This window comes from Lissotriton helveticus, chromosome 2_1 (assembly GCF_964261635.1).
Source record: "Lissotriton helveticus chromosome 2_1, aLisHel1.1, whole genome shotgun sequence".
In the NCBI taxonomy this organism is placed as follows: domain Eukaryota; kingdom Metazoa; phylum Chordata; class Amphibia; order Caudata; family Salamandridae; genus Lissotriton; species Lissotriton helveticus.
Window position 1 is genome coordinate 418926329 of NC_136059.1, and position 72089 is coordinate 418998417.

The following is a 72089-nucleotide window of genomic DNA, read 5'->3' on the forward strand; positions in this document are numbered from 1 at the left end:
AGGACCTCTTATCGAAAATGAAGCTGCCACTGCTATGAATGAAGTGGAAAGAGCCATGGCACATGCTCAGGAGGATGCGGTTAACTTAGAAGAGTTGGAAAGACAACTCAACGTTGAGCAGAGGAAAATATATGACGAACTTACCATGCAAATTGATCATGGATTAAGTCATGATAAGAAAGAGTGCTCATGTACGTCGTTGAAGCCTGTCCGACTGTACGTGAGTGGAGAAGCGGGAACTGGAAAAAGTTTCCTTATTAAAGCAATTTCATGTTATTTGCAGGAAAGGACAGAGTCATCGCTGTCTTGTGTTGTCACCGCTCCAACTGGACTGGCAGCACATAACATTAAAGGGATTACTTTACATCGTTTACTGATGCTGCCAGTGGAGCATGACAACAAATTAGAATATCACAAGCTATCTGGAGATGCTTGTTTTGAAGTTTCAAGAGTCTTGAGGAAAATGAAACTTCTTATCATTGACGAAGTAAGCATGGTTTCCAATGTTATGCTTGCCTTTGTGCATTTGAGAATGCAAGAAGTTCTCAAAACAGAGTATGATGTGTTATTTGGTGGCAAACACATCATTGTTTTTGGAGATCTTCTGCAGCTGACACCAGTGAAAGGGCAACCTGTGTTCAAAATGCTCACGCATGAAGATACCAGGAAGTGCTTAGGGAGTATTGGCAACGTCAATATATGGTTAAACTTCAATTATGCTGAACTGCATGAAAATATGCGTCAGGCAAAGGATGAAGTTTACAAGACTATTCTACAAGATGTTAGAATTGGAAAAGTGACCGAGCATGGGAAAGAAGCTTTACATGCACGATTACTGACAAATTTATATCCAGACGAAGATGTTGTGCCTGAGAATATTTTTCAGAAAGTTACTGAGAAAAAATCTGGAATATGTTTGATGCCAACTCTTGCAGAATGTGCCAAATTCAACAACAAAATGTTGCATTTAGAAAAGCAAGAGATTGTGAAATTGGAAGCTATTGACAGAGTAGAGCATATGGGATCAACAATTATTTTGTCTGAGAATCTGAAAACAAAATTGGATTCATTAGAGAAGAGTATATCTAAAACTGCGGGTTTTGAAAAGACTCTGAATGTGTGCTTGAACTGCCGTATAATTTTAAGAAGGAATTTACATGTTGAAAGAGGTCTGGTAAATGGATCAATGGGTAATGTTGTTGATTTTGTGAAATACAGAAATAGAGATGGAATTGAATTTTTAAAAATTAAATTTGATGGCATTGAGGAAGTACAGCTAATTGCTCGTTGTTCTGCTAGATTTTTGCTTGTAAAAGACTTATATGTTCGTCGTAAGCAGTTTCCTGTTTGCTTGGCATATGCGGTGACAATCCATAAATCGCAAGGTTTAAGTGTAGACTGTGCATTGGTGAATATTGGCAGTTCTGTGTTCAAGGAGGGTATGGCATATGTGGCATTGTCACGAGTTAGGACTTTATCGGGATTGTACTTGATTGAGTGTGATGTCACAAACATTTGTGCGGATCTAGATTGTGTTAAGGAATACAATAGGTTGAGAAGAGAGTATGCGCCACATTTGCCTCAGTATCCTTTGTTTGAGAAACGTGTGGTAGGCCGGAAACGAAGAAATGTGACCAATACTGGGGAGGTTGTAGCAAAAAGACGAAAAGTTGATGAACCTGAAATTATAAGCAGAAACAAAAAGGATTCTGTTGAAGATGTTGTTGGTTTTCAATTTGAAAACAGTTCTGGTGTCAACTGCTATGCTAATGTAGTGGTTAATGTTGTCTTTTCTCTAGAAACTTTAAAAGAACAGATTGTGGTCAATTCGGATCAAAGATTTTGCAGTTTGTTAAATTCTGTGTTAGAGAAATGTAGCACTGATAGAACAAACATAGAAAGTGTGTCTGAAATTCGAAATCTGTTAGACAGATGTTCAGGCCAAACACAATTCTCTCAAAATAGTCAGCAAGATTGTCAGGAGTTTTTAATGTATATGCTTGATGTATTGCATGATGAAGGTGTAGATGTAGATCACCTGTTTGGGCTTTCTTATCAATGGCAGCATGACTGCGAGAACTGTAGGGTATCAGCTACTACTAGTGTAGACTCAGAAAGATTTATATATTTAACTTTGCCAGACAGTAAATCAGTCTCTTTTAATAAGCTAGTAAAAGCAGCTGATCACAACATGGAGTGTAGCCAATGTAAATCTGAAATGATGTCCACTTTATTTATACGAACATATGGCCAGTATGTCATTTTAATGTTCCAACGATGTAGGCCTGATGGAACAAAATTGACAACTTTAATTAAAAATTTTGTGGCTTCACAGTTGTCAATATCAGGAAGGACTTTTGTAACTGTAGCAATTATATATCATGATGGTCCTTCAATAACATCAGGACATTATACAGCTTATTTAAAGTGTAGAAATGGCTGGTCATTCTGCAATGATTCTGTTTTAATTTTCAAAAAAAAATTGCCATATGACCTTAAAAACTCTTACCTGGTGTTTTTAAAACCAAAATTTTAGGGAAAGAATCTCGGGATGTGCTCTGAGGAATTTCAAGAAGTTCTTATGGCTCCTACACTATTTGGCCTTGAGGATAAGTGTAGTACAGAGACATAACTTCTAACCATAAGACTGGACGTCATGGAAAAATAACTGCACTTTGAATGAGTTCAGAAAAACTATTTCTTTTTATAAGCTAATTGAAGCAGCGAATCAAAACATGGAGTAGAGGGAATGTAAGTCTGCAATGCTGTCTACTGTTTTACATTGCTTTGTGATTAAAAGTGATGTAGAGAATTAAATAATTGTACTAGTCATAAAGGTAGTGTAAGTCTGCTTCATAGTAAGCAGTATCAGTGTGATAGGAAATGTAGAACATGATTGAGCAAGAAGGGGAAGATATTACTAGTCCAGGATTGTGTAAATGATCTTCAACATTTTAATTCTGAAAGTTGCGGAAATGCGAAAAGACGGGATTGGCTTACAAGAAATCCAAGAGTTATACATGGCTCTGACACGATTTGGCCTTGTGGAATCGTGTGGTAGAGAGCGAGAAGTCATTTATTGTATGTAACATGTTTTTGAAAACGATGGAGGTTTTCTTTCAGAAAGTGGCGGGTTGAAAGTAATAACAGCACAACAGAGTGTAAGCTGTTCATAGGACATCCTTGGCCGTCATGGAAAGTAAGTTAACTTTAAGGAGTTCTGAATTCTGATTTGTAATGTATGGGTTTTTTAAACACAATCATTTTGATTGTGTTTTTTTTTCCCCGCTGTTATATGAAGAATACCTTCAAGTCACTGTTTTAGTGAAATTTGATACATTCTGAGAACAGCAAAAATAAACCATTTTACATGTATAATTAATTCTGTTCTGTTTGCATTTATGATGTACATGTAGAACTGTGTAGGAGGCATGGAGAAGGTGAGGCTTCTGTCAGTGTCAAAGTTGTTGCATACAGTGCTCATATTCTACGTAGTCTTTTATATTTCATTACTTTCACTGTTTCTGACAGATCTAAAAAATTTTTTTTTAAAAGAACAGTAAGTATAAGGGAAGGAAACAGACAGTTATGTTAAAAGAAACACAGCTATAGGGAATAAACTAGGGATACTGTTACCCGCAATCCTCTGCTGATGATGTCACTGAGCATGTCATGAATGATGTAATATGTGACATCATCAGCAGTGGATTACGGGTAATAGTATCTCTAGTTTACTCCCCTATAGCTGTCTTTCTTTTAACATAACTGTCTGTTTCCTTCCCTTATACTTACTGTTCTTTTTTATAAAAAAATTTTTTTGGTTCGCTTCCGGTTCGCGTACCGGGGAGCGAACTGGGAAGCGAACTAAGAGAAATAGAGGTTGGCACAGTTGCAAATATTGTACCAATTTTTTTATAACGGGGAGGTAGTTCTGAAAAGAACTTTTTTTTAAATTGTTTTTGTTGTTTTATATTTTTTTTATTATTTTTCTGAACATTTTTTTTACTTTTTTTGAATTTTTCTGAACAGTTTTATATTTTTTTTGTTTTTTTTTCGGAGGGGGCAACGAAAACGATTCATTGTAAAGGGCTCAACAGGAGGAAGAAAACAAAAAAAAGAATTTATTGTTTGGGGAGTTTCGGACAAACATGAGCATGATTGTTAATAGCTCTGTTGATCAGAGTGATGCTACTTTCTGCGTAGCAAATGATTCCACTGCAATGTACGCAGACTTGTTTTACTTCACGAAATCTCGTTTGTATATTTGGCACCATCTCCCTGCCCTCTGGTCCCGTTACTTCCGGTACAACAGATCTTCTGGCCATAATAGGGAGATTATCTAGGTCGTCCTGTTCCTCTTCTTCCTCTTCTTGCTGAATTATAACTTTAGCAGGTGGTCCACTCTTCCTTGGATGTGGTGGAGGTGGTGGGGAAGCACCAGCTGAAGCTAGTAAAGAAGCCATTGCTCACTGGTAACAAAGGGTCTTTCTCTCACAATGATGAAAGTCAGAGTGAGGAAAGAAGGAGGGATTTTCACCATTTGGGAAAAGAAATAGTTCTCAACCAATGAAAAGTGTTCATTTTAGATCATATGACCTAGTCTTACATCATTAGGAAACCGAAAGTGAAATGAACCAATGAAAAGTGTTATTACCAAGTCACATGACCTGCTGTGTTTACGTTACGCGCTTTGCAGGGCCTCCCGGTTTGCTTCCAGAAACCTGTGCTTTGCGACTCGGTAAGCGTACGAGTTCGCTAACGTAGCACGTCATATGACGTATCACGCGACAACGCGAAACGTCATGCGGACGGGAGGCGTCACGATGTTGTTTTCTAACGCGGCAGTTGCGGTAAAGAAACGTTTACCGGCTCGCGGTCTATTTCGCGGCATCAAGGTCAGCTAACGGGAAGCTTCCCGATTCGCGAAGCGGGAACGAAGAAAAAAAAATATTAAAAAAAAAAAATTATTCATAAACATATAAAATATATTTTTGGATTTAAAGAAGAATACATTTTACAGCTACAGATATTAGCTGTTAAAAAACCAATGAAATTCACAGAAAAAACCATAGGTTATAGACCATATATAGTTAGGAATTAGCATTTACAAAACCTTGAAAATTCACTGAAAAAACCATAGGTTATAGACCATATATAGTTAGGAATTAGCATTTAAAAAACCTTATTTTACTCACACAAAACCATTGAAATTCCATATATAGTTAGTTGCACTAACTATATATCGCGCACCCGTAATCCACTGCTGATGATGTCACATATTACATCATTCATGACATGGTCAGTGACATCACTGATGACATCACTGATGACATCTCAAATGACATCACTGATGATATCTCATTTGACATCAATGGTCACATCAATGATGATATCATTAATGTGACAATACAATGCATCTCCTCACACTTTAATATAACCTCTGTTACACCCAGTGTTAAATACAGAGTATAATTTTTGAAACCATTGACACACCAATACTAGTTACTACATACCCACTCACTGATTCCTACGTCTACACACACATTCACTCATTCACCCATACAATCATTCATACATACAATCACTCATCTTTACAACACTATCATATGCACTCATACACCTATACAGACACTCACACTCTGCCACTCATCCATGGAGTTACTCACACACCTAGTCAGTCCTGTAAAGAATCAATCACAGTTCCATTTTCTAATCTACACAGTTAAACATAGAGTACCTTACATTTTAAAACATATACTAACACATACTTACTCTCTTATAGAATCACTGATACAAGTACACATTGATCTGCACAGAGTCACACACCTCCCAGCCAGTCATACACACACTCAGTCTCCCATACAAATACTTGTGCAACCAATCAATAACCCATATAGCTACTTATATAGCTACTGATCAACACATGCAGCAGCTTGCACAACAACAGACATGCTGATGCACACTTTCAGACAGTTTAGTCACTAACCCGTGCATTTAGTAAGACGCATTTAATCACTCACTCATACAGTCAATCACGCACCTACTAAAACCTTCATTGAGACACTTATACATCCACTCATTCTTCAATATGTAAAACATATTTAAACTTTACAGAAACACATAATCACTGGATGTTGTCATCAGTGATGTCATTTGAGATGTCATCAGTGATGTCATCAGTGATGTCACTGACCATGTCATGAATGATGTAATATGTGACATCATCAGCAGTGGATTACGGGTGCGCGATATATAGTTAGTGCAACTAACTATATATGGAATTTCAATGGTTTTGTGTGAGTAAAATAAGGTTTTTTAAATGCTAATTCCTAACTATATATGGTCTATAACCTATGGTTTTTTCAGTGAATTTTCAAGGTTTTGTAAATGCTAATTCCTAACTATATATGGTCTATAACCTATGGTTTTTTCTGTGAATATATATATATATATATATATATATGTGTGTGTGTAATTTTTGGTGATATAATTTTTTTAATTAGATAAATTATTTATTAAAATTATATTTTTTTAATAATTATTTCTAAGTTTATATTAAATATATTTATTACTATATTAGTTTTAACTTACTTTTAAGACATTTTAAAAAATCGATATTTTGACAGTCTATATTTTTGTAAGTCGATATTTTGGAGTCGATATTTTGGTACTTACCTGTTTGAAGATAGGGAGTCGATATTTTGTCAATCGATATTTTTGACTCGATATTTGTGTATCTCGATATTTGTGTCGTCGATATTATGTCAGTGATCCATTCACATACCTGACTTCTAATGAAGGAGAAAAGGTACCAATTGCATTTAAATCACACTTGTACACAGAAGCTGAACAGAAATTCAGTAATACAGAAAAAATCATTTGTGCAGTTCAAACCGCAATAGCTAGAGAAAAAGACATAGCTGACGGTAGACATATCACAGTCAGAACAGCAGAATCAGCCTTTGAGGCACTAACAACACCTTGTAATTTACCAACAACAACATTGAATCCGGAATGGATACAATGGGTGAATTCAATCACAACGGACAAAGTATACTACTACTTTGATCCAGAACTAGAAGAATTAAAAAATCTAAAATATGAAAAGACGTATCCTCTGCCAATCGACATTCTGCCTCTACGACATTACGCCTGTGTAATCTATACAGACGGACATGGTCAACCCTCCGTTTGGGGAGAACATGCATACAACCCCACATGTGAGATTACAAAAGAAGTGTGGCGCGGAGGTAAACTAAGACCTCTATTAACAAAATCACACTCAGTAGAAACTAATTCAGAACTACAAACTGAAATAATAGCTTTGAAAATGGCGCTAGATAATGCGGATCGCGAATTCCCGACACTTATAGTGTCAGATTCATATTACTGCGTCAAAGCATATAACAAGGATTTGCAGACTTGGATTCAGAACGGTTACAAAGATGACACAGATGCATCAATAAAGCAGAGACTGCTCTGGGAACAAGTAGCTCTTTTGAAAAAAGAACTACCAAAGACTCACGTGACTCACTCACTGAGTCATCAACGTGATGGCGTTCACGTTGTAGGGAATTCATTGGCTGAAACAGCCGCAGCGGCAGCCACTAAACCGGCTCCCGTAGATCGAAAAAAGCGTACATTAAAATACATTGACGGTGAAACATTGCTGGCGGTGAAAACGTCATCAAACGGCGACTGCTCAGCACTACCGATCAACTATCCACTCAATTATACATACATAATCGATGCAAACTCCGTCCCTTTTGCTCGAATCCCTGGAGTGGGGGATAGAGTGATTCCAAACATGGACAGGAGAAACTTGTTAATCGCAGACGCACACATGGGCGAGGGTCTCAGACACCTTAAATTAAAAGATTCTCTGGAAGAATTACAATCATGGTACTGGTGGCCAGGCATGAGCCTGCACTACACCATGTTTGTAAAAAACTGCCCAAACTGCAACAGAGATCGCAGTGGGGAGAGAAGCAGTTTAATACCTCGTCGTATCAAGGCAGATAATATTACCAGCAAAAAGAATGGCTTGCGATTAACATATACAGGCTAGTTTCCACTTATAATGTAGATCACCAGCACTCGGCTGACGTCCGGACTATTATACAAGATTTGCGAGTCTAAATGGCATATACGCTAAGAGCATGCTACGTTCGACCATTGTTTTCACTCAGGCAATCCAGCCTGGGGGGGAAACATGGCCAAATGAGCACAGCCCAGCGGGAATCTTCTCACTTCCTTCCTGAGGGTACGGGATGGTGTAAAGAAAAAACCAAGGCAGAAAGCAATCTATAATGGAAAGGATATTAGGTTCGGGAGCTGGGTGGGTCAAACATCTAATAAGTGTCCAACGTAGTCTAAATAACTTGCCAAGAAATTCTCTGAAGGGATTCAGTCCGTACGAATTATTATTCGGAACTAGGATGTTGATCTCTGACCTTGATAGTCAGACTTCAGTGGTAATAGAAAAAACCCTTGATGTCAAAGACCGTTTGGCTATTTTGCAGGACTTAAACAAAACAAGAAAAGACCTGAGCAACATACAGTTGAAACAACAGCCAACAACCACTGAAGAATCACCACCTGTCCCAGCAAGACCTGTCTGGATTCCAAAAGTCGGGGATCTAGTCAGGGAGAAGATCGCGGTAAAGAAGGAATTTGGGCCTTCTTACAGAAAAGCAGTTCCTGTCTTGTCTGTCAACGGGACAAGATCAGTTGTACTACCGCCACTTGCTGGAAAAAAGGAGAACCGAGTTGTATCCATCGACCTGGTAAAACCACAACATGTGGCCGATAACAAACAGTAGGCCAAGTGGAATCCCAATAAGTAGCAGAACACCAAGGTTTGCTACCAGCACAGAGGTCCTATCAAAAAGGCTCATCACATTCGAAACGCCTGCAGAAGAACAAGAAGGACTATGCAACAATGCAATAGAACTAAGACCTCTGAAAACCCAAATAAAGACATTTAGCAGAGACACACCAATCTATACTGAAGTACCAAGTGAAAATGCAAGGAACAAAAATCCTGAAGCAATTGGAACAATTGACAGAACTGCATCCGGGTACTTCATCAACTTCGATGATTCCTCTGACGGCTTCAGTGAATCAAAGACACAGCCATCATCAAAATCCTTTAAAGACAAAGCTAAGGAACTTTTGAAACATCTGAAAGAAACATATCTGGTTTCTCCATGGATTGAATTTTGGGTGGGTTTTGGTGCATTTATCCTCATACTTTGGCTCATCATGGTATTTACTTTGGGACGCTTCATTGAGGGAAAATATGCTAAAATGGACACAGCAAGTCAGAACATCAACTTGGTCCTCAAACCACACACATCTTCACACGTCGAGAAAAGAGAACTTTCTTCAGAACTTTCTTCAGCCAACTTCACAGCCAATCCTATACCTGGTGGGGTAGCCTGGGACAACACTGACTATGAAATTTATGGTCCGGTCGAGATCCTGAAATATCCACACCAAATCAAGATCTCTTTGAGTGACTTTGCAAAACCAAACTCATTTGCTGATGATTGGGACTTCGAGAGTATTAACAACATGATGTCTGACTTAGTAATGTCTGCTAAATTTACAAAACATGATTATTTGCAAGGTTCTACAAATTATGATAGTATGTATTGCTATAACCATTATGGTAACCATTTTTTGCATAAATCTGCACAACCTAGAAATGTTTTAAATTATAATCAATGGGAACATTGCGCTACACCTCCAAAAGGGAGCTCTAGAACCGTGTATGACAAATATTCATATTTTTCAGGTTTTAACATAAGTAATGCTGAAACATTTTATTTTAAATTGTCAAACAAGACAGGGATGAAAACCATGATAACCAACACAAAATTGATATATTCAGATTCATTCTTTGAAAAAATGAATACATTTGGATTTGATTATTGGGACAAAAATGTTGATTTGAAAAGTGTTTGGGGTACAAAAGAATGGCAAGTACAGGGTTTAGAAGCTTTGTTTAGAGCCTGCATGATCCCAGAACAAATGATATTTTTAAATGACACTGTTCAACAAACCACCTGTCTTGGCTTAGCCAAAATCAAAGATTTAAATAATCCGTCTATTCCAAAGCCAACAATGTTTAGCAATAACTCTGATACAGATGAAGAGATAGACGTAAACCATATATTAAACAAAAACAGAACACATCCTGATTGGAAACAATGGTTGATCTGGCCCACAGATACAAATAACTGTCAAGATAGATTCCTGAATAAAACACAGGGTTTTAAAAGGACCAGGCCAGACCCTAGATATCCCCAAAGACATCACCCAGGGATAATAACAACCTACAGTGTGGGCAAATTATGCCTTCAGTGGCTACAAACTTCCACACTGCCTGAAATTAAGCAACACCTAACTTTACTTACTGATGGTGCTGACTTGCGTGATTTCATTCTGGGACCACGCAAACAGCGTCAAAAGCGTTTCATAGCAGCCTCTGTATATGCAGCATACAATGAGGCCTGGAAGGTTACTCAAATTGAGACAGCAGAAAGAATACGGGAAATTGACCGTATTAATTTGGAAAAATCACTTTCTGTAGTGGACAATGGGTTAATGACTCTGTCCTCCAGAATTTTTTCATTGGACAGCATTGTGTCTTCAGCAATCGATATATTATCGCAAGACTTACTGTTATTACAACATGGTCAGTCACAATTGCGTTCCATTGTACAGCTTGGCTGGACGTTACAAAATCTGCGTTCAGGCTATGTGCCTTGGCGTTTAATCAACACAACGTCACTATTTCAAATCTTTAACCTTACTGATAGACAAATCGGTATGGCGCAAAAGGGTGCTGATTATACAATCTTGAGCATTGAAAAACTAGAAAGATTACCGTTGACAATGTCAGAACGACCTGTCAGTGAATGGATAATACACGGAATCATAAATATTCCAATCTCAACCTTCAGGTTTCAATACTGCCAAAAATATATACAGGCTGGCATGTACGAGAAATTGGGAAAGGGGTACCTTAAAACAACTTGGAACCTGCCCTATTCACATGCATGTGTCAGTAATAAAGGACAGAAAGTGTTTCTTAGTGGCAACAATTGTGCTATGTCACTAAGCGGCACGCTTCTGTGTAACGGAATTAGTTTGCATGGAGCCTGTGAAGGGAATTCATACAACCTTTCATGTCACCAGCAAGGCGCACCTGCAACTGAAATAGAACCATTCTTTCAAAGACTCTATAATGGGAGTTACATTCTTATTGTAGACCGCAGATGTTGCAGTCTTATGCCCGGGACTCCTTATCTAGTAACTACAACGGCGAAGGTCAAGTGCTGTGGACGCTCTTTATTCCCCAGCTCCTTTCCAGACAGGGAGGCAAGGGCATGGCCCAGTTTGAAAATTACTTCTATTCGAATAGACACTTTAAGCAGAATGAAAACAGTGCTTCTTCAGACGCCTACAAGGCTCACGTCATCAAAAGAAACGTATGATCTACAAGTCGCAAGGACGACTGCAGAGATACATACATTATTATCAACTAATTCCCCCGTACATTTCGCGGAAATCCTAAGCGAAATCTTAAATATTTCTGATACCACTGGGGTCTCAAAGGTATTTAAGACAGTATTTTCGATGGCATTAACACCATTCAAAGCCATACTGGGTATTTTTCCAGATTTCGTCCATTCGATTTTTGGCGGACTTCCCCTGATCCTGGGACTAATTGCAGGAATCCTATTCCTAGTCCTTATTTTTCGTTATGGCAACCCATGTCACAGATCAAACTCTCGCGACAATGGAAGATACGATCCTAGCCATTGGATACCGGGACCGGATATCAAAAATCCTGGGACTCTCCCGGCTTAGAGACCTGAACATGACTTGGTTTCTATCATTTCGACCAATGTGGCAAAGGTGTGTTTTACCTGTACTAAGGTGTCTGCTATGCGGAGAAGAATGCGTGTTAGACACCTGTCTGACGCTACAATCGGATGCGCCGGTGGATGCAGATACACTGTTGGTTCCTACCAAGGTTCACGCTTTGTGCTGCCCTCAAAGGCTGCCAATCCTGATGACGGCATTCCTGGAATCTTCACCACTGCGATTGAAGAGTAGTGAAGTCCAAGATGAAAGCAGCATCGAACAGGTACGACCTTCTGTCAGCAATGCGAATCAGAATGTCAATGGAGACAATCATGCGCACGAATGCATGGTTACACCTATTTCCGACTTAGTGGAACTTTCCCATGAAGCTGTTGACAGTTTTTTCGAAAGCCTGAATGATATGATGTTCTCTCCAGAACAGAAATAGAGACTTTTGAGTAAAACTCGCACACGGCGTTCCCTGAATTCGGCCTTCAACTTTAAAAATAAAGTCACATGAACAATTTCACTCCAGTTCACGGACAGCAATTTTTTCAGCATGCCCCTTAAAATATTTTTCTACATATTTTTTCCCGGGACACTGATCTTCTGCTTAAAGTAAGAAACTATTCCTAGAGAACTAAAATTTCTATTTTTAGATACTTTATAGACTTTAGCTGCCTGCTGGTAGGTTCACAAATATTTTATTATGTGATGAAATGGTCTCGGACTTCCTTTCTGTATAGCCATATTAAGAGCCATTTCATGTGTATTTCTCATATACCGATAAGCAATAATGCATAAAAATGCGTGTTTTCTTTTGCATTTAATTCATAGCTTAAGTGCATACAATATATATGACTGCAATTTTTCAGTATATTTGAAAATTTCGAAATGCATTTATGTATTTTGGGGTGGTAAGGTATACACTATACTCTATAGTATGTTGTACTATGTTATACTAGGCATAGATTAGTAGATATGACCATAGTTAGCGTGGAGTGGGTGTCGTGTATTTCTATAGGTTCTGAATCAGTCCCCCTATTCCTGACCCTATTCTGGTTAAACTAACTATCAAGTTAACTAACAGTCAGCCCATGAGGCAAGAAAACCCCCATGATGCAGATACCGTTATCTGACGCAGTCACACTCCGGCACAGGAACGTGTTATCTGATTAGGTCATAACGCTTGAGATCTAATTAGACAAGCGACATTCCTCCAGCCCCTGATAAGGCATACGACGTTCTCATAACAAATCAAACCTATGACAACCTGGAAAATCCGTGCGGCCATTGTTTTGATTTCACAGAGAAATTTAGTAAAGAATGTGCTAACGAGCAAGTCGTATGACATCTTTATTGACGTATCTATGTCCATCCTTACGTCAATCTCGGCACCTTTAAGGTATAAATATTGCCGACCTTGCCCTATGCAAACACACGCGTGGTGACAAGACGGAGCAGCCATACTTGCCGAAGCCGAGAGCAGAAGCAGACCCCGCTGGCAGCAGCCCCGCCTTCCTGACGCGCTGAGAGACGCGCTGCTATCTCAAGCCGAGAGACCCAGCACCGGCGCTTCTGGGCAGCCCTCGCAGGCAGCCTGGAATATCGAGAGCAGAGAAAGAGATACCATTCCTCATTCATCCTAACTTCCAGGTACAGAACTGAATAACCCCTCACAGAGAATTCCTTAGTTATTCACTTGGCAAAAAAAAAATTAACTTAAACTGTAACTTTCTATTCCCGCCCACGCATTAGACTTAGGTCAGGTACACGGGGTAGGCGTATTTAGAAACACCAGTTGAGTACGTTTAGTCAAATGTATATGTGTATGTAAATATATTTTAATCATTTTAAACATCATATGGCTCAGAAACCATATCAATGTTTTTACAGTATTATTTTATACTATTGCTTTTAATGTATGCACTTTACTTAACTATAAGTATTGCAATAATATCGATCCATTTCTCTTGTACGAGAAAAGAGACTGATCAATAAATAACACCTTTTTATTGAACACGCCCGTCTCTTCCTTTTCTCTACATTCTGATGAGACTAAGAATGCACGTACTGACTGAGTAAAATAATTGCCTTGTGCTCACACGACTCTCGAGATTGACTCTTGATTAGGGGAGAGCAAAGTTGTCATGTTCTATGGTTGTCAGAAACTAAATCCCTTCTTGTCTAATCATGGAAGTTAATCCTTCCTTGAACATTCGAGAAAGTTTCTAGCGAACTCTGAGCTTAGCTGGCAAACCCAAAAATTAAGTCTAGTATCGACAGTAGTAGACCTAGTTAACGTCTGGCCTAGGCCTTTACTGCTGTAGGTACTATTCCAATGCGCAGAGCCTATTGGGAAAATAGGAGCTACACTACACAATGTTACCATAATCCTTGACGAACCTCCTGTAGTAACCTGTGAGAACCAAGAAGGCTCTCACCTGAGTCTGGGTTTTGGGCGGTGCCCATGCCAGGATGGTATCAATCTTGGGTTGCAGGGGGGCCACCTTGCCACTCCCTACTTGGTGCCCCAAGTACACCACTGAACCCTGCCCAATCTGGCACTTACTGGCTTTGATTGTGAGGCCTGCTCTGCGCAGGGCCAACAACACTTCCAGGAGGTGGCGCAAGTGTTCCTCCCAGCTGGCGCTGAACACTGCGATGTCGTCCAGGTAGGCGGCACTGAAATCCTCCAGTCCAGCCAAGACCTGGTTGACCAACCTCTGGAAGGTGGCAGGGGCATTCTTAATCCCAAAGGGCATAACCCGGAACTGGTAGTGCCCGTCTGGTGTGGAAAATGCTGACCTCTCTTTTGCCCCATCAGTCAAGGCGATCTGCCAGTACCCAGACGTTAGATCAAACGTACTAAGGTACCGGGCAGCCCCCAACCGATCTATGAGCTCATCAGCTCTGGGGATGGGGTGCGCGTCAGTCTTGGTGACTGAATTGAGTCCTCAGTAATCCACACAGAACCGAAGTTCCGGTGAAGCACCAGGCGCTGCAGCCTTTGGGACCAAGACCACTGGGCTGGCCCAAGGACTGCTAGAGGACTCAACCACCCCTAAGGCAAACATTTTGGAGACCTCCTCCTTGATGTATGCTCTGACCTTGTCAGTCACTCTGTAAGCCTTGTGCTTCACAGGAGTGCTGTCCCCAGTGTCTACATCATGGACACACCACTGAGTGACACCAGGAATCAAGGAAAACAGATCAGGGAATTGTCCCAACAGTTGGCGACAATCCTGCTGCCGTTCAGGGGTCAGTGTGTCAGAGAGGACAACACCATCCACTGACCCGTCTTGCTCTTTTGCATACAGGAGGTCAGGAAGAGGCTCACTCTCCTCCTCCATTCCAGCATCTGTAGCTAGGAGCATGCCCACTTCGGACCTTTCTAAGTGGGGCTTTAAACGGTTGACATGCAGGACCCGCAAGGGGTTCCTGGGAGACTCCAAGTCCACCATGTAGGTGACATCGCTCTTTTTCTCCACAACCGTAAATGGTCCAGTCCACCTGTCCTTGAGCGCACAAGGTTCCACAGGGGACATGACCCAAACTTTCTATCCAGGCTGAAGCTTCACCAGAGTGGCATTCCGGTCGTACCACCGCTTCATCTCTTCCTGGCTGGCCTCCAGATTTGCCTGAGCAAGATCTCTGAAGCGCCTAGTCTGGTTCCTAAAGGCCAGCATGTAACTGTATACATCCTGGGGAGGTTTCCTGGGAGATTGCTCCCAGCCTTCTTTGACCAGACTCAAAGGTCCTCTTACCGGGTGTCCATACAAAAGCTCAAAGGGGCTGAACCCTAGAGACTTCTGTGGCACCTCACGGTAAGCAAACAGCAGGCATGGCAAGAGGACGTCCCATTTACGCCTCATTGGTTCTTCAAGACCCATAATCATGCCTTTAAGGGTACGATTGAATCTCTCAACCAACCCATTACCTTGAGGGTGGTAAGGAGTGGTGAACTTGTAGGTTACCCCACACTCCTTCCACAGAGACTTCATATAGTTGGAAATGAAGTTGGTGCCCCGGTCTGACACCACCTCTCTGGGGAACCCCATTCGGGAGAAAACACCCATCAGTGCCGGTCCCACCACGGGGGCCATCACTGTTCTGAGAGGGATGGCTTCCGGGTACCGTGTGGCATGGTCCACCAAGACCAGGATGAACCTGTTGCCCATGGCTGTCTTGGGGTCCAGGGGCCCAACAATGTCAATCCCCACCCAGTCAAACGGGGTACTGACCACGGGAAAAGGTTGGAGGGGAGCCTTCTGCTTCCGCCCGCTTTTCCCTCTTGCCTGGCAAGTTTGACAGGTTTTGCAATGGATATCTGTATCCCTTGTCATCTGAGGCCAATGAAAATGGGTGACAAGCCTGTCATAGGTCTTGTCCTGCCCCAGATGTCCAGCTAACGGAACGTCGTGAGCCAAACCCAGTAGGAAGGCTCTGAAGCGCTGGGGTACCACCAGCACACGGGCTGACCCAGGCTCAGCAGCCTTAGGCTCGCTATACAGGAGATCGTTCTCCCAGTAGACCAAATGTGACCCTGACTGATTACCTGTTGTCTGGGCTGAGGCCTGCTGCCTCATACCCAGAAGAGAAGGGCACACTTTCTGTTCTGCACAAAATTCTTCCCTGGAGAGACCACCATCCTGCTGCCAGTGGGTCAGCTCGGGCAGGTCTCCCAGTTCAGCAACTTGTTCACCTGTGGGTTCCAGGGCATCCCCCTCAAGGTCTGCCTCCTTCTGGGCCACGGGAACTACGGAGGACGGTTTCCCACGCCCCCTGCCTCTTCTCTTCACAGCTGGGTCCTGGGCCATCTTTTCAGGCTCCAGAACCCCATCAACACCCTTACTTGCTGTCATCGATCGAGTGGTTGCACACACCCACTCTGGCACACCCAACATTTTCAAATGTGTCTCCCTCTCCACCTTAGCCCAAGGGGAGTCTTCCAAATCATTGCCCAGGAGACAATCAACAGGCATGGCGGGCCTTATAGCAACTTGAAGAGTACCTGAAACTCCCCCCATTCAAAGGGAACCTGAGCTACCTCACACTCTCTCTGGGAGTTGTCAGCAGCTATCACAGGGTAGAATGCGTGGGGAACCACCTGCTCTCTGGACACCAAGTGACACTTGACAGCTGTCACATTCGCTCCGGTGTCTCTGAGAGCTTCCACTCTATGGCCATTAATGGTCACCCACTGCCTATATTTCTTAGTGTTACTAGGCAGAGGGGGTGGAGGGGCCATTTCCATGCCTCCTAAAGAGACCAGGGACATCTTGTCAGGTACGCTCCACAGGATCCGAGTGATGAATATAAAGCCCACCTCCAAACGTCACAAACCCTCTGATATTGTGTCAACAGAGGATTTGAGCCATTAGGTGAGGGGAAAAGTAAAATAATAAACAGGGAAGGGAAGGAAGGGAACAGCTGGGAAAGGGATGTACCTGAAACGACAGAACATACAAGGGTAAGGCCACCTATCGTGCAACACCGTAACATCTAATGTACTGATATGTGGACTGAATACCTGTGAGGAAAAAGGCAGGACTTTTCTACTGGTTGTTTCGCTGTTCTCTTTTTAGATGTACAAACGTGAGACCTATAGGGAATACACATAGATTAGACTCATTGCATTTCTCATATACTAACACACTCATTACCCAAACAGAACCCTCCTCTATACCTTGAGCACAACCTATGCCTGTATAATAAGGGATTCCGTGTGGGTTTCGCCACCATGAAAGAAAAACATAAATGAGAGAGCACAAGGCAGCTGTGTACACGTTCAAATCCAGGACACGGTAATGCGTGGGAAGCAGAAACCACCGCACTCCGCTCCCTCGAGAAAAGCACCCTCTGAACACCAGGCAGTTCCCAGGTACCAATAAAGAAAGAAAGCAAAGTAAATAAATAAGGGTGCTTGAAAAGAAAGCGGAAATGTTCCACAATGAAACAACACAATCTCCTAGACGTTTCTACTCCTTATGGCAACGCGCAACTGCGACCGCTACAGCGCTCCTTGAGTACAGTGAAACTGATCGTCCCATAAACCAAAAGCAAATACACAAGCGCTTGCACTGGTTGCGCGGAGCTGCGACCACCACCGCGCACCACCTCCTTCAGGAGTAGCACACATGTAGATCCATACAAAAGGAAACACAAGATAGAAGACACGGCAACGTGTGGCGTCCTACCACTCCGCTCCGCTCCTCTGATAGTCCAATAACCAAAAGGTAAGCGCTGCAGTTCCTTCACTGCGCGCTCCAATAACAAACGGCAACGCGTGGATCCCCACAGCGCTCCGCTTAATGACGGAGAAGATACCGGCGAGGGGCCGCTCCTACCTGACACGCTGAAAGCAACACAGCAACCGTCCAGGACGAGCCCCTCAGCCAGCAGCAAGGCGCGACCTCCTTCCTCCAAACGGATGACAGGAAACGGAATAACACGCAACAGGATGCGTGTCGCCCTGACTGATGTAGCCTCAGCCGGGGCTTCTGGGTAATGTAGTTTTCTCCTCAACGTAAGTGTAGATAGTCCTTCGTCTCGCATTGCGCTATACTGCAGGCGCCCAGACGGGACCTGACAGTATGCCCTCCCTTCTAGCGCCTACTAGGACCAGGGCGCAGAGGGAACCTTCTGTGGAAGGAACGAATAGCCACCGGAGCATGGATGTTGGACTCCGGTTCCCAGGAATCGTCCTTTACAGAATATCCCTTCCACGACACCAGGTACCAAAGCACCCCCCTCCTGTACTTGGAGTTCTTGATGCTCCGCACTACATATTCGAAACCCCCATCACACAAAACCGGAGGAGGCGCCCTGCGCCTTTCCGAGAACGCTGGCTTCAGCAGATTACAGTGGAATACTGGGTGGATACGAAGCGAACCAGGCAGTTTCAGTTTGTACGCCACCGAGCTGAGCTTTTTTACCACCACATACGGCCCAATGTACTTAGGGTGAAAAATGCTGCGGAGTTTGAACCTGATGTTCCTGGTCGACAGCTATACCCTGTCACCCACTGCGTACGCTGGTCCTTGTCTTCGGTGTCTGTCTTCGTGCTTTTTGTATTCCTTCTTTGCCTTAATCAGATGGGACCTGATTTTCTTGTGCACTGTTTGGATCTTCCGCATCTGACTCAAAACCGAAGGTTGATCTGCTATACCACTAGGAAGGGTAAGGGGAAGGACCTTAGCATCATACCCATACGTTGCACAAAACGGAGACACCCCCAAAGAACAATGCCGGGCGTTATTATAGGCCACCTCAGCCATCCATAATAACGAGACCCATGAGTCATGAGCATCAGCAGCATAGCACCGGAGATATTTTTTAAGGGTTTGGTTCAACCTCTCTGTTTGACCATCTGTTTGCGGATGGAAGCTGGTAGATAGAGAGGAGCGAATACCCAAGGCCTGACACCAAAACCTCCAAAACCTGGCGATAAATTGCGGACCCCGGTCTGATACAATGACCTCGGGTATCCCGTGTAGCCTGATGATGTTGGTCATCAGTAGCTGGGCTGTCTGTCCCGCTGTAGGCAGATTTACGCAAAGGATGAAATGTCCTAGTTTGGAGAGGCTGTCTACCACCACTAGGATGGCGGTCATACCCTGATCCAGAGGTAGACCTGTTACAAAGTCTATGCTGATGTGTTGCCATGGTCTGTTAGGGGTAGGAAGTGGACACAACAGCCCTTTCTTTTTTCCAGTCTCTGTTTTTGCCATAGCGCAGACACTGCACGATCTCACCCAAGCAACGACATCTTTTTTGATCGTGTCCCACCAAAAGTACCTTTGTAACAACTGAACCGTCTTACACACCCCTTGGTGTCCCACCAAGTGGGAATCGTGACACCATCCAAAGGCAGTCTTTTTGAGCGCTTCGCTTGGGAGGAACAGCTTTGAATGTTGAAAAGGGAGGCCTTTGTTAAGGGTGCGGCCACTCCCCTGGGTAGCCCACACGACCCATTCCCCTGGGGTTTTTGCTCGACCAACGCGATCCAAGAACGAATCAGCATGGATCACACACAACACCTTTTCGGGTTCCACAATGGGTTCCAACCTTATAGTCTCTGTTGATACCCCCCTTGTTGTTGTCGAGATAGGGTATCAGCCTTTCTGTTGTCAGCCCCAGGACGAAAAGTGATCACAAAGTCATATTCCGAAAAAAAAAGCATCCACCTTATTTGTCTCTGTGTGAGGTTGCGAGCAGTCTTCATGTACTGCAGGTTTCGGTGGTCGGAATATACAGTAACAGGAAACGCTGCACCCCACAGGTGCTGGCGCCATTCTTGAAACGCCTTTTTGATAGCAAGCAGTTCTTTCTCTGCTATAGTGTAGTTCCTTTCTGCCAGGCTAAGCTTCTTTGAAAGATACGCCACTGGATGTAATTGGCCCGTGAGGTGATTCCTTTGAGACAAAATGGCTCCTACAGCTTCATCCGAAGCGTCAGCTTCAACGATGAAAGGATGTTCAGGTTTGGGGTGAGCCAGGATAGGAGCAGAAGTAAACGCGTCTTTCAGGGTCTGAAAGGCTCTGTCGGTGTCCTCTGTCCAACGAAAAGGGACCCCTTTTCTTAACAACCTAGACAGAGGAGCAGCCACCTGAGAGAACTGAGCTATGAATCGGCGGTAGTAATTTGAAAATCCTAAGAAGCTCTGTACTTCCTTCATGCTCGTCGGTATCGGCCAGTCCTGTACTGCCTTTACTTTCCTGTCAGACATCTGTAATCCAGCATGACTCAATACCACCCCCAAGAACTCCACTTCAGTCACACTGAACTCGCACTTGGACAATTTACAGTATAACTTGTTCTCACCCAATCTCTGCAAGACGTGGGATACATGTGCGTGATGTTGTATGGTGTTGTCTGAATAGATGAGGATGTCGTCTATGTACACGACAGCACAGACATCCACGAACTCTTTCAAAACATCGTTTAAGAAATACTGAAATGCCGCCGGGGCGTTGCACAGCCCAAACGGCATTACAGTATATTCAAAAAGGCCATAACGGGTCTTGAATGCAGTCTTCCATTCATCGCCTTCTCTTACCCGGACCAGGTGATAGGCACCTCTTACATCGAGTCGTGTATAAATCCGAGCATCCTTCACCTGATCCAGTAGTACAGTAATGAGGGGTAAGGGGTATCTGTTCCTGACGGTGTTCTTGTTTAACACCCTATAATCGACACACGCTCTTAACTCGCCATTAGCTTTTTTAATGAAAAACATAGGGGAGGCAGCCGGGGATCTCGAGGGACGGATAAACCCGATATCCACATAGTGGTCAAGATACGTCTTCAAGTGAGCTGTCTCAGGAACCGAGAGGGCATACACCCGACAAGAAGGCAGAGTGGCCCCATCCACTAAGTCTATCCGGCAATCATAAGGCCGATGAGGAGGTAGTTGTTCCGCCATGCTTTCGCTGAACACCTCCTCATATGCCTTATATTGCGAAGGCAAAACCACCAATTTCTCGGCAGCAGTGGCAACCACCAAAGGCAGATAGGACACAGCTGCGGTCGTCAAACATGCGGGAACCAGATGCTCCCTACATTCCTCGGATGCAAACCGGACCTCCTTGGACCTCCAATCAATAGTGGGATTGTGATGGCTTAACCAGGGCATACCCAAGATGACCTCGTATTGGGGCGCCTCAATGATGTTCAACGTTACCACTTCCCGGTGGTTACCTCCCGGGATATCTACAGACAATACCAAAGAATCGGTTTGTTCGGTGATCTTTCCTGACTTTAATGGCTTTCCGTCCACCGCCAACACGTCCTCCGGGACGTCTCTTGGCACTCTCTCCAAGGCCAGTGCTGTTACCAACCCACTATCGATGAAGTTCCCCGTGGCTCCGGAATCTATCATGACCCTCACTTGGTGACTCTGACACTGACTCTCTAAGCACATGGGCAAGAGTATATGCGTTTCGGTTTCTAACAGTGTCATGACTGTCAACGAAGGGATCTGATAGGGGGGAGTACTGACATCGAGGGAAGAGCCCGCCCTACCTCCTTTGTTCACTGCCCCCAATGCCGTGACTGCCAACCGTTTGCTGCGGTTCCACACGCCACTGGTTTTGGGTTTGGTAGGGCAGTCCCTAACATAGTGGCCTTTTTTACCGCAATAGAGGCAGAGGCCCAAGGCCCGCCTAAGTTCCTTTTCTTCTTTGGATAACGGGGCCTTGACTGCCCCTATCTCCATGGGTTCAGAACCTGATTCAGGAGCCGTAATCGCTCTCCGGGGGCTAGCATCAGACCCAAGAAACCCCCTATCCCATCTTCTCCGATCACTCCCTCTATCACTCATTCTGCTGTCCAAACGTAAGGTCAAGTTTATCATGTCTGTGCAAGTGGTAGGCTGGGGATCTATTTGGGCTATAACATCCTTGAGGCCGTCCCTCAACCCCTGATAGAATAGGGACATTCTTTTCTCTTCTGGCCAAGCGGTTTCTGCTATCAGCCGATTAAAGTCTGTCATGTAGGATATCAGGTCTCTCTTTCCCTGTCTAAGGGTCAGTAACTCACGATCTGCGCTGAAGGTTGTAGCCCGGCGATCGAACACTCGCTCGAATTCGGCCCTAAACGCCGACCAATTGTTCAGCATAGGGTCATCGTTACGCACCAATGGTACTGCCCAATTAGCCGCATCCCCAATCAGATATGAAATGGCGAAAGCCACTCTGGAATGGTTGGTCGGGAAAGAGGCCGGTTTGCACGAAAAATGCATCATGATTTGAGTCAGAAATATTTGGGTCTTTGCCGGGTCCCCTGAATACCTCTCTGGGCTGGCAAGGGGTATAGTAGGAGGAACCGTAACCTGAATCTGTGAGGGAGAGGCATCAAATGGGTTCCTACTTAATCTGTCCACCTTGTCCCTCAGGGCAGAGGCCTCAGTCTTGGAAGCAGCAAGTTCTTGCTGCACCAACACCAACGCCTGAAGCACATCCTCTAAGGTAGCCATACAGTCCTCACCCGGATCGGGTGTAGCAGTATTCGTGGGCGTGTTATTCTGTCAGGTACGCTCCACAGGATCCGAGTGATGAATATAAAGCCCACCTCCAAACGTCACAAACCCTCTGATATTGTGTCAACAGAGGATTTGAGCCATTAGGTGAGGGGAAAAGTAAAATAATAAACAGGGAAGGGAAGGAAGGGAACAGCTGGGAAAGGGATGTACCTGAAACGACAGAACATACAAGGGTAAGGCCACCTATCGTGCAACACCGTAACATCTAATGTACTGATATGTGGACTGAATACCTGTGAGGAAAAAGGCAGGACTTTTCTACTGGTTGTTTCGCTGTTCTCTTTTTAGATGTACAAACGTGAGACCTATAGGGAATACACATAGATTAGACTCATTGCATTTCTCATATACTAACACACTCATTACCCAAACAGAACCCTCCTCTATACCTTGAGCACAGCCTATGCCTGTATAATAAGGGATTCCGTGTGGGTTTCGCCACCATGAAAGAAAAACATAAATGAGAGAGCACAAGGCAGCTGTGTACACGTTCAAATCCAGGACACGGTAATGCGTGGGAAGCAAAAACCACCGCACTCCGCTCCCTCGAGAAAAGCACCCTCTGAACACCAGGCAGTTCCCAGGTACCAATAAAGAAAGAAAGCAAAGTAAATAAATAAGGGTGCTTGAAAAGAAAGCGGAAATGTTCCACAATGAAACAACACAATCTCCTAGACGTTTCTACTCCTTATGGCAACGCGCAGCTGCGACCGCTACAGCGCTCCTTGAGTACAGTGAAACTGATCGTCCCATAAACCAAAAGCAAATACACAAGCGCTTGCACTGGTTGCGCGGAGCTGCGACCGCCACCGCGCACCACCTCCTTCAGGAGTAGCACACATGTAGATCCATACAAAAGGAAACACAAGATAGAAGACACGGCAACGTGTGGCGTCCTACCACTCCGCTCCGCTCCTCTGATAGTCCAATAACCAAAAGGTAAGCGCTGCAGTTCCTTCACTGCGCGCTCCAATAACAAACGGCAACGCGTGGATCCCCACAGCGCTCCGCTTAATGACGGAGAAGATACCGGCGAGGGGCCGCTCCTACCTGACACGCTGAAAGCAACACAGCAACCGTCCAGGACGAGCCCCTCAGCCAGCAGCAAGGCGCGACCTCCTTCCTCCAAACGGATGACAGGAAACGGAATAACACGCAACAGGATGCGTGTCGCCCTGACTGATGTAGCCTCAGCCGGGGCTTCTGGGTAATGTAGTTTTCTCCTCAACGTAAGTGTAGATAGTCCTTCGTCTCGCATTGCGCTATACTGCAGGCGCCCAGACGGGACCTGACACATCTCTGCGGGACCCTCCCCACCATGGGCAACCATCTCCTCCCCTCCCAGGGCTACACTCACCAACTGACGGGGGGGTGCACGTGGTTTTGCATTAGAGTTCTTCAAGGGACACTGGGGATCATAAAAACGGTGTCCTACCTGCTTACAAGCGTAGCAGGTCATTGGGCCCCTATGAACAGGTTTACCTGTCGGGGCCTCTGACTTCTTCACTGGGGGAGGCTGGGAACACTTCCCTTGGTTCCCTTGGGGATTACTTTGGGGCCCTTTCTGGAACTCCCTCTGTTTACCCTTGTCCCCCCACTCTTCTGCTGGGGACCCTGCCCACCTTTGGCTGAGTCTCCCACTGGACCCTTGTGGACCCTGGTACTGACCCAGCGGTCCGCCTCCTCAGCAAGTTTTCTAGGGTTAGATAGCTTGCTATCAATAAGGTGCTGGCGCAGATCTGGAAAACAGTTATTAGACAAATGCTCCCAAGCAAACAAATCATAAAGAGCATCATAACTTTCCACTTTGCTGCCCTTTACCCAACCAACCATGGCTCTGCAAAAAAATGACACATATTCAACCCACGTAGCAATTTAATAGCTCCAAGACGGAGGTGCTGTACTGCTCAGTGGACCGGGCCCCTCGACCATTACCTCAGGACTTTTGGCCCCCTTTCCTTTCAAGGCACGCCAGCTGCAGCCACATCAGTTCGGAACTTGGGCGTAACAATGGAACCGAACCTTCAACTAGATGGTTTCATTGATAAAACAGTATCAACCTGTATGGGTTTGCTGCGTACCTTGTGGAAGATCCTCCCTTTGCTTCCTGCCCATGCGAGACCAGAAGTAGTGCGCAGTGTCATCTTGAGCAGACTTGACTACTGCAACGCACTGCTTCTGGGGGCACCTTCTACAGCAATAGGCAAGTTAGCACTTTCCCGTCGACGTTCTGACTCGTCTTCCATGGCACTCAGAGACTTGCACTGGCTTCCCGTCCCTAAGCGGATTGAGTTCAAAGCTTTATGCCTGGTCTTCCGGGCTTTACATGGATTAGGACCTCTACCTCTACAGGAGTTGTTCTCCTGGTATACCCCCACCAGAGCCCTTCGATCGGCTTCTGCTTATTTGGCTGTTGTTCCCAAAGTTCGGAGAAAGCGAATGGGTGGCCGCTCCTTTGGCTTCACGGCATCCAAACTGTGGAATGACTTGCCACTGTCGCTCAGGGGCTCGGAAAACTTTCTGTCCTTTAAAAAAGAATTAAAAACACACCTGTTCCCTAGATTAGTATAGATTCTCCTTTTGCTGATAAGGCTTTAACTGTGTTTGGGGATCTGCTTGATCACAGCGCCAGGATGCCCGTCGGGTGACAGTAGCGCTTTATAAGTGGGTTATACATACATACATACATACGTAGTACCAGGCAATTTCTTACATTCTCTAAAGGCCTGTCTGTACTTTTCTGGGGTTAGGCCATACCTTAACATTAAAGCATCTTTCATATGAGCATAAGACATCCTATCCTCAACAGGCATGTCTAACAGGGTATCTCTTCCCTCATTCACAAAGCGACCCCACAACCCCGCTCCCCAATCTTTCTCAGGGACCAGGTGGGCCAACAACGCTAACTCATATGCTTTAAACCATTGACCAATATCTTCATTCTTCTGAAAATCTTTGATCACATCTTTAGGAAAATAAAACCTACTTTCTGCAGGCACAGATGGGATGCTGCCACCAGAGGGATTCAATTCTAAATTCTTAGCTTTTAGCTCCATGTCCCTCACCATTTTCTCACACTCAAAAGCTAACTTTTCTCTTTCAAACTCCAACCTTTTGATCTCCATATCAGCTTCTCTCCTGCCTCTTGCATTCTCTATCTCCAACTGCCCATCTATCTTAAGTTTTGCCATTTCCATGTTGTATGCTCGCTCCTTCGCCCTGTCTTCTCTTTCTTCAGGAGAAAGACCCTTGGAGGAAACACTGCTGCCAGGAGGGGATACAGGCCCATTCACGGGCACTTCCTCCTCCCCTTCCCCTGTCGGTACCACCACCGGATCAGAGGGATCTCTGGCCTCTAACCAGGCCTCCAATGCTTTGAGATATTCTGCTTTTTTGGAGAGGCCTGGAGTAGGGACTGCTAAAGTGCTCCAGTTGCTTTCTGTTGTATATCCTTATCTTACTTCTATCAAATTCCTCCACAACAACAGGGGTAGTGGCTCTGGCATCACTCATGGTCAAAACTGGCAGTTTCAAAAGTCAAGCTTCAGGAAATTGGAGAACAAAAATAGAATCCTACCAAAAACAGATTGTGGCTGCGCTATGGTCTGCTTTCACTATGTAGCGCACACTAATCACTGCACATGGGTCATAAATGCAAAGTTCAAATCCCACCGCTGACCCACCAATGTTAGAAGCGGCTGTCTCTAGTTGGCAGAGGTATACACTTCTGACAAATAGGGACACACCTTTTCCAGTCAGGGCAAGGGGATCACACACTTAGATAACCCCTGCTCACCCCCTTGGTAGCTTGGCAAAGCAGACAGGCTTATCTCAGGGGCAGTGCGCTAAGCATTTATGACCACATACAGTAATAAAGTGAATACACTACAAATGGACACGACACAGTAGTATTATAAAAATAAGAATGTTTATATAAGGCTTAGCACAAGACCAAATAACGACAAAAATATGCCACAATCTTAATAAATACTCTTGGAATGAAAAATAATAGTTCAAGCGTAGTTTCTTCTTAGCACAAAGTCTTTAGTAACAAAAGCAACTCTTCTTCTTTAAAACACCGTTCTTGGTAACAATGTAACCCACACGGGAGTCACACGACGTCGAGGCAAAGTTAATCCAAAGATTCGGCGTCGACCGCGAGGAGCGCTACGTCGAGCCCGGAGTCGCACAGACCCCCACAACACAGTACCTTGGAAAAGCGAAGCACTCGATGATCAGCGGCGTCGAGATGTCCGGCGTCGCGTCTTCGGCGTCGATCGGGCCTCGGAGTCGGGGCGATCTGCAGCGGCGTCGACAGAAGTCAGGCAGGAGCAGCGCTCACGAGGTGAAGCAGGATACGGCGTCGTCGTCGATGTCGATGTTGCAAGAGTGAGCAGCGCTCACGGCGTCGAGAGGGCTTGGTGTCGATGCGATCAGCGGCGGCGTCGACACAGGGTCACTTGGAGCTGGAGCCGAACTCGCTACTCACTGGCGTCGCTACTGGCGTCGATTGGGCCCGGCGGCCGGCGTCGAAGGTGCGGGACACGGGAGCAGCACTCACGATGTCGAGCTGGATTCGGCGGCGTCCGTCGGCGTCGAGATTGCTGGATTCTTCAGAGGTGCTGGATTTTCAGGTTCCAGCAACAAGCACTTTCAGCAAATAAAGGAAGTCCTTTGGCCCTGTGACTTCAACAGGAGGCTGGCACTCTTCCAGCCCTTGGAGATTTCCTTGGCAAAGCTTGAGAGTACACACTCAGTTCCTCTCTCCTGGTTCCTTGGCAAAAATAGAGAAGCAACTGCAGGATTCCCCCAACAAACAGCACACTGGCAGAAGGGGTAGGCAAGTCCTTGGATCAGCAGGCTTCTTGTCCTTGGTTCAGGTTTCCTTGTCATAAGTGATCTGAATTCTTGGTTCAGGGGTCCTTCTCTTATACCCCTTTTTGGCTTTGATCCCTTTGTCCATGCCGGGGAATTTCCCCCATCTCGGGTTTGTTGTGGGTGTTGCCAGGCCGAGGCACCTGGCCTATTCACTGTGCAGGGCAGAGTCTTCAGCCGCCCAGCAGGAGCGGAGCCAGCATTGTCACTGGCAGGGGCAGGGCCATCAGTCGCCCGGTAGGAGGTGGGGCCAGGAAAGTCCCTGGCAGGCACAGAGTCATCAGTCACCTGGCAGGGGGGCGGAGCCAGCATTGTATCAGGCAGGGCAGGCTATCAGGAGCTACTCTTCCCCTACTCTCAATGCAAATGCCCCACTCACCCCACACTGACTCATTCAGACCTCTGGAGCCACCCAGCTCCTGTCACACGCACACCAGAACCAGCAGAGACCGGAAGACAGTTAGACAAGAAGATAGCTACTTTCTAAAAGTGCTATTTTCAAACACAGAGTCCAAAAACCATCCACCCAAACGGATGCGTTATTAAACCCTGAGTTCAGGGATACCAAACTCGACATTGCACCATGCTCCCCGAGCCCGCTAGGATTATAGCATTAATAATCCTGGCAGCCCATTCTAACTGATGGAGAGCAGGTAACCTTACAATAGTGAAAAACGAATATGGCTGTTATTCACTATTAGGACATGCCAACCTTGTCAGGCTTGTCCTACCTTATGCTTATAATGCACCCTGCCCTTGGGCCTACCATAGGGGTGACTAACATGAAGTTAAGGGAAGGTTTAGGGACTGGCAAGTAGGTGTTCTTGCGCAGTCTGCGTGACAGTACCAGACTGCACGTAGGTCTAGCAGTGGCAAACCTGTAGACATACTTTTACTAGGCCGCTTCTGTGGGTGGCACAACACGTGCTGCAGCCCCACTAGCAGCATTTGTATTTACAAGCCCTGGCACTCCTGGTGCACTCTACTAGGGACTGACAGTAAACCAAATAAGCCAAACATGGAATTCAATCAATACAGCAATTTCACATAGGGAGCACTTGCACTGTGGCACTGATTAGCAGTGGCACAGTGCCCAAAGCATTATACCAGCAAAAACATCGTAAACAGAGGAGGCAAACAGAAAAAAATGGAGGAGAGACTCATGCCAATGATGCCAGGTCTAACAGGAACCCAGGAGCAGAGCACTGCAGCAGCTCAACCGGCTGCCGCCATGTTTCCCCTCCTCCCCCTCCAGTAGTTTTTGAGAAAATTGAATGTGAAATTGAGTCCAATGCAATTTTCCATAGGACCTTTAGACACAGCTAAAGCCCGAACGGCTGAATGGAATTACTGCAAACTTGGCAAAATGGTAGAGCCTGGTATGCAGTAGTGCCTTTTTTATATTTGGTGAACATAGCTCCAGTAGTTGTTGAGAAAATTAAATTTTCCCAAATTATATATCTATGGGTGGCACACCGTGAGTGCACTGTAAGCTTACTGTACCCTGTACCTTCCCGAGTATGAGCTGCATGCTGATTGGCTGCCACTGTCTGTCAACACTCCAAAACAGAAATTGTTGGCAGCCATCTTGTGCCTCGGAGACTGAGGCACAGGAAAGCAGAAAAACAAACGTGTAGAACTCAAAAAGGGGGCAGGGTAGAAGCACCCTGACCCCCTAGGCCTGCTCAGGGGGTCCCACAAGGCCCCCCCAGGCCCAAAAAAATAATTATTTTTTTCGGTAAATCGCGGGGGTACGCGCACGGTACCCGTGCCGTACAGAGTACAGTAAGCTTACAGTAAGCTTACTGTAAGCTTACTGTACTCTGTACGGTGCGCGTACCCCCGCGATTTTCCGAAAAAAAATATTATTTTTTTGGGCCTGGGGGGCCTTGTGGGAACCCCTGAGCAGGCCTAGGGGGTCAGGGTGCTTCTACCCTGCCCCCTTTGCGTGTTTTGCAGCTTTGTTTCTCTGCTTTCTGGTGCCTTGGTTCTACCGAGGCACAAGATGGCTGCCAACACTTCCTGGTTTGGAGTGTTGACAGACAGTGGCAGCCAATCAGCATGCCTTTCACAGGAAAGCAGCATGCTCATTGGCTGTCAACACTTCTAACCAGGAAGTGTTGGCATTCATCTTGTGCTAGGTAGACCGAGGCACATAAGAAGCAGAAAAACAAATGTGTAGAATGCAAAAAGGGGGCAGGGTAGAAATACCCTGACCCCCTAGGGCTGCTCAGGTTGTCCCACAAGGATATTAACATATTTAAACGTTATCCGCTAATAGAAATAGCATTTAAAAAACCTTGCAAATTCACTGAAAAAAACCATAGGTTTCAGGCCTTATATAGTTATTAATTAGCATATAAAAAACCTTTGAAATTCACTGAAAAAACCATAGGTTTCAGGCCTTATATAGTTAGGAATTAGCATTTAAAAAACCTTTGAAATTTGAGATGTCATCAGTGATGACACTGACCATGTCATGAATGATGTAATATGTGACATCATCAGCAGTGGATTGCGGGTGCGCGAAATATAGTTAGTACAACTAACTATATAGGAGCAATTTCAATGGTTTTGTATGAGCGAAATGTCCAGCTAACTATAACACCTCTAAAACTTATAGTTTTTTGAGTGAATTTTAAAGGTTTTTTAAATGCTAATTCCTAACTATATAAGACCTGAAACCTATGGTTTTTCCAGTGAATTTCAAAGGTTTTTTAAAATGCTAATCCATAACTATATAAGGCCTGAAACATATGGTTTTTTCAGTGAATATATATATATATATATATACATTACCTACTGGCGGTCGCCAGTAGGTAGTTATAGTTAGGATCGTTTTCCATAGGAAATCCGCAACATTCTATTGGGAATAACTTTGGTGCCGTATGAGGGATCTGCGCTCCGCTCCTTCCCTGAAAGTTTTGGGGGGGTCCGTCAAGCGGGGGCCGAGATAAAAGGGGGGTACCAAAACGTGTTTTCCCCATGTTAATTTCCATAGGGCGGTTGGACTCACTTTTAGCCCGAACGGCTAAATGGATTTCCACCAAACTTGGCAAAATTGTAGGGACTGGTACCCCGATGTGCCTTTGCTATGTCTCAAGATATATGCTCCAGTGGTTTTTACGAAAATGAACTTTGAAAAAATATATATTGGGCTACATTGGGCTATATATATATTAGAGCCCAAATGTAGCCCAATGTAGCCCAATGTAGCCCAATGTAGCCCAAAGATGGCCACCAGAGACAAAAAAAAACAAATGTAGCTTAAATATCAGCCAGATGTAGCCCAACTATAGCCCAATGACAGAATGTCCCAGAGTGTTCTAAAGAACAACTAGAGCGCTAACAGTCTTACTTATGACAAAAGTATGGCACACCTGAAGTCATCTTGATTGGAATAAAGTGTTAACACTTAAAACATTTAATTTGCAAAGGAACAAAATGAGGGGGTTCATTTTGCCATAGAAATTATGATTAGTGCTGAAGAAAGAAAAATTAGGGCACATTTTGAGTGACTTCTCAAATCCTCTTATATTTCATTAAAAAAAATTCTGATATGCAGTCTCCCAAGATGGCCACCAGAGACAAAAGAGCCCAAATGTAGCCCAAATATCAGCCAGATGTAGCCCAACTATAGCCCAATGACAGAATGTCCCAGAGTGTGATAAAGAACAACTAGAACGCTAACAGTCTTACTTATGACAAAAGTATGGCACACCTGAAGCCATCTTGATTGGAATAAAGTGGTAACATTTAATACATTTAATTTGAAAAGGAACAAAATGAGGGGTTTCATTTTGTCAGAGAAATTTTATATATATATATATATATATATATAAAGTAAAGTAAAGTGCACGACGCCTGCCATCTCCCTATATGAAAACACACATTGTGCTTGTGGGAGATGTAGTCCATATACTTTACTGCTGGCCCCTGATGAGGAAAATAAATTTCCGAAACGCGTCGGGCCTATTTCAAACACGCAACTGCCCATACCAACTAACGCTTTGGGGAAGGCGCACACAGGCTCGGGTGCTACCCGCTACTTGGACAACCCCATGGAGCGTAATATATATATATATATATATATATATATTACCTACTGGCGGTCGCCAGTAGGTATATATAGTTAGGATTTTTTCTCTATGGGATTTTTGAAAATTCTATGTCTAATAACTTTGGCGTTTGTGGACGGAATTGGCTGAAATTTTCAGGAAAATGGAACATTTTGTTTCTGAGCAGCAACTGAAAATTTGGGGGGGTTTGTCAAGGGGGGGCTGAGAAAAAGGGGGGTCCCAAAACGTGTTTTTCCCATGTTAATTTCCGTAGGGCGGTTGGCCTCACTTTTAGCCCGAACGGCTGAATGGATTTCCACGAAACTTGGCAAAATTGTAGATATTGTTTGCCCGATGTGCCTTTGCTAGGTCTCAAGATATATGCTCCTGTGAATTTTGAGTAAATTAGGTTTAAAAAAAGATATATATCTAGAGCCGTGCCCCGGTGCGCGTACGGGGGAGCGCTCCGGGCGCGCCACGCGACTTGCGCACGGCAAGCTGATTGGTTCTCGGGTGTCTGTAAACATTCGAAACAGTCCGCAGCGGCCGCCATCTTGTGTCTCGGTAGGATTGAGACACAAGAGGTGGCAAAAATCAAAGGGGGAAATGAGCAAAAGGGGGCAGGGTACACCCCCCAGACCCCCTAGTTTTGATGTGGGGGCCATAAAAGGGTCCCGCGGGTAAAAAAAATGTTTTTAAAAAATTTCGATTTTCGCAGGGGGAGCGCCAGGTACGCGCACCGGGGAGCGTACGGGGGAGCGTACCATGGAGATAAAAAATGACACTTTTTAAAAAAAAAAAATAGCATTTTTTTATAAATTGGAGGTAGTTCTGAAAAGAACTTTTTTTTTGTTGTTTTATATTTTTTTAGACTTTTTAAAACGATTTTATATTTTTGGGGATTTTTGTCAGGGGAAAAACAAAAACAGGGATTCCAAAACTGCTCAACAGGAGCAAAAAAATGTGAAAATTTAGGGACTGGCAGGGCAGCGGTGTTGCTGTTTCTTTATGGCAATGAGTTCAACACTCTGCTCCCCATAGCAGAGCAGTTCGTCACACTTTGTGCACAGAAATTTGATGCCTGCAAACACCGGCTGAATGTTAGGGACCATTCTTCCACGGGGTGGTCCCGAAGGTGTTGCTCCACCAGTGGAGGTGCTGCCGCCATCTGTGGGTAAATTCCGTGCCAGCTCTCTGACACTCTCCCTGGCAAAGTTGTTAGGGTGTCTTCTTTTCACATGCCTGATTAAATTAGCATTTCCAAAACTATATTTTTTCAGAGGATTGTCTCTGGATAAACTACTACCACATATTTTGCAGGTTACTTTTGGAGCGTTGACTTTTTTTTGTCCTTCAGGGATGTCATAAAATTTCCAGATGAAATGGGTTTTTTTCTTCTGCTGAGGAGGGTCCTCATCTAAAAATCCGTCTGAATCACTGCTGGATGACTCTCTTGCAGCCATTGCTGTAGATCAGAAAAGTAGGAGATGAACAAAGTACACAGAACAGCTCTTGCTCTCTCCAAGTACAAAGCAATAGTGAGAGAAATGGGTGGGTTTCACACAATTTGGAAAAAAAAAAGTTCTGAACCAATGAAAAGTGTTATTTTAAAGTCACATGGTTTGACGCGCTTACGCTACGCGCCCCGGGGCGCGTCCCGGGGCGTGTTTCATAAGCGCATCAGGGCGTTTACGTTGCGCGATCGTATGCGCTTCCGGGTGCGCTTACGCGGTGCGTCGTAAGACGCATCTCGCGGCTACGCGATACGTGTCTTATGACGCAAGGCGTGGCGGCTACGCAATACATCACGATGTTGTTTTCGTTCGCGGCAATAGCGCTATCGGGACGCTCATCAGTACGCGCCCCGGGGCGCGCCGCAAGATTGCGCTTACCCGTGCGTTCACCGGTCCGCGCCCCGGGAGCGCACCAAAAAGAATTAAAAAAAAAAAATTACATAATTATACAATATAAAATTCGATTTAAAATGTATTATTTTTTAAAACTATAAAGATTTGCTATTAAAAAACCTATGAAATTCACTGAAAAAACCATAGGTTATAGACCATATATAGTTAGGAATTAGCATTTACAAAACCTTGAAAATTCACTGAAAAAACCATAGGTTATAGACCATATATAGTTAGGAATTGGCATTTACAAAACCTTATTTTACTCACACAAAACCATTGAAATTCCATATATAGTTAGTTGCACTAACTATATATCGCGCACCCGCAATCCACTGCTGATGATGTCACATATTACATCATTCATGACATGGTCAGTGACATCACTGATGACACCACTGATGACATCTCAAATGACATCACTGATGACATCACTGATGACAACATCCAGTGACTGTATGTTTCTGTAAAGTTAAAATATGTCTTACATATTGAAGAATGAGTGGATGTATAAGTGTCTGGATGAAGGATTTAGTAGGTGCATGACTGACTGTATAAGTGACTGATTAAATGTGTCTCACTGAGTGCATGGGTTAGTGACTAAACTGTTTTAAATTGTGCATCATTGTGTCTGTTGTTTTGTAATCTGATGCATGTGTTGATCATTAGCTATATGACTAACTATATGGGTTATTGATTAGTTGCCCAAGTATTTGTATGGGAGGCTGAGTGTGTGTGTGGGTGTCTGGGAGGTGTATGACTCTGTGCATAGATGTGTGAGCAGTTCATTCACTAGATGTATGGGTTCAAAAGTGCATGTGGAAACAGCTTTATGGGTGGTTGACTGTGTGCATGAGTGTATTGGTGAGTGAATGGATATCTCAGTGCTACATGTCAAAGTAAGTACATATGTAAAACACAGTACATGTGATAGTTGACATATATAAATAACTGTGCATAAGAGCCAGTGAATGTGTGAGTGGCTGTATGGATTATTGTGAACTTGTATCAGGGATTGTATAACAGAGTAAATATGTGTTATTATATGTTCCAATAAGTAAGGTGTGTATAACTATATAGTTGAGGAAATGGAGGTGTGATTGATTCTTTGCAAGACTGACTAGGTGTGTGAGTAACTCCATGGATGAGTGACAGTCTGTGAGTGTCTGTTTACACTGAGTGTATCTAAGGTTATATTAGAGTCTGAAGAGGTTCATCGTATCATCACATGAATGATGTCATCAGTGATGTGATCAGTAATGTCAAATGAGATGTCATCAGTGATGTCATCAGTGATGTCATTTGAGATGTCATCAGTGATGTCATCAGTGATGTCACTGACCATGTCATGAATGATGTAATATGTGACATCATCAGCAGTGGATTGCGGGTGCGCGATATATAGTTAGTGCAACTAACTATATATGGAATATATATATACATATATGTAGTTATATATATTTATGTATATATATATTTTTTTATGCATTTGGGCATTTGATTCTTAATGTAGACTGGAACATAGGGAGATAAACTGTGGCGGATTATGCTTCAGTTATAGTTTGCCTCTTTCGTGAACAAGCATTGACAAAGCCAATGGGTCTCACCTATGAGAGGCCTATTGGCTTTGTCAATGTTTTTTAGCTGTGTGGTACAGCAGAGCAGGGTGCTGTGCAGCATAGATGAAAGAAAAAAATGTGCTATGATGCAGCCAGCACTTGCCGCATCAAAGCGCTTTTTTTATTGCTCGCATGGTGGGCGGGCAGGGGCAGCATGGAGGGATGAGGGATGATGACTGTGTGGGTATGCTTTATGAAGCAACATGGAGTTTGATAGAGCGCGTAGGTCACCTGACTCGGTTTACCATACTCACCTGGGCCCATAAACAACATATAATGAGTTTTAATCAGGTAACCAGTGCACTTACTCTAATCAGTGATTCATAAATTTCATTTAGGACCTATACCATTGACTTACCAATCCTTGTCATCTGTAACTAAAGTCCCAAGGGATCAAAGGAGTTAAAATAATAGGTAAAATAATAACATTTGCACTCGTATAATAACCACGAACTCGGGAAAAAAGTTTAAATCTCTTTATCTATATCTTTTAAATGTCTTAATCTAAATATTAAACATCAGAAATCTTTCAATCAGGAAAAAAATGATGAGAATGAAAATATGCAAAGATTTTATAAAGCAGTCTTTACGCATTTGACATTAGGGTGGGAGGAGAGAAGGAAACAGTACAATGACATACCCACGTAGAATATTTACCTAGAATGGTATGAAGAACTAACCCTGGCCACGGGTCAGTTAGAGGATAGAACCCAAAGTGCAAGTGCCAGTGAGACAACAGGTGCCGACCAGAAATCAGGACAGTTACAGCCAAATTTGGATCAGGACAGGACCACCACAGCCTAAGACCGGCACCCACAGTTAAAGTTGCTACGCCAGCGCTACCACCCTCTCTGCAGCTAACAGCTTAACCCCGATTGGGTTATCGAATCTCCCGGCAGAGTGCTCCGCCAGCACCCTTGCTCCCGAACCCCGATTGGGTTATCGAATCTTCTGACAGAGTGCTCCGCCAGCACCTCTGCTCTTAATCACCTATTGAGTGCGTTGGGTCAGTGACAGGTCAGCTATTTGGACAAGTCGGATACATTTGCTAACTAAGCCTACTCTAGTTATACTATTTTCCAGGACAGTGTACCACCCCCCAATGTTGCAAGTGTAAGGATCCCCAATTTTGATTGGACAAGAGACGGGGAGAGATCATCACACCATACTAAAATGAAACTTTTACTTCTGAATATTCTATTAACGTTCCCCCCCATTTAATTTTAATTTTCCCATGCATCTTTATTCCACCCAACAATGGATGTGTTTATAGTAATACAATGTTAGCAATATTTTCTTTCATTTGGGGTCAGCAGGTTAGATTCCCAGGCGCATCTTCTAGTGTGCTGTAAGCTTGGCATGGCTTCAATGTCAAATGACTTCAGCTCCTTCTGGAGTTTGACATGCGCAGTGTGGGCTTTCAAGATGGAGTAATAACACCTCCCAGGCCCAGATTATCGTTACGTGAAAAATAGAAAAGAAACAGTTTTAGAACACAAAATAAATGAATATAATGTATACCACTTATGTCTACTTTATTAACCATTACTTTAAGTTTACTATTGTGTTATTAATTAGGCAAAACGAACAGCTTAGCAAAAGCAGCAGTGTAAGCTTCATGCATGCTGTAACACAGAGCAGCCATGTTAGTTCTAGTGCGCAGAAGCGAACGTTTCCCTCCAAGCCGAGAAAGACGTCATGTAACATGAGTATGACAGACTCATGCGCAGTAGGAAATCCCACGTAGCAGCAGCCATTTTAGTGCAAGCGGATTATAGTAGTAAAAGCACATTGTCGAGCTTCCTTTGGATACTGGTTGTGTCATGAAATGCAGCTTTTAGTACACAAAATATGTTAATTGGTACATTATTTGAGGACTGAATACAAGCAAACCGCATTACAGGCGAATCCTTGCTCCATCAAGTGTATGCGGAAAATATGCTATGATGCAGCCATTGTTGGTCACTTCATTATTTTTTTTTGTTTATTCTGGGGTGGTAGGCAGTGGTGGCTCCTCCGCTATGGTGGAGCAGCGTCAGTCCACTGCTTTCTCACAGTGCGAGAAGCAAAACATAAAATGGTAATATCGTTTAGTAATTACCACTTTATGTTTCTTTTGCGGGCGTGCGGGTGGGTGGGGCTGCTCTGCTTACGAAACAGGGCAGGGGAGGAGTGATTCGCCCACTTCTGTGTGCGCAGTGACTGTTTGGTCGGCTCACTCGGGCACCCAAACCAGTCATGCTTACCTAGTCCCTTCTCCATGCAGGCTGCATTGCATCCTGCATGGAGAACATGCCCACCACTCGAGCCCCTGGCTGAGCACCGTGTCACAGCACTCAGACCAATCACATTGCTGCACTGCAGTGTTGTGATTGGCTTAGAGTAGGGAGCCTTACTGCCTGCTTCCTGTTCCTGTCGGACACAGGAGAGCAGGAGCAAAGAAGACGTGGGACCCGGCTTAAAGGTCATTTTTAATTTTATTATTATGAACCGCCTGTGACCCCCTCCCCAGCAACCCCCTTTCGCCTCCGTGACCCCCTATGCCCGCCCCCCACCCACGGGGCATGCCGGATGCAACTGGTCGTAGGCAGGAGGTCATAAGGCAATAGAACTGAACTTACGGGTGATATGGAGAATGGATGGAGGGAGCGAAGGAGACACTGGGAGGAAGTTCATGGACAATGAAACGTGAGAAAGAGAGGCTCGGGGTAAGCTGATGACAAAGAAGGGTGAGAAGGAGAGGCTGGGGCAAGCAGACAGAAAGGAGAGGGTTGAGGGGCAGCAAACATCAAGGGAGGGTTAGTACGCAAGGTAAACAGCTCAAAAAGACATGCTCTCATTGAATGCTTGAAGTCAAAGAGGAATGAGGTGTCTAAAAAAGATAAGCAGTGAAAGGACAAAAGAAAAATATTGATGCTCCAAAGGAGGGACAGCTGACTGCTAAGAAGTAAGGGAATGAGGTTGACTATGAAGTCATCCAGAGGTAAGTGATGAGCAGTCTCCATGCCCACTGTTCTTAGAGAGATAGCAAATGTGCTGCCTAAAGGCCTAGATGTGACATAACAATCACAGTTCTGCCTCTGCCTTTTCTCTCATCATCATCTGCAGATACCAACTGTGGAGTGCCACAGAGATACCCTTATCACTTATATTATTTAATATACACATGTGCCCTTTTATTTCACATTTTAAATCTGTTAAATGCATGGAGGTTTCATACGTGGATGATCTTTGCTAATTCTAAATCTTTATGAACATGCCCCTTTATCAGCAGTGAATGTAATTGTATGCTTGCATGCAGTCGGTGGTGTTTTTTAAAAATGCATTACAAATTGATTTCAACATGACAGGGGTCCTATCACTACGGGTAGGACACCACATGGGGAGGTGTCAGAACTCCGTTTGGCCTAGTTATTTGTCATTTGGTTTTTATTTTGACAACTAGCTCTCTATGAAGCAACAAATGAAGACTCCTCCTCTCATGTCTTCCAACTTAAAGTTATTGTACCTAGACCTGTACCTATGTCTTTTCTGACAATGCAGCTGAGAGTTCACAATCTGGTACTCAGAGGTGTACTGATAAGGGACTTCGGACATTTGTCTTGCTGACCACACAATGTAATATTACAGAGAGGGATTGGCAATGGCATATAATTGTTAATTGGTTTAATCACTAACAGGTCCAAACACAACCGAATAATCTTAGTCAAGGCTTTACTTTATAATACACTAGCTTACCCGTAGCGCGTTGCTTCGATCTCCGAAGAAAGGAAATTCAAGGAAACTCGTCATGATAACATTCAATTTACATTGTGTCATTTTTATTGAAACTTATTCATTTTAATATGGAAAACAAGTGTCGTTTTAATTCTATTTATTTATTTGAGTGCTTGTGGATACACAATTTTTTGTTTATCCGTCTGGTGCGTACATCAGTATTCGAAACATTATGAGGGCTCTGGGGGGCCGATATTTAAAAAATTGTTATGCCAGAAAGCTTCGCGGGAGTGTACTCAACAACTTCCCAAAGTTTCCTGGCGATCGGATGAATGGTGTTTTAATTCTAATTATTTATTTGAGTGCTTGAGGATACACGATTTTTTGTTTTTCCATCTTGTGCGTACATCAGTATTCGAAAGATTATGAGGGCCTGGGGGGGCGATATTTAAAAAAAAATTATGGCAGAAACCTTCGTGGGAGTGTACTCAACAACTTCCCAAAGTTTCATGGCGATCGGATGAATGGTGTAGTAATGCATATGCCAGAAACCTTCGCGGGATTGTACTCAACAACTTCCCAAAGTTTCATGGCGATCGGATGAATGGTGTAGTAATGCATAAAGGACAAACAGACAGACAGACAGACAGACATACATTCGTTTTTATATATATAGATTTCTCTATCACTTGTGTGTTTGGATAACTATACCAACTGTTTTAAACAGCACATACTACACATATTTGTGATCACTATTGCACTTAGCATCTCACATGGAACTAACTCTTTCAACGCATTATTGATTAAAAGCAATAAATGGTGGTTAGCCATATTGCCTCAAATGGCAATTCACTTCAATTTAATTCATATTTTAGTCACAATAAAAATCATAAAAATAGGTTACATAAACACAATTAAATTCATCAATAAGGACATAAAATAATTATCAATAAATAATACAGTATAGCAAGCAGACATACAAAAAGAAGCACATGAAACCATGGAATTCATTAGCCCATCTTGTTCCTGATGTCAATATCGCAAGACATAAAGCCACATTATTATGCAGTTATTGCAGAAAAAGAAAATCAAGTCTACGCTGGGTAATATATACAACTTTATGTACTGGTATAAGAAATTCAGTTCTAGGTGATATAAGAAATATTACAAAGCACTTAATATGCTCTGCAGTTTGTGAGGAGGTCGCATCACAAGAACAGGAGTTTAAAACAGCAATCTCCCCTTTGGAATTGAAAGAGAATGATGTACCAGTTTTAAGACATGCCAAAAGGGAAATGTGCCAGATATTTTGAACGTTAGTTAAATATGGGTCCATGGTTTCTGTGTTTTTATCACAACAAAAGATTTTACAGTAGGCTTTAAGAGTTCAAGGGGCTCTCTGTTGGAATTTCTTATTTAGTAAAAAAAATATTTATAGCTCATTTTTTTATTTAAATTAGTATTGGTATCTGGACCAGCAGAGAAATCGGCTCTACCCAGCTCTTGACAATGTGATTTTATATAAGTTAAAGGTTTAAAAGTAAGGTGTAAATTCTGAGGTAAGAAGTCCTCGATTAGGACATAAGAGGAGCAGGACAAACTGGATTCAATAATTTAAGCTAAAAGATCTACTTCTTGACTATGCCTGGGTGGAAAACTCTGCTCTGCTCATGGAGTTTGCTGAATTCGGGCAATCCGCGCTCAGCGGAGGAGCACAGAGTTCCTGAATTCCGCCTTCCAAACGCGAAGCATTTTTTTTTTCCGTTCACACTCGAGATTTGTTTTGGTACTTGCTTGTGAGTGCCACAATATTTTAGAGCTGCTAGTGAGCACACATGAGACTTCGTGCCCAATCGCATGGCTTCTGGCCATGACAGAGCCAATGTAGTACTAGGCGCGAACACACCACTCGAGAAGCTTTTGTGCTCGAAAAGCAGCTAAAGAGGTTTTTGAGTGGATTTTCTTTTTCAACCGACAGTTGGTGTTGTATTTTTGTGCAATAAGCCTTTTTCCAAGTTTTTTGTTTCCAACAGGGAGGAAGTGCCCCAGAGACTCCAACTTCTTGTTTCTGTCCAGCAGGCTCCTCCCAGTACTTTGTCAATCTCGTGGTCACTTTTCATTTGGATTTGAGCAAGAAGGATAACTCTCTTTGTCTGTTGCATATAGTCTTTGGATTTAAGAGGCTGAATAAAATTTAAAAAAGCTGCCTCTCAGCGACCTTTAAATGAATGAGCAACAATCACCTGAGGTGTAACTCAGGAAAAACGGAAATTCTGCCTTTTGGCCAATATAATCATTTTAGTCCCAAGCAGTGGTATCCTAAAGATGCCACCGTTCCCCCAAACACTACCAATGCAGTCAGGAATCTAGGGATCAAGTTTGATGCTACTTTGTCCTTTAAACAACAGGCCCTGGCCATGGCAGGCACGTGTTTTAGCATCATAAAAGGCCTGAGAGAATTTTTTTACCTACTACCACTCCCAGCCAGAACAATGGTCGCGGTGGCACTTATAACATCCCGGCTAGACTACTGTAACAGTCTATATGCAGGTACTAACTAGGCAGTTATGCACAAGCTGCAGATGGTCCAGCATGCAGCAGCCAGACTGGTGCTGAGATGGCCTAGGAGATCATCAGCCACAGCGGCGATGGATGCCCTCCACTGGCTACCGATTCACAAGCGGGTACTGTTCAAAGTCCTACTGATCACTTTTAGGGCCTTTCATTCGCGAGGGCCCAAATACCTTCAGAGGAGCTTTGAGCGATACCTACTTTCACGAAATCTGAGATCCTCAAGCTCAAACCTGCTGACCATTCCTAACTTTAGACTAAAAACCAAGGGAGGGAAAGCTCTGGCAGTTTTGGGTTCAAGAGCTTGGAACAAACTTACCCTGCCCCTTCGTCAGACCACCTCTGAATCAGTATTTAGGAAATCATTAAAAACCTGGATCTATAGCCTGCCAGACACATTGTGTAAAGGTTTAATCTGAAATGACGGGTCCACCTAGATGAGCAGTTGATCCAGCGCCTCCCATCCGTCTGGTTTCTCAGCGCCAAGATGCTCCCTGGAGTGATAGCCGCGCTATACAAAAGCACCATTACATTTACATTTACATTTAAGGACATTGTATTTGAGATTTCACAATTAAGTTAAAAAACTCTTGTATACGTGTCTTGTTTGCTTGATAGTGGGAATGCACCAGTATTTATTTGTATTTTATTCGATTTTCCAAAGTTATTGTGCTGGGTGCCCTCATTTTCAGTAGGGGCCTAGCTATGTTTTTGCAGTTAATATTTATTTTTTTGTGAAGGAACAATGTGGCGCAGTTCAGTACTTTTTCTCCATGTTTATTACATTTGCAATACTTATTTATTTTACTATGTGGCCTTGTCTGCCAAGGGGCCATCCAGTAAGACCAGGCCAGTGCTAATCATGGATTCAGGAAATAACTAATTCTGTGGTATTTTTGTTTCAAAACATAATTTAGGGCTGCGGTGGCATTTGATGAAATTACCTTTGCCATAGGCTTGCATGTGTTCTTTGTTTCCCATGCCGCCTTGCTCATTGTTTTTGTTTGACCATGTGACACTGGCTGGCAGCTATTGTGGGCATTCAACCAGTTTGCTTTTTCCATAGGCTTGCATGTGTTCTTTGTTCCCCATTCCTCCTTCCTTGCTGTTGTTGATTGGCCTTGTGGATGGCTGGTATTTTGTGCATCTAGCCAGTGTGCTCTTGCATAGGCTTGCATGTGTTCTGTGTACCCCATGCAATACAATACAACAATAGTTTTTTATTTGATTCAGACCTCTAGTGAGGTCAGCAAATACAAAATACATAGATATAAAACAATTATATTTGTACACTTTAAAACATCTAAAAAAACTTTTTTTAAACTTGAACAGGTTATAACAGACAGATTCATTTGGGGGAGTCATGCACAACTTGATTACATTTTGGGTAAAAATGGCATTATATCTAAAGCAAGCAGGCTTTATAAACCAACTCTGGCCCTCTACCAAGATCAGATTTGGACAGATTGACAATATGTGAGTAAGATCTTGTGTTCTTCCATTACATAAGTCACATATACCTGAGCGATTTTCCCCATGCCTCCTTGTTTGCTTTTGTTGTTTGGCCGTGTGGCTAGTAGCCATTTTGTGCATCCAGCCACAATTCCTTTGCAATAGGTTTTTATGTGTTCTTGTTTCCAATGCCTCCTTGCTTGCTGCTGTAGTTTGACCATATGGAACTGGCTGGCAGCCATTTTGTGCATCCAGCGACTATGCCTTTGCCATATGCTTGCATGGATGGATGTGATATCAGTTTGATAATATGCTTGAGGATCATTCTAGTATGTAGTATGTATATTAAGAATATGATTTTGATGAACAGTGCTTATATATTACATGCATTTATTTAAATAGCACCTCCTTGCCACCCAATAGGGTTTTCCTCATTTCCCAGCAATAATTGATTCATTTTTTATTTCAGTTTGTCCTTTTTTCCTTTAAATATATATATTTTTTTCATATAGCCTCGGTCCATCCATCAATCCATTCATCCTTCCATGCACCATAGGCACACATCAGAACAACAGCATGCGGTATTTTTAGGCATAATTCCATTTCCTCCTGGACACCCTGACTGCGGTGCACAGCAGATATATCAGCATCATTCATTCATTTAATGATTATTTCATTTCCCCTGGGACCACATTGCCTGCCATAGGGGCACACTAACCTCCATTTTTAAAACATATTATTATTACATTTACCCATGCAGTCCCCTGAGAATATGTGGCACTAAAGGACAGAGCTCTATCTGCATATTATGTGTTATCCTGATGGGGAATTACATTTTATGGTATGGTGGTGTGGTTTGACCTCAAAGTGGTTATTACCTAAGCAACGAACCACACAAATATCGCCTTTGTCTGTACAAAAACTGCAACTATACCATGCTTCACTAAATGTTTTTCTTGCGTGTTTGCTTTTAGGTGCACAAAAGAAGAAGAGACATCACCCTCAGTACTGTCAATCAGAAGGCCTGTACAGTGACGTCACATGTTAGTCATTCAATCTATTCTGCTTGTGCAGCTTAGTACCACTGTGAGCCGCCAGCTCCCATATTTGCAAAGCCCCAGCTGAGACCTGCACTAACTACTACCTCAGTAGAAGTATGCACTACAGAGAGTCAATTGACATGCCCACCTACCTCCAGTTCTTTTTCAGCCTTCTGCAGTGGCTCAGTAAAAAAATACTCTTCCCAGTTTGGGACTTTTTACGATTAGCAAAGATGGGGAGAACATTTCAATATGCACCATTGGCCACAATGTGTTTGTCTAAGTAAGCCTGTTTCACATTATAGGATTGGAGAGCAAACGTATTATGTGAAAAATCATCCACAATCCAGAGGAGGAGCACCTTAAAAAAATGTCTAAACGTAGTCATGGTGGTGAAAGTGAGGTGAGCCAGGGGAACATCAGCTACAAGTCCAATCACGGTGGAAGGTGATGTTGGGGAAAAAAATTATCCTTGAACAAAGCAGCCCTGTCCCAAGCAGTGCGCCAGCAGAAACACACACCTGAGTGACTTCACAATGGCAAAAGATTCAGAGTCAGATGGAGACAACTCAACATACAGTGACTGCCCCACCACAAAACGCACTGAGCCTACCACTATCTAATTCTCAAACGTCACTTGTGTCAGTGGCGTCAGAAAAGAAGAAATAAGTACAGGCTACTATTACGGGCATGTTTAGGAAGGAGGGGCCCTACAACCGCAACCACTGAATGGCAAGCATGTACAATGGGAAGTTGGCACAAATGTTAGCAATGGAAATCCTCCCTTTTACTTTTGTGGAAAAGTGGGATTCTTAGAATTTGTGGCTGCCAGCTCCCCAAAATGTAAGGTTTCAAGTCAGATCTGTTTTTCCTGAGTTGCTGTTACAGCACTGCATCACAATGTACTGCAATTGGTTAGACAAGCTTTGCAGCAAAGGATCGTTCACTCTATCCACCTGATGACAGACATGTGGACCAGTTGTCAGGTGACTAATTACTGTGCATCACTGCACACTGGATCTCCTTTGCGGGGGTAAAGCAAAAGATATCTACAGGTTGCTATTTCAGGTTCATGTGTTTGGCACGTTGCATCAACATGGTGGGGCAAGACTTTCTCAAAAAGAAGGCATAGTCCAAAACTATAATGACCACCTCCAGAAGAATCTGCACTCATATCAGCATTCTCTTGAAGCCCAGAAGCAGTAGCGGATTATTCAGCGTGCTAATAGACTAACAGTTAAAGCCCTGAAACAGGAGGTGCCAACATGCAGGAACTCAACCTATTACTGTTTGCAATTTATGTTTAAGCAGTGCAAACATATCTATGACTATGTCATTTAAAAAGGATGATATGCAATTGGGATAGCTATGACCATGGATGAGTAGAAATACGGCCTGGTAAAATGCCTGACACAGATGCTACTCCCTTTTGAGGTTTTCACATGGGAAGTTAACAAGGAGGACAGTACCATGGTCCAAGCTATCCCATTTTGCATCTGCTACAGGACCAGCTGAAGAAGGTGCCTGAAGTTTCACCCACACAGGTGTAAACAACAACGTAGAATCTATCGATTGGCTTCTAATGCGAGGCTGCAAAAACAACATCATCTTGTCTAAACAGTACATCTGTTCCATACTACTTGATTCACTATATAAAGACATTTTGTCCACTTTAATTCCTTTTTCTGAAGGGATGTTTCAAAATACAAGAGGTGGATTGTTTAGGAAGTCGGAGACCTGGATTAAGAACGGCTGAAACTTAGAGTCCCAACCCACAGTTCTGGGGGGCTGCCTTCAACTATCATAGAGGGCAGCCTTATGCCACTGCAGCCAACAACACCATCAACCAGAACACTGGCAACAGCAGCAGAGAAGAACCGGTCCCAACCTCTGCATTGTATTGGTATCAATTGGCAGGGCTTATGTCTATTGCAGAGGTGATGGCAACAGAGGCTGACCAAGTGACAGCACCAGTGACCTCCCAAAGGATGTTGCAGGAGTATATGGAAGATCCGAAAGAGGTTCATATGGATAAAACCCCATGTAATGGTATGGGTAGATGCAAAGTATCCAGAGCTCAGCAGGTTAACAATAAAGTATCTGGCGTGTCCTGAAGCCAGGGTGTCTTCTTAGCGTGTGCTCAGTGAAGCTGGTGCAGTTGTTACAGGGAGAAGGACCAGTCCCTTGCCTCAAAACATGGAGAGAGTGACTATGATAAAAATGAACCAACATTTCATAACACACAATTACACCATTCCTGAATCAGCACACAAGGAGGAGAATTGGTCAGAATCAAGTGTGGAAGCTGACCAACCTCTGGGTGAACCACCTGAGGTTGAGGATGAACTCTGCTTCTTGGACTGAGCATGCCAAGCCCTACCTTAGAACTTTTTATCTATTTCTTGTTGAACTTCTTTGCAAAAAAAAAATAACTAGTAGATCATTTTGTTTGTGTCAGATTTATGCTGCCCAACTATTTTTTAGTCACATATATTGCCGAATTGCGTTTGGTCCAGTGTGCAGTGAAGATGCCTCCACAATTCATTCAAGACATTGGAAACACTGCCTGCCTCTTTTGCATGCCAATCATTTTTTGCATCACTTAGCAGGGCTGCCCCAGAGGATCATTGACTTACCAATACCAAATTCCAATGTGTTGCTTGCGTCATAGATACCATTGTGTAAATACCACTTAACCTACTTTTGCTTGAATTGGAAGAGGTAACTACAACTATTGCAACAGTGAGTGAGTGATTGTGTGTGACAATTAATGATTAATGTAGTGGCAACAGTGAGGCAGTGTTTTGAACTTTAATTTGTAAACGTTATTGAGATTATTTGCACTGTTGGGGCCCGAATGATGGGTGAACAATTTTTCTGGCTTTTACAAACTTACTGAGCGAAAATTAACCTGTACGGGCCATTCCTATGATCCATATGCTCCAGAAGATCATTTGATTTACAAGACAGCCAAATTCCAATTTGTTGCCTGTATCATAGAGGAGATCCAATTGTGCACCTACCACTGTGCTTGGATTGGAAGAAGTAACCTGCACCAATGAGTGAAATATAATTGAGTGATTGTGAGTGATGATTGATAATTGATGAGGTGGGAGGGTGTTCAGCTGTAAATTGCGATGTTTGGGGCATTAATGATGGGTGATAACTCTTCCTGGATTGGCCCTTTTACACTCAGCCAGATTTACTTGCAGGATCCCCTCTTTTTTGGGTTCTTCATAGACCAGACCAGTCACTTTACTTAACAAACAAAAACCTATACAAAATGCTACAATTCTTTTACTCTACTTGATCTTCAACAGCAGTGCACTATACATCAATCTTGCTTGGGTTGGGACTGGGATGGAGTTACTTGGAGTCAGTAAGAGGATCAAAGAACTCAGGGTGGCACTACCTCATCAACAGCTAGAAGAAAAAAGTTATTGACTACAAATGGAAACCAAGCCTCTGAGGCCTAGGCCTCAGCTATGTTGAATGGAGAGAGGTGCGTTGATTTGGGAAATGCTGCTAAGTGTATGTGTTGCACTAGTACATGAATGAACAGTGAAATCAGAGATTGTGAGTAGCGCGCTGAGTGGCTGTACCCTTACGTTGCTGCTGTGTGAATTTCTTTTTAACTAGGCACTTTGCACAGAAACAATAGAACTGTTTTTAAATACCCCAAGCCTCATAGGAAGCCTTTGCACTCCTTCGCCGCACGCCTCCCGCTCCGACCCCGGTCCACCGCAGCTGTGGCTGTTTGTTGTGGAGGGCGGACCGGGCAGAGCGAGACACCCCCCCACTGATATCGTCTACAACAATCAGTAGATAAGGACATTAGCTCGCACGCGCGATCAGAGATTGTGAGTAGCGCGCTGAGCGGCTGTACCCTTACTCTGCTGCTGTGTGAATTTCTTTTTAACTAGGCACTTTGCACAGAAACGATAGAACTGTTGTTAAATACCCAAAGCCTCATAGGAAGCCTTTGCACTCCTTCGCCGCACGCCTCCCGCTCCGACCCCGGTCCAACGCAGCTGTGGCTGATGTTGTGGAGGGCGGACCGGGCAGAGCGAGACACACCCCCACTGACGTCGTCTTCTGGGTACAAATGAGGACATCTCCCCGACCGCGCACCGGACGCGCGCAGCGGGCGCGCCAGCGGCGCGCCGATGGCGTGCGAAAGGCAAGCCCGTCCGTGCCGGGTCTAGGCCAAGGGCCAAAAATTCTACTCAAAATGCCTCCAGCAATGAACTGTTCGAATTAAGACCCAGTCCTTGTTGCCAGCCAATCTCGCAGAAACTAAGTACTGCCTGAATTGCGGACTTACATTTGCCTTTACTCAAAGTATTACGTTAACATCAAGTACTCGGTCACGGAAAGAAACACAAAAACATTTTAGGGCTGGCCTTATGAACGCTCGTTCCTTAATTAAACACAACACCAAAATGGCAGATCTTATAGACTCACAGAAATTGGATCTAATCTTCATCACGGAAACCTGGGCAGATGAAGCCTCAGACCTATTACTGGCAATTCCAGAGGGATACGGAATCACTAGAGCAGACAGGAAAGAAAAAAGGGGCGGGCTAGCTATTATTACCAGGAATGAGCTAAAGGTGAAGGGATGTAATTTGGGCAGCACCCCAGATTGCGAAACCTTATCATTTAACATCAAGTTAACATACAACTACACCTTTAACGGGCTCTTGTTATACAGGCCACGAAAAGCCAAAACCCCGCTGACGCTGGCACTTAATTCCTTCTTAGAAGCCAGTGTGAAGCACCCGGATTTCACCATCCTGGGTGATGTTAATGTCCACCTGGAAAAAATGGATAAGGCGGACACGGCAGCACTGATAGACACCTTTATGAATCTATCCATGGAACAGATTGTGCACAAAGACACCCATAAATCAGGGCATACACTGGACGGAATCTTCACGTCCAATAAACATATTGGAATGATGGACTGCCTTCCTGTTATTTGGTCAGACCATAAGGCTGTAATTTTCACAATAACACCTGATAATGGTGAAGGGGCAGCATTGCCTTCTATTACGGATATATCTACACTATTTGTTGATTGGTCAAGGCTAGACTCACAGAAGTTAAAAGAACACCTGGCATCAACGATACCTAGGCTAGTGCCGGATAGCTACAGGGCCACTGACCAAATTTCCAATTGGATAGCAGGGGCCACAAGAACAACTGCACCATTGGAAAATAAACGACTTTCAGAACAAAACAGGCATCACAACCTTGGTTCTCCAAGTCTCTGAGGGAAAAAAAAGAGTTTGTAGGAAGCTTGAAAGGCTGTGGAGGGTTAGCTATGACCCTGATAGAAAAAGGGAATATAAAATAGCCTTAAACTCCTATAAAAAACTAATTTTAACGGCTAAGAGCCAATTCTTTATCCAAAGGATAGAGGAGTCAAAAACTGTAGTAGAGTACTCTTCTCGACAGTAAAAAAGTTATCTAAGATAACAACTAACAACAATACACCTAGCAGTATGGATTTTTTTAACTCTCTTGGTCAATTTTTTACTGACAAAGTGACATCGTATACGAGTCATTTAAATCAGAGAACCTCCAATCAGCGACCTCAGAGAACATCTCCCCTAGGAATACACCCCTTGCGGAGGAATCATCAGAACCAGTGTTCAAGTTCCGCCCTCAGGGCTAGAACAGGTCCTCCGGGCAGTACTGTCTAGAAAATCCGGGGCACTCGGGGATCCTTGTCCACCAAAAATTCTGCACCTCTTTCCTGAACTCCTCAGTGAGCAATTGACCAAATTCACAGAATATATCATTATCTCGGGGGTCTACCCAACCCCATAGAAATCAACTTCAGTCCTTCCCCTACTCAACAAGCCCAACTTAGATCCACTAGAACCGGGAAGCTATAGACCTATAGCCAGGGTCCTGTTTTGCGCAAAGGTCTTTGAGAAACTGCTGAACAAACAACTGGCTCAGTTTGCTAAAGAGGCAGACATCCTGGACCCATCTCAGTATGGGTTTTGAGAGGGACATGGTACCGAGACTGCACTGCTGATGGCGGTGGAAGAACTCAGGAGTGTGCTGGATGCCGGAGGGAAGGCCGCCTTGATCTTGTTGGATCTTTCGGCGGCCTTCGACACGGTAAACCATGGCACACTTCTGGACCGGCTGACAGCAGTGGGGGTCCACAGAGATGCAAGAACATTGTTGTCGTCATTTTTGAGAGACTGGACCTTCACGGTGGAGATGGGGAATGCTAAATCCAAATCTTTCAGCTCCCCGTGTGGGGTCCCGCAGGGGTCCTCATTAAGCCCCACACTATTTAATCTATATGTATCACCACTGGCTGAAGTTATTAGGGAACATGGTTTCCTCCCAGTTTCATATGCTGATGACACGCAAATTGTGGTCACAATCTCCAAGGATGTGTTAGGCACGGCTGATAGGTTTAGAAACTGAATGAAGCAGGTTAGCCTGTGGATGGAAGGAAATTGTCTAAAACTCAACGGAGAAAAAAGTGAAGTAATGATATTGAGGAGCAACACTGAAATTTGGTCTCCAAACTGGTGGCCTTCCAACCTCAGCAATTGCCCTTCGCGGTAGTGAAAGTCAAAAATCTGGGAATGCTGATAGATAATAAACTTACATTCGAAGCCCAAGTCAATAAATTATCATTAACCTTGTAGTACAGACTGAAAATAATTAGGAAACTAATACCTTATATCCCATTGGATTCAAGGAAAACAGTGGTCACCACATTAGCCCTATCGAGACTTGACTATGGGAATGCTCTGTTTGCTGGTATGCAGACCCAGCATTTGGTGAAACTTCAACGCCTGCAAAATTCAGCAGCTAGGCTGCTACTAAATATCCCTCGATCAGAACGCATCTCTCATCATCTGAAGACCTTACATTGGCTTCCCATAGCGAAAAGGATTACATTTAAATCATTGTGTTTAACATATAAGGCACTGCAGGGCTCGGGATAATTTTTTCTCAGAACGCACTTGAAGCCGTATGTTCCTATAAGAGAACTGCGCTCCTCCCAAGCCAAACTAATTCAGGTTCCCCGCTTCAAACAAGTTAGGTGGGGCGGCAGAAGCTTCCTACTGCATGCTGCTAAGGACTGGAACCAACTTCCCCAGGCCATTAAAAATTGTACCTCCCTGCTGTCTTTTAGAAAATTGACAAAAGCCTGGCTTTGTAATGCACACTAACCATGCTACTCCCTTAGTACTGCTCACACGTTATTTATTTATTTAATGGTTTTGTAAAGCGCGTAGTAACTCAAAGAGCATCCCAGCGCTGAACCTGTTCTCCACGGGGGGTTCAGCCGTCTGATGAAATTATGTGTGCGGGAAAAGGAGGGTTTTTAGGGTTTTTCTAAACTGGAGGTAGTTGGGTTCTGTCCTGAGTTTTCGTGGCAGATGGTTCCAATGTTTTGCCGTGTGAACCGAGAAGCGACGGCCGCCGGTCTTGGCTTTTCTGACTCTCGGGACTATAATAAGATTTTCTGTCCCGGACCGGAGGTCTCTCTCGGCTTTGTATGGGACTAAGAGTTCTTTGAGAAGGGGGGGCCGTTATTGTTGAGGGTTTTATGGGCCAGGCAAAGGGCCTTGAAAACGACCCGTTTTCTGTCTAGCGCTAGGATTTTTTAAAACCTCATAGAAAGAACATTTAGATAGCTGATAAGTTGGGACTCTGGGTCAGATGGAGTGTTTGTAATGCATTTACCTGTTCTGTGTCATACTCATTCCTTCATTTCCTTCCACAACAGCTTCATGACTATGATGTGCTGCTTATCGCCCAGATGAATATTATCCTTCTGTAATGTTTGTCTTTTTCACAACTTTCCCAAATCCCCATTCATCAGAACCCTAACCTCCCTTCCTCCAGGCTGTTTGATTCATTGAGATGTGTGACTAAATATGTACACTAAATGGATCACACACTTGTCAGGGGGGATGTGGTGAAAGTGACACCAACTTAGTACAGGATCTTCTATTACCTAAGCAATTTCCCACACTGGTCCCATGTACCCACCAACACATAAAAGTGATCCATATTTTAGATATAGAAGAACATCAGCTTCATCAGTCAAGCCTTGTGTTGCATAAACCCTTCACCTTGTCCACTTCAGACTTTGAATACACTTTGCACGACTCAAGGATTTTGTAGCTTTACTTTTAATTAAATACTTGCTCCCAATTGCTCATAAGAAGTTACTATTGATATTTTCTGTTATTTTATCATTAGCAAGTATTCTTTGTTGTGACATGCAGTATTCCAGCCTCAATTATTTGTAAAGTTATGGAATAATTTATCACCCACTAACTCAGTGTTTTTATTTTTATTTACATGCCAGCAATGGATAATCCTTCCGATTGTCGGACCTCGCTTGTGAAGTTGTGATGCCTTCCCTGTTGCTGTGTCATCTATATTCAGGTTAGGGAACTAGGGAGTGAAGGGAACTAGTTAAGTTAGTAAGTAAGAAACAAACTGCTACTGTTGGTACATAGTCCTTTATCTAGGTTCTTGAAGGGAATAAAGGTCATGGCATCATCCCCGCTAATGGCCAAGATAGTTACAGAGGGTAATAAGACAAGGGCATATAACTAATTATAACTAACCATTATACATGTTTATAAACCGATTAAAAAAACAAGCTGCACAAAAAGACAACAATGCAAAGTAAAAGTGAAACACAAATAAACTACTTCAGGCATTAAGTGTGGTAAAATACATTTCCCCTTTAATATTATACAAACAATCCACCCTCTCCATCCACAACAGGCCCACCCGTCTCCACACACAAATTGACCCATCCACAACCAATGTCCAATCAAAAGTGCAAAACACAATACCTACTCCCAACTCCCTTTCCACTCTCTGCACCCACAACTCCCTCCCGCCAATGTTTAAAAGGGCTTAGAAAAGAATATTGACTATACATGTCTGGAGCTGGTCCATGCTCTTCTGTATGCTCCCTAGCCGGATTTTTTATACGTGGTTGAGCCGCTGCAAGACGAGGAGCTGAAATTGCCTGTCCAAGCAGAAGGGTGTGGCAACAGTGGCAGTCTGGGCCCTTGACAGTTAGTGGTGGTACCGGCGATATAATGGCCGGGAGGCTGAGGCTGGCTTGCTGAATTTGGGCCAGGGTCAGAGACAGCTATCTCTGTTTCTGTATCCTCCAGGGCCACCAGCCGCCGGTATTCAGACTGGATGACTTCCATCCTCTGCAGCTGAGCCACTATCTCCTGCCTAGTGGGTGGTGGGCCAGCAGAAGTAGCTTTATTGAAAAAACAAAAAGAAAAAAGACAAATTGTAAACAATGCTGTGTGTGAACAGTTGTTTTAATTAAGTAGTTGGTGGCACAGTAGCAGTACATTGCTAGTCCATTAGGGCCTTTTGAACTTGATGTGATTAGAAGAGTCGCAGGGCAAATTTTGTTTTTTTACCCTTACATGTTTCACATAAAAAGCACTGACTGTCTGGCAGAAAATAATTAAGGCAGAATAACACATGATTTTAAAAAACTGTGATTTAATTTTTTTCTTTTAAAGACTTTTCTCGCAACTAAACAGACACTTTGACTGGAAAAATTAAAATACATTTCCTCTCATTAATGAGTAAGGCATTATGGGCCATATGTATCAAACTCTGATTTTGCGATTCTCAAAATGCGATTTTTGCGATTCGCATTTTGAGAATCGCAATACCCGATGTAATTAAAAGTTCGCTAATATTTAGCGATGGCCAAAAATTTGCGGAATTTGAATGCAAATACCAAAATTGCGATTCATGAATTGCGTAATCGCAAGGGGCGAGGGGCAACGAGCTGTGGACGCATGCGTTGAAGAGCCCTGAGTGGGACATGGCAATGGGTGAGTTAACCCATTGATCACTGACTCATTTTTGTTAATAAGTATTGCACTTTGTGTTCAACATGTGTGAGGCATTTAGACTTACATAGTGTGCATGTCAGGCTGTGTGGTGGTAACTTTCCTGCACTTAAGGAAATAAAAACACAATTTTGCACCAATCTGTAGTATTGTGTCATCATTACTCACCTAGAAATAGTTCTGTGTGATCTCACCTCGCCTCTGGTGCCCGGCAGCCGCACCATTGACATCGGCTGGCCTGCATCTTGGAACTGGCCCCTTCTCATCTGATCAGTCTGAATCAGTGAGCTCCCCCGGGGGGCCTTTCCGGATGGAGATGTTGTGTAGCATGGCACACGCAAGCACAATTTTGCAACAGGTCTCGGGGCTGTACTGTAGTGCTCCCCCACTCCTATACAGGCAGCAGAAACGGCTCTTGAGTATTCCAAATGTCCTCTCAATGGAAGAGCGGGTGGCTGAGTGGGCAATGGTGTACCTCTGATCCCCAGCGGTGGCTGAATTCAGGTACGGAGTCAGGATGAAGTCATGAACAGCCTACGCGCTGTCACCTGCAGGGTGAGAAGAATCAGGTTACATACTGTCCTGCCACTGCTGTGCTTTACTGGTTTCCCATTGTGACCAATGCATTTGCCTAGTAGTTAGCCCTATCCAAACTCCCCATTGTGAGTCGTCGGTGAATACCACTGTGGCGAAAGATGAACGAGTCATGGGTGCTGCCTGGGTATTTTACAACAATGTCAGTAATGATATGTTTGGCATTGCACATTACCTGTATGTTCAGGGAATGGTAGGACTTGTGATTCCTGAACATATACTGCCTTTCAAAATTGCTAATCGCAAATTTTGTGATAAGCAATTTTGCCCCCAAGATGGCTCTCATACATAGGGATTCTCTGTTTTCCGTCACAGTCACTGCTTTTTTGCGATTTGCAGTGTTTGCGATCGCAAAACAGCTTCATACGTATGGCCTTATGCACTTAATGGAAGCATGCTATCCACCTCTCCGGTACTTCGCTCCTATCAGCCGCTATGACAGCTGTAATTGACAATTATCTATCTTTAATTCCAATGGCCTGCTCATCTCCAAATGCCTTTTGCTTTTTACCCTGACTCCAAAGTATGATGAATAATAAATAAGATACCACACCACACAAGTCACATTTAAAATGCCAATATTATTATCCTATCAGCCATAAGTAGACAGGGAAAACAATGCACTGTACAAAAGGAAAAGGATTGGGATAAATAGATTGTATTGGGTATGTTCATCACAAAGGATCCCTTGTGCCACACCTGAAATCAAATCAGGCACTGTAGACGAGCAGAGAGGGCCTGGAGGAAAACCTATGCGGCTGATTTAAAAGCCGCATATACCAGGTCCGTTAAGCTCTACCATCGAGCTATCTGCAGGGCTCGTGCGGCCTTCTATGCTACCGAATTCCGGAACAGCCCAAATCCGTCAAAGGCTATTTTTAAGGCCGTAAAACAACTTATGGCGAAGCGGACTACCACTACAACCGTAAGCTCCCTTTCCCAATGTGAATCCCTTGCCTCTTATTTTTTGGGGAAGGTCCTAGCCATCTACAGGACATTCCCTAGCATAGGGTCCACTGTGGAAAGTATTAATCGGGTTCACCATCAGACCACACTGCTTGTTTTCCCCCCCCTTGCCTTGGACGGTTTTGACAAACTTGCGTTGCAAGTTAAATCTGGGTCTCCATCTGACCCAGTAAGGCCTGCTCTCTTTCGAGACCAGGCTTTTATGGGGCGTACAGTTGTATGCTCCCTTGTCAATCTCTCCTTGGAATCGGGAATTGTACCATCTAAGTGGAAACAAGCCGTGGTATCCCCGATTATTAAAAAGCCTACCCTGGACCCCTCTAAGCCTGAAAGCTATCGCCCCATCTCGCTGCTACCCTGGCCAGCCAAGATCACTGAAGCCCACGTCAATTTGGCCCTGTCTGAACATCTGACTCGGACCAATGCCCTCGACCCCACACAAAACGGATTCCGTGCTGGGCACAGTACGGAAACTGCGTTACTTGTGATGGTGGAACATCTCCGGGCAAGGTTGGATGCTGGTCAAACGGCGGCGCTTATTCTGTTAGATCTCAGCGCCGCCTTTGATACGGTAGACCACAGCATCCTCCTGCGTCGGCTCGAGGAGACCGGCATTGGCGGTGTGGTATTGCAATGGTTCCGCTCCTTCTTAGACGACCGCTCCTTCTGTGTTGCCATCCCTCCCTTCAAGTCCAGTTACCATCCACTGGCCATGGGGGTTCCGCAAGGGTCCTCGCTGAGTCCCACGTTGTTCAATCTTTACGTGAGGCCGCTGGCTGATGTCGCCAGGCAGTGGGGCCTCACCCTGGTCTCGTATGCCGACGACACTCAGCTGGCGGTTACGCTCAGCGGGGATGCGGAAATTGAGGCCCCCAGGTTTCAGTCCGGACTGAAGGCGGTGGCTAGTTGGCTGACAGGCAACTGCCTTCAGCTAAACGCCACTAAAACAGAGGTGTTGGTCGTCGGGAAGGGAGTGGAGCTGTGGGGTGACCACTGGTGGCCTCCAGAGTTGGGTCCCACTCCGATCCCGGTATCGGAAGTGAAAAATCTGGGGATATGGCTGGATGCGGGCCTCTCTTTTATAGGCCATACGAAAAGAACTGCGGCCTGCTGTTTCGGTCTTCTGAGGGGCTTGAGACCTGTTCTCAAGTTCTTTGACGCCCCGACCAGGCAGCTGGTGATCCAGGCCACTATCATCTCTCGCCTGGATTATGCCAGCTCTCTCCTGGCTGGGGCCAATCAGGCTGAACTAACCCGATTACAACGGGTTCAGAATGCTGCGGCGAGGGCGATCGTCGGCTTACCAAGATTTTGCTCAGTGACAGGTGTCCTTCGCTCCCTACACTGGCTTCCGGTTAGGAAGCGTATTCTCTTTAAAGTCCTGTGCCTCGCTTTTAAAATCTTGAGAGGTACAGGCCCGGAAATCCTGTCGAATTGTCTGTCTTTCTATGTTCCTGCCCGTTGCCTCCGCTCCCAAGGTCTGGCCCTTGCGGTGGTTCCCAGATTCAGGCTTAGCCGCATGGGAGGCCGCTCGTTTCGGGTACTGGCTGCGTCAGCATGGAACTCCTTGCCTGTTGAAATCCGCTTGCTTGAGGACCTTCTGACTTTCCGGAAGGCGATAAAAACCTTCCTGTTTTAGTTGTCTTTGTCCCTGCTCCTGTTTTAGCTGTTTATTTGCCTCTTTTTACTTCCCGTTGTGTTACGAGCTACCTTGTCTTTGCGCCGGGACGCTCCTTGGCTGGAGTCGCTGCGCGCACAATAAATAGACGTAACATAACATAACATAACATAACTTAGTCCCACTTTACTCACTTGCCTCACCCACCACCACTAATTATTTCCAACAAAGCCTGCTAGGTGGTAAGGAAAGAAAACTTGAATTACTCTACTACAGGGTAAGGTAGAGGGATTTGGTGGGTAGGTAGATCTTTAGCTATAGAATAGAAGGGTGCCACTAATCATCGATTTGTCATGTGCCTAAGGTTTGGCTTATTCAATCACTGTAATAGACGAAAGGCTAAAGAGAAAAATCCAAACAAGCATTAAATAATTCTGTTATGGGAAACTAAGAAATATATTCCGGAATTTGTTCACATGGCCATAAAAATGTGGTATATGCCATGAATGAATTTTCAATTTTTTTGTTAGGTTGGGATGGAAGAACTGAAACAAGAAAGGAGTGAAGTACTCAGAGGTGACTAAGTGGGCATAGGGGAACACATATGGTATGTTCGGTTTGCAATGCAAACTTTGTAAAAGCTACATTAACTGAACCGGACACACATTACACAGCCAACACTGCAGTCACAAACTGAACTGTACTGCACTTCGGTCATGGGTGTTGTAATTCCATGGACAGGGAGGAGGGTGATGAATGATGATGGGTGGGATACAGATTTGCCTCGCTGAACAAATACAGTTAGTCAAGGGATTACAACAAAAATTAAGATACCCCTCACTTTGAACCAGAACTTTGATAACCATAAAACAAAGTAAGTGAAGTAGTGAACAGCATGGCTCTCTACAGAAGAGCTACCTTATTTATTCATCCAAGCAATTATTCAATCGTCCTTTCATTCTTCTTATTAAATTCACCCATGATTCAAACATTTTTTTCTCTCATCCAGTCTTTCATCAAAATTTCCAATCCATTTTGCATCCATTCAGTATCCACCCTTTCTTTCAATTGTCCTTTCACTCATCTATCCATTTACCCAATAACCAATCAGCCACTCACGTATTCTTTCCTTTCACTCATATACAATTTTACCCATCCTTTCTTTTAATCTTCCATTCTTTCCCTTTTCCATAAATCCAGCATTTTTAGTGTTAATTAGCTGTGCCTTTGCAGAGTTGCAGACAGAAGAGGCCATACCCAACCACTGCTGTAGCTGGTAAAGAGGGGGGGGTGGGTTCATGATCACGAGTCACAACAATGCCCTTGTAGCTAGTGAGTATAATAGTAATCGTCAATAAGCAAGCAATGTGACTTACCAACAACTGTCCCTGCTGCGGCTTCTCCTCTCCAACTGAAACAATGCTAGAAAAACCAAGTAGTCAAGTCAACCAAAAATTTTTCGTAATGGAGGGCCCGAGATATAGCCTATGATGCTGATGATGACTCTGAGTCATTGAAATGCAATTAAAGAGTAGAATAATAATGGCCAATGAATGTATATGGTGTCAGTTGGCAAATTGAATGGACCTCATAGTGTCCAGCCATGCTGCTCTGTCATGGGAACTGATAGTATAGTGTATAAATGAATTACACAGCACAACATTGGGGGTTAAATGGGTGGTCCCTGGCCATGGCCTGACCATGGACACTCTTTTGTTAACTGAGCATGAGCAAGAAAAAGAAAGACTTCTCAACATACATACATGGTGAATAATATTTATAATGCCAGCTTACTTGGGTCTGCAGTCTTCACAGTAGACAGTAGAGTACCAAAAAGCCGTTCTTAGTCTTACAGTACCACAATATATATGGGGAAGAGAGAAAGATTACCAGTCACCTACCAAAAAAAAAACATGAAATAACGAAAAAAAAAGATAATACAGGGATAACAGGCATTAAACAAAGATTGGATAGGTGGGTTGGAAAAAAGGAGACAGTATAAAACAAGGCAAAATTAAAAGTAGTGGTGATGTCTCCTCCCCATCTCTTCCCAAACCCGCTTCAGGAAAAAAAAAAAATAATGAAGTAAAGAGAAAAACAAACAAAAGTTCAAAAAGTCACAAAAAGAACTAAAAAAATGAAAGAAACCATAAAATACACAGACACAAAAACACACACTTATACAATAAATTAAAATGAGGGGTAGTTTATTTAGGAGAGTGGAGGATCGAAAAGATTAGGAAGGAATTCAAAAACAGGCCCCGCACCATCAACAGAGTAAGAAAACATGATTAAAGCCCTCATGCAAACACCGTGGTGCTGTTTGTACACAATTGTGAATGTATGGACATACTCTGCTATGTGTTTGACGTAAAAACACAATTCAAATTGGCAAACTGGGATACTCCACCGGTTCATGAAACTTTACGTAGCTTGGCTGAGTTTTTTTACCACTCCGTGGAGTTTTGCATAGCATAACTCCAATAACTTCAACCAGCACTAGTTTCCACCATGGAACCTAACAGATGTGCTTATGTCAAGGGCTTACCTAAGGACCATTCATCAGCTGGGATATGGAGGAGTAGCGGAAGAGGTTTGTTGCAAAGGTAAAATAAGTTCAACATGGATCAATAAAATCACATTCACATTCCCATTATCCTTACATTTAGGCTTGGAAAGTTTTCTAGCTACTGGAAATTCTAAATGTGTACATTTCAAACAGTACAATATACTGGAAATCTACAATTGGATCTTTTGTGAATCCCATAAAGATCTTAACTTGCTACAGATGTATGAGTGATTCCCAAAAGATGTCCCTCTTTTAGGGCTGCTCCTCTGTGATATTTGAGATAGGTATCCCTAATCAGTGAACATAAAAATGAATTGTTTTTTGGACAATGTGGGGACAAGGAATGTGGAGCTTGAATCAACTTACACTCTACAGGACACATAGACAGGGTGCTCAGGATGTGTACAAGTTCCTTATTAATAGTCATAATTAAAATTTGATCCAAGCCTAAATAAGTGTTTGCACATAGATCATAATTCTAAAAGGGGCACCGATGAATTTAGGTAAAAATGGCAAGAAAGAAAATTGTGAAAGATGAGGAACATGTAGTACTCTTTATTTTACTTTCAATCACACACCTATTCTTCTTGTTGGGGCCTCATTTTGCCCTTCATAACTTGCAATAGAAGATAATAAATGCACTACCCCTGGGTAGCAGTGAACAGCAGGTCACCACCTGATTACCCGGCAACTTATAATGAGGTCTAAATATTTTAGTTAATACTTTTTTTATGGCATTAGCTTTCCTATTTTATTAGCATTTTTTGTTATGGGGTGACATAAACAATGGGAGGAAGGAGGTTGGGAAATAGTACCTGCATTACAACTCGAGCAGTAGATGGACAGGAGGGGTGAGTCAACATATGCCAGATTCTGAGGGCAAACTGAGGTGGTGCTGAGTGATGCTGAGGTGGTGCTGAGGTGGTGGTGTGCGGGTGTTGAGGTGATGCTCAGGTGATGTTGGATGATACTCAGGTGGTACTGAGGTTGTAGTGGTGTGCTGGTGCTCAGGTGGTGTTGAGCTGGTACTCAGGTGGTGCTGAGTGATGCTCAGATGGTGCTGTGCTGAGGTGGTGCTGTGTTGATGCTAAAGTGGTGATGCGTTGGTGCTGTATTGCTGCTGAGGTGGAGCTGGTGCAAAGGTGGGGCTACACTGGTGATACAGAGGTTATGCAGTACTGATGCTGAGATAGTGCTGTGCTGATGTTGAGGTGGTGATGCCCTGGTGCTGAAGTGGTGCTGTGCTGGTGCTGAGGTGGTGCTGCTTTGGTGCCAAGTTGGGGCGGCACTGGTGGTGATGCACTGATGAGGAGGTGGCACTGTGCTGATGCTGAGAAGGTGCTGAGTGATGCTGAGGTGGTTCTGTGGTGGTGCTCAGGTGGTGCTGAGTGATGATGAGGTGTTACATATTGAAGCTAGAGGGGTTCGGTGTTGAGTCATGCTGAGCTGCTGATGGATCATGCTGACGTGGTGGTGCTGCACTGGTGCCCAGCTGGTGCTGTGCTGATGCTAATGTGGTGCTGCACTGATGCTGAAGTGGTGCTGAGTTGGTTCATGAACTACTGCAGAGGTGGGGTTGCACTAGTGCTGAGGTGGGGCTGGGCTGCTGTTTCTTCACTAAAGCCGAAATGGTGCTTAGCTGGTACTGAGTGATAGGGAGGTGATGCTGAGTGATGCTGTGGTGGTGCTCAGGCAGTACTGGGCTGTTACTCAGGTGGTGCTGAGTGATACTGATATGGTGCTGCACTGATGCTGAGGTTGTGCTGCAATGGTGGTGCATTGAAGAGGAGATGGTACTGTGCTAATGCTCAGATGGTGCTGTGCTGATGCTGAGGTGGTGCTGCACTGGTACCAAGATGGTGCTGTGGTGGTGCTGAGGTGATGATGTGCTAGAGCTGAGGTGGTGCTGCACTGGTGATGGTGCACTGATGAGGAGGTGGCGCTGTGCTGATGCTGAGATGATGCTGTGGTGGTTCTCAAGTAATGCTGAGTGATATGAGATGGTGCTGAGTGATGCGGAGGTGGCGCTGAGTGATGCTGAGGTATTGCTGGGTCATGCTGAGGTGTTGGTGCTGTGCTGGTGCTCAGATTGTGCTCAGCTGGTGATGAGTGATACTGAGTTGGTGCTGTGCTAAGGTGATGAGGTGTGAATGCTGAGGTGTTGCTGCACTGATGTCAAGTCAAGTCAAGTCAGAGAATCTTATATAGCGCACATATCACCGGTAGGTCTCGTGACGCTTGTGGGGATTCCAAAGACTGAAGGTCATATCCAAATTCATTATTTCTGGTGAAACTGCCACGTTTTCAATTCTTTGTGGAAATGCTGGTTGTCCACAAAAGAAAGAAGATGAAACGGCAGCCTGTTCCAGAGATGGGGTGCTAGAAAGAAAAGGATAGACCCCCATTACATATGGTACAGACTCGTGGTGGGGTAAGAAGAGATTTTGAACTGGACCGTAATGTTTTTTACGGCTGATATCTTTTAAGTTTTTTTGCTAAATAACCAGGTTCAGTGCCATAAATACTTTGCTGATGTATTGCTGCGTTGCTGCTGGATAGATGCTGAGTGTGGTTGCATTGGTGCTGACGAGGGGCTGTCCTAGTGCAGAGTGGGACTGAGCTGGTGGTGGGAATGTGCTGATGCTGAGATGGTGCTGTGCTGATGTTGATGTGGAGCTGTGTTGGTGCTGGAGTGATGATGCACTGATCCTGAGGTGATGCTGCACTGTTGGTGGTGCACTAATGAGCAGGTGCTGCTGTGCTAATACTGAGATGGTGCTGGGCTGATGCTGTAGTTGTGCTCAGGTTGTGCTGTGTTGATGCTGAGGTGGTGCTGTGCTGATTCTGCAGTGGTGCTGCACTGATGCTGTGCTGGTGCTGAGGTTGTGCTGTGCTGGTGCTGAGGTTGTGCTGAGTGATACTGAGATGGTGATGTGCGTGTGCTGACGGGAAGCTCAGGTAGAGCTGAGTGATGCTGAGGTGATGCTGAGTGATGCTCTGGTTGTGTTCAGGTGGTCTATGCTCAGGTGGTGCTGAATGATGCTGTGTGGGTCTCTGCTGGTGCTAAGATGGGGCTATGCTGATGCTGAAGTGGTGCTGCATTGCTGCTGAGTGGGCTGGCATCAGTGCTGTGGTGGTGCTGTGCTGATACTGTGGTGGTGCTGTTCTGGTGCTGAGCTGATGATTCACTGGTGGTGGCGCACTGATGCGGACGCGGTGCTGTGGTGGTGTTGAGTGATGCTGCAGAGAAGCTGTGCTGGTGCTGAGGTGGTGCTCAGTGATGCTGTGGTGGTGCTAAGTAATGCTGTGCTGGTGTTGAGTAATGCTGTGGTACCTTTTAGTCATGCTGAGGTGGTGGTGCTGAGCTGGTGCTCAGGTGGTGCTGAGAGTGTGCTCAGGTGGTGCTGAGTGATGCTGAATTGCTGCTGTGCTCAGGTGGTGTTGTCCTGATAATGATGTGGTGCTGTGCTGATGCTGAGGTGGTGCTGCGCTAATGCTGAATGCTGCTGCATTGGTGCTGAGTAGCTGCTTACATGGGGTTTTGCTGGTGGTGGTGCACTAATGCAGAGGAGGTGCTGTGCTGATGCTGAGATGGTGCTGCGCTGATGTTGGGGTGGTGCTGCAGTGATGCTCAGGTAGTCCTGCGCTGATGCTTAGTTGTTGCTGCACTGGTGGTAGTTTACTGATGAGGAGGTGGTGCTTTGCTGATGCTGAGATGGCACTTAGCTGGGGCTTAGGTGGTGATGTGGTGGTGCTGTGCTGATGCTCAGGTGGTGCTGAGTGATACTGAGATGGTGCGGAGTTATGATGAGGTGGTGCTGAGTGGTGCTGAAGTTGTGTTGAGTGAGGCTGAGGAGATGCTACACTCGTCCTGAGATGGTGCTGAGTGATGCTGTGCTGGTGCTGCGCCGATGCTGAGGTGGTGGGTCTGCATTGATACTGAGGTAGTGCTGTGCTGGTAGTGAGGTAGTGTTGCATTGGTGCAGAGGTGGTGCTGGTTGAAGTTGTGCTCTGGTGCTGCTCTGGCACTAAAGTGGTGCTGGGCTGGGGCTGAGATGAGGCTATGCTGGGACTGAGTGATGCTAAGTTATGGCGGTGCTGGTTTTGTGGGCGTGCTCAGGTGCTGCTGAGTGATGCTCAGGTAGTGCTGCTGTGGTGTTGCTGAAGTGGTGCTGAGTGATGGTGACTGCCATTGAACTGGTGCTGAGCTTATGCTGAGGTGGTGATGCACCGTCTACTTGAAGGATATGTTGTTAAATAACCTCACCTTACATGCCACATTTGGAGAGCACAAGGAGGCATCCCTGATATTTGTTTTATTTCATAAATGATTGAAACCTAAAAGAAAGCATCAGAATTTGAAAGCGTGCAACATAAAGCTGCTTCCATTTTCATAAAATAGAGAAATAATATCATGTTTAACGCTTTAATCATATCCAAATAATTACGCTGTCAAAAGCACAATGTAAATTGGTTGATCCTACTAGCGGCTGTCTTCTTAAACTACATTTCCGTTAAGTACGTATATTATTTGAGGTTTGGACATTTGAGCTAACGAAACTAAAAATGTCATAGGATGAGACTCCGTCTGAAAAAGTGCTAGTGAAACCAAAGACAGTGGAAAACAAGATAAGTACATGATTTGCAGCCCTTGGCTGAGCGCTTTTGGAACACCAAAACAAGCCCAGGCAAAAGAAAAAGTAGTGCGCCAAAACTAACTTATATGGCTGATAGTAAAGTGATTCATGTAACAGGGAAAATGTCCAGAATATAACAGGAAAAGGAGGGACAAATGTAAACTATTCACTAACAGAAACAAAGGAATTTCGAAAAGCATATAAAGAAACAAATCGAAATGGATAGGCGTGCTGAAAGCCCATACACTAGATACAGCATGTCTTGAGAGACAGTGCATGCGCTGCCTAGGTGAGACCTAAAAAAATGGAAACCTTATGGGACCAGGAGCTTTCTCTTGCCTCAATAGACTGTAAAACACTTTTACATTCTCCCATGGTGCTCCCTCAGCCTGGTCTGAAGCAGCGTGTTTACACAAGGTGGCTGGGCTCTAACGATTTTCCTGAGAAAGAAGCCTAAAAGTAGAAAATCGTTTACTTACTGTGCTTCAGCTTGCTTAGCCGCACCATATGAATTGTTTTCCATTTGTTTCCGAAAGTCTTTATTTATATAACTGGGTATTTTCAAATCCTCAAATTTGAAAGAAAAAATCCAATGAAGAAGAATATTCGTGTTATAGGTGCCACACAAGTTGCTATTTGTGGCGGGATTATCTTTCCTGCAGCAGACATCACATTATTAATCTTACCTGACATGACCTTGCAGGTTCTGCTTCCCCCGTGCACCCCTCCTCAGACTCTGACTGACTGAGGTAATCCGTGGGAGCCTGACTGGAGAGAGCAGGGGCCCTTTTATAGGACTTATTGCTGGCCAAAGACATTTCGCCTCTCTCCTTTTTCTCACCTGTCCACCAGGACTGTTCGTGAATGTGAGTAAGGGATACATGCAAACAAGTATGTTGGTAAACATAAAATATACCTCACATCAAAGTATTAAATGACATAGACAGTTCGAGCTTCGCTCTAATTTTTTATGGGGTCACACATGTATTTTGTGTTTGCAATATCCCATATGAGCCTAATTTTCGCATGTCCAATGCTTTATTTTATTTATATATAACACCCTCCACTATCACTTGTAGGATTACAAACTCAGAACACTGTTCCATTTTGTTTGTCTGTTGGACAGTAAATAATTCAGCATCAGACACTTTGAGTTGAGTTTTATTGCCGACCAATTCATAAACGTGTGCACTTCTGCTGCAAGGCACCACCACTCCTACCAATAACATTTTGTCTTCTTTACTTTAACGATTACGGTCACTTCAGGTCTAAAGCGTTTCCCGTCAAGATTCACCAATAATTTATCTTTTGTGAAAGCAGGCGAACATCTTCCTTGCCTAGACTTATTTGGCCTGACAGCATATGTCTACCCTGAATTGGGATTCAACAGTCATCTGGTGAAACAAAAAGGCCTTTGAAGATGAGTGCTAATTTGATTAATAAGTAGTTACATCCTGTTATGATGCACTTTGCTTTATGTATTTTAAATAGAAAATGCAGAGTGGATTGGGTTTCTGTTAAAACCACTGCATATTAAATGAACAGTGTTGAAAGCAGCCTTTAAAAGCATGCACTGTCGCCACTTTAATGAAATGAAAGGTTATTGTTTGCAGGTTAACGATAATTGTTACAAGATGTCTTGTTTTTTACAACAATTAGGATGTCAATATAAATACCGGCTTCACTAATACAAGACAAAATATTTTCGCATCCAAACAATTGTAAAGGCCTTGTAGGCATGATAGGCTTGCAAGATGGGAGGTGAGCGCACGCGAATACTTTTCGGAAATTATGTTTACTTGAGTGGCTTTTGGCATGGGTACAATAAGACTGAAGGGGACAACTCATAATGGTAACAATATTGACATCAGAACAATCCTGGCCTTTCTTTGACAACACAGGAAGTGGCATCACATGATCGTTGTCTTCTAAGCAAGGACCTTTTTGTGTGTCTTTTATTTAAACTCTCGTTGTTAATAGTTCAGGCATCCACATAGTAATGAAATTGGCATAAGTGAGATTTGAGGTCATACAATTTCTTTGTTTTTTCTCCTGTGATTTGCAAGAGCTCACTGATATATGAGGTAAAACAAAGAGCAGGAAAGGGAATGAGACAGTTTTAGCTGTCTAATCAGCCTAATGTAATGCAAAACCAAATCATAACTGAAACATGCACACACCTATATACATAGCTGGAGGGGCTTTTGTCCTGCCCTGTTCATCTATTTTTCCTATTCAGCTGTTATTCACATTTTTCTTTCACCCTCTTCATCGTTAAGCTCTCTTACATTGTATGCACCCATAAAAAAAGAGGCGCACATCAGTGCAAGAGCTGGTAGTGAATACTTCAGTTTGACAATGCTTTTTACTTTCAATTGTTTATCCTTTTCTTATTTCTAGTTTTCCTTGTGTGTATAAGCTATGCTTTCAGGTCACAGTAAGTAGTGGTCAACAGTGGCTTATCTTTGCATAAATAAGAGCCATGGGGCAGATTTACAAGAAAGTGACACATCTGTAGAGATGCGTCCCTTTCCCTGCGTCACCCTGAGAAACACTTGTGCCACCATGGATGTGCCGTATTTATAATACTTTGGGGGGTAAATGTGCCTACAGGGGAATTTCTTACTAACGCACGATGTTTCGGTCTAGATAGTGAAGACTTCTGAAAGAGTGCTTAACATAACTATGCTGAACCTTTCTTGGGACCTCCTTGAAATAGCGGTAGCCATTCAGTAACTTTCTTTTTGATGTCGGACAGACAGTTTTAATGAACTTGACTACATTTTGAAATTGCTTATGTAGTTGTGTAAGGGTCATTCAACATCAAAATCTACCATACTGAAGATGGTCCAACGGATGTCTTTACTATCTAGATCAAAAGGTCGACAACTACACCTATTTTATTTTTTGAATTATTCACTTGAGGAATTGTTTTCTGTTTGATCAGTTAAAATTTCCTGATGTATATATTGTTTGGTATATGTGTCCACATTAGTGATAATGAGATGCTTGTAACAAAAAATCATTTGTAAATCTCAGTCACTATATGTTGATTTATATTGATATATGTATTTGTTTTTTGTACCCTCTGAATAGTTTTTCATGATAAATTTACGTTTTGAAAAGTTTACACCTGTGTGAAATTATCTGTGGCAGATTTGTGTTAATTGGAATAAGCCAATAAACAAAGAAAGAATAATTCCAAACGATAAGCATTACCTGAGAGGTCCCAAAATGTTTTTAAAAGAACCCTCACTCACCAACCTAGTTGGTGACATGCTTCATCATAGGGTTCCCACCCGAGGGGCCGAGTGGCTCTCGGGTGTGCTACGACGCCTGATTACAGCGGAGCAGGTTTTTTGGGACTGTGCAAGGAGTGAAAAATAACACTGTGAAAGTTAAAATTACCTTTACTTGTCCTAAATGAATTTATTAGTGGAGAAGTAAGGTAAGATTAAAAGGTGATAAGAGCGGGTGTTTAGTTGGTTTAATTGACCAATGACATCCTAGGTGAGTAAGTGATGGAGTGTCTATGTGTGTATACGATAAAGGCAGTCTCTGTGTTTATACTAATTGGAATAAGCTCATTAAGTTTTTTAAATAACTTAATGTGAGCTACTAGATAGAGCTTGCGACCATTGTTTTCTTATTCGATATTAAATTGTGCGAAAGTAAGAAAATCCCTTGAAGGCACATTTACCCGCCAATACACTGACTGCCCAAGCCTCCAAGGGTATATTGGGTCTCTCACTTTTCCTTGTACTAGTATTTACAATACGGCACACCATGGCGCAATGACTGACAGATGGGTCAGAAATTCTGACGCATCTGTTGGGGCAAAAGTCACACATTGCTGGATTAATGTCGCAAGCACGATGGAACTCCAGCAATGCATTTTGAGGCCTATTCCCACTACACTGTGTCACTCCTTATGCCAGCTTCAGGAAGGCATAAGGTTTTGATGCAGTGTCATCCTAGAACTGACGCACTGACATCTTGTAGATTTCACTGCTTCACTTTTATGAGGCTTTACTGCGTGGGAACGCCCACCCTGCATACATTATACCTGACACAGGTATAATGTGACGCAGGGCTTTACAATGTGACGCATTTCCCTAGATGCGTCACATTGTAAATTGGCCTAATTTTTTATGCCGCTGCTGGGTCACAAAAGTGATGCTACGGCGGCGCAGAAGTGTCGCAATGGGCTTGTAAATCTGCCCCCATGTTTCCCTGCGATGTGCAATTAAACTAAAATGAGTTTCTAAACCTGTTGTGAGTAGAATCACATTAAAGTTTTCACCCTAAAATAATTCTTGCAGGAAACTGACCGATATTATGCACAAAAGTAATAATTCCATTTCTGAGTACAGAGACTTTTTGCTCTGTGTCTTCAATTTTACCTCTGCTGGGATAAAGCCCACCTTATCAGTCTCTGCCTATACGCTGTCTCTAAACTCTCATTATGTCTTCTTGCATAACAGCCGTGCTGCCATTGTTAACCAGGGATTAGCCTGTCTCTTTGGCAGCCCATGAGGCTGATGCTTGGCAATAATAAACAGTACACTGTAAACCGATTGAAGGAAGAAAGGGCTACCTCCGTCTTGGGATAGGAGTACTTGGGTGAAAAGGCTAGGAGGTGTGATATGTTTCTCTCTGTTGCAACACTTGTTTTGAGTGGCCTCTTTTCACCCCTGTCTGAATCTCCTTATACATTACATTCCCTTAAATTAATATTTTTACACTGCTGGCCCTTGGCCAATATCTTTTCAAAGATTTATGGATTTTAAACTACAGATCTAAGTTCAGAATTCGATGAGCTTTGGATTCTGCATCTTTTGTTTATTTTCTAGGTCCATTCTCTGATAAATGTTGGCAGATTTGATCTGATGTGCTATCGGGTAAACTGCAAAGGGTGTAATAATGATCACACAACTCTTAATTCCGATTTTTGTGCAAAATCTTGTCTTCACAAAGATAAGAATTCATCCATTAACTTGTGAAGTAGGTCTTAAAGTTTAGTATACACACAGTCCCTCCTGCATTCCCCAATCTGTTTTGAAAGCTGAGGGGTGTTCTTAACATCAAGATATAAGTAGATAGAGTAGTGCCTGTCTAAATATTTTCACTGGAAGACCTCTATGTTGCAGTATCACAGTTGACAAGCATGTGTTCTTAAACATTTAGAGGCAGCATGCCTTTATGTATGACTTTGTCATCCAAATATACATTTCCATCAAAGATGGTTATGATTGAATAACAAATAAGATTGGGCAAAAAAATAATTTAAATTAAGTTCAAATGCGACAGGCTATTATGGTTTAGAGAAACTGGGAACAAGAGATTACAATAATGATTGATATTGAATCAGGCAAAGGTATTATTTAATATAATCTCTGAAATTTAAAAAACGTATACAGTTCTATCAGGAATCTGAATCAGAGAGTAGACAGTGGGTACAGTGCTTAACTGTAACCACTGGGGTATTTTGCCACTGGTATCCTGGGGCCCCAGACTGGGAACTGAGCACCCCTTTTTAGAATTTTACTCTCAGGGCATTGAGGCAGAGCAGTTCAACGTTTATCCTGTAGGTGCTGTGGGAATAACTCAGCACTCAGCAACAAAACAAATACAAAATAATAGAGTGCTGTCAAGTCAGGGTTCTTACTTGTGAAGAGTACTTTATTTAGTGCACTACTAAATTCCACACATATATTTAGAAACATATACAGAATAGCTTGTGAAAATGTTCACAGTGATACTCATAACCATCACAACAAGCAGGAACACACACTAAAGACAGATCACACAGATTGTTGCAGGGATTCTGCAGAGTCACAGAACTATGCTTGGGATCATAGAACCTTAGTAAGCAGGGACTGAGTCATCCCACCACCTGCGTACCCATGCGCCTTGGACCGACTAGCTATAGTGTCTCACATGCCTTCCTACTCACTCACAGAGGAACTAGTGATGAGACACCCAAGAACACAACGCTCCCGACCCTCTCAGGAATCGTGGTTACAGGACACGTCCTTTCACTCTCAAACTCGTACTAGTCCACAATAAGATATGACAGAGACACGAGACAAGTTTAAAATGTTTATTTTAACTATTGTGTTCCAGTGTGCAGTATACATGCCACAATAAGTAAGAAAATGCCTAATACAAAAATGGTCAGCATAGCAAGCAGTCCATAAATCATGAAAGGTAGCCTAACCCCCACCCTTCTACAGAAACAAATGTATTATATATCAGAAGATCATTGCATGTTTGCTGCAGACACCGTACATTAGCAAGCACAGATGCAAGTTCTACATCTCAGATGCTGCCACAATCTCTTCCCTTAAAAGATCCCTCTCCAAGTGTATTGTTACCTATTCTGTACTTAGCTATATGACAAAGTATGTGTTTCCAAACAACAGCTGCATTTGTATGTTTTGTCTAGGTGCTGAGGCCTGACCAGAACAAAATAACAAGGGGCATTGTTGTTTGACCTTGTCTACGGCTTGCAGACTAAATCCCAAGAAAGAACAAAACGCAAAAAACAGCAGCAGGTTCTATGTGAAAGTACAGTGTGGCACAAAGCAAACAATGTTTGTGTAGTAACATGCACAAAGCAGAGGGCAGTCTGCAACGTGCTTGTGCTAACATAGGGAAAACCATGAAAGGGGTGGTATGCACACCATATTTTCTTAGGGTTAATTTTATAGTCAACATCATCATAATGTTGACTATAAAATTAACCCTAAGAAAATATGGTGTGCATACCACCCCTTTCATGATTTAATTATAATAGCCCAAACTGTTGGTTCTGCACCCGTGATACTACTGAATAAAGAGTGAAAAAAATTGAATATTCCACATCTGGGAACACGCAAAGTTCAGGGCAGCAATCACGTTAAAAATTACGTCCCTAAAGCAAAAACAAATAAAAATTACAAAGATGTTTTTCATACTAACGATGTGTTTTACACTAACGATGTTTTTATATTGATGACGGTTGTTTCCTTTCACAAACAAATGCAGGCTGGGTTACGTAGTCCATAAGGAAGCATTAGTAGTTTTAGTTGATCAGGTGGTTTGTTAACGAGGGGTGGAGCATGTAGATTCATAATGGAGTTTGGAAACGTGGCCAAACACACGAGAATCTTTTGGTTGCAGGAAGCACTTGCTGAGCGACCATATGAAAATGAGCTAGCAGGTAAAGCGGCAAGTTTAATCATTCCGAATGCAGTTGTGTGCGCGCAATGAAAAATATGGCTCAGGCAAATGACATTAAAACGTGTAGCTTTTGCATGTATTGAAAGGAAAGGGGCCGTTTGGGAAATGGGAAAGTACAAAGAGGATTCGAACTGCTCTGGATTTGGAGTTTAACACTAACTAATTGCTAGAATATGGTGAAAAAAAAGGGATTCAGCAAAAAACGTAAAAATGAATGTAAAGTATGCTTCACTTGAATAGAGGGTTTTAGCACAAAACTACTGGGGACAAGGAGTAATATCTGTGCTTATTGGATAATGTGACGTTGTGGAGCCTGCTTGGTGGATTCACGATGATGAGTCACTATTTTAGTATATTGAATTCTGAACACGAAGGGGAATTCTTTTAAGCGTAAATGCTGATTCTTGCGTATGCTGTGAAAAACG